The sequence below is a fragment of the Rattus rattus genome, chromosome 2, assembly GCF_011064425.1.
Source record: "Rattus rattus isolate New Zealand chromosome 2, Rrattus_CSIRO_v1, whole genome shotgun sequence".
Lineage (NCBI taxonomy): Eukaryota > Metazoa > Chordata > Mammalia > Rodentia > Muridae > Rattus > Rattus rattus.
Window position 1 is genome coordinate 74530898 of NC_046155.1, and position 70584 is coordinate 74601481.

The window sequence follows — 70584 nt, forward strand, 5'->3', positions numbered from 1 at the left end:
GAGAATCTGCCATCAACTTGGGCAGGAGAAAGTTTCCTAGTAACAGCAGTAACAACACATGAGGAAGTTTCGTGATAACATTAGTAACAGCACAAAATGGCTGGCCGACAGACAGTTACCTAGGCCTTAACATGTTCATGTTTTTGTTTTCCTCACAGTATCATCTAGATAGGTACGTTCAGGCTCGCCTGGGAAACCCCAACTGTTTTCTCCTTTAGAACTTTCTGTAGTTACTTCTCAGGTACTTCTGAGTATCCGGTTATTTAGTAGGAGACTCTTCTTGAGCTCAGAATTGAAATTGTCCTGAATTTTAAAGATCCCAAGTCTCTTTTTGTTTGTTTGTTTGTTTGGTTGGTTGTTTGGTTGTTTGGTTGTTTGGTTTGGTTTGGTCTTGGTTTTGATTTTTTTGTTGCTGTTTCGTTTAGATCCTTTATTTCTTCTTGTGCATTAGGTCATGAATTTGTATGGAATGTGTACTAGAAATTCAGGTTCTGTCTTATGATTTTACCGCTGTGAACTGACACCAGGATCAAGGCAGCTCTTATAAGGACAGCATTTAATTGGGGCTGGCTTACAGGTTCAGAGGTTCAGTCCATTATCATCAAGGTGGGAGCGTGGCAGCATCCAGGCAGGCATGGTACAGGCAGAGCTGAGAATTCTACATCTTCATCTGAAGGCTGCTAGTGGAAGACTGACTTCCAGAGAGCTAGGATAAGGATATTAAGCCCTCACCCCCCCAGTGACACACCTACTCCAATAAGGCCACACCTCCCAGTGTTGCCACTCCCTGGGCCAAGGATATACAAACCATCCCAGGATCCTTCCTATGAGTCCTCAAACTGTGCTTCTCTGGGTAGAACAGGCTGAGGCTTCAGCTGAACCTGGTGCCCTTCTCTAGCTCCCCTTTTCTTCTGATAGTTGTCCTTCCCTCCCTTCTGGAAGTAGTCCTTGTCCTTAAGTGCGTGGTGTGTTCAGTCCACACACATTGATTCTCTTGGCAAGAATCTTGCCCTTACATGGTCTACACTGATGCTCACAGCAAGCTGGGAGATGTTGTAACTATTCTGGGTTTGCTGTGGTAACACTTATGGGGCGTTCCTTTTAGAGCAGTGCCCATTCCCTTGATGCCTACAACATTGCTCTTCTTCCAGGTTTCATGTGGTCAAAGGAAAGAGAAAGTAGGTCAGAAATCTGTCTCCAGCAAAGCACAGGCCACCACACTGGACCTGTGATTTGACTTCCAGTCGTCTGTGTTCACTGTTCCCAGACACCCTTTATCTCAGAGCCTTTCTACAAGCCTAGGCTGGTCCTGGGCTTTACAAGGGCCTTGTAAATCTGTTCCTCTGTGATTAGAATCCAGTCTAGTGTGTTAGGGTCCAAGAATTGCTGAAGGAAGACCCCAGACTCAAATAGTGTGCAAAAATTACCAACATGAAGGGGTCAACCACTCATCAAAATGGTGATAACCAGAGGCATTTGTAGACCCCATTTTATGCAGGGCTGGGTTAATTATGCAGAAGCGTTAGATTGCTTCTAATGTGATTGGTAGGGGACAAAGCAGTGACAGTAGTACAATTTTGATTGGTTGTTATGTTAGTTTCATTGTTCGGTGAGACCTTGGAAACCAGCTCAATTCTGGCCTTGTTATCGCCGTCAGCCAGGTGTCCTGACTCAGGTCCAGAATTATTCTCCCCAAGTCAGAGCCATCATTGACTAAAGGCTCATTGTCAGCAGCTCCTTCTGAGGAGCCCAGTATACTTCCTGGGGAACTGACAATTTTTCTTCCCAGGTTTTTAGACCTCTAACAGTGCAGGTGATGGTGAACTCCTGCCTCCATGTGGAAATGTGGATACCATCTCAGGGGCCTCTGCCCTCAGCATGGTTTTAAATTTTGTGTGTATGGGTTTATTTATGTGTGTATCTGTGGTCCGTCTGAATGCCTAGTGTTGTAGGCCAGAAGAAGGCATCAGAAGCAATGGTTGCAACAGAGCAACCATCACACACACACACACACACACACACACACACACACACACACACACACACACAGGGGTGAGGAGGATGAGGGGGAGGAGGGAAAGAGGGAGAAGGAGAGAGAATTTGGAATCAAACCCAGGTCCTCTGTGAGAACATCCCATGCCTTTAATCTCTTCAGTTCATCAGCATTTTTTTTCTCCATTTACTCAGCTCTTTTTCATACCTATCCTTAGGAAAACAAAACCAAGACCACCTTTCCTCCAACCCCTTTGGCTTTTTGGTTTGTTTTGGTTGGTTGGTTGGTTTTGGTTTGGTTTGGTTTGGAGGTTACACAGTGACAACATAATCAGGCATCTCCATGGCCAGACCCTGAGGGTCCTGCTGTCACCAAGTCCCTTGGGCTGGCCATAGAGGTGCCTGATTGCCAACAGGTTTCTCTGTGTAACTCTGATTATCCTGGAACTAGCGCTGTAGACCAAGCTGACCCCAAACTCAAAGAGATCTGCCTGCCTTTGCTGGGATTAAATGCCTGTGCCTTCACTGCCTGGCAAAACATAGGTTTGTTTGTTTCTTTGTTTGTGATGCTGGGGCTTGAATCCAAAGCTTCCCACATGCTGTGTAAGAGTCCCAATTTCTGTAGAAATTCTAGCCCCAATTTCTGTAGAAACCTAAAAATCAGTGGAAAAATTGGGGAAAATACACTGTTCAGGTATAGTATGGACCAAGTCCACCCCACTAACTTCACATCTGCCTCACCAAGCGCTCCCTAAACCCTAAGCTTTTTTTTTTTTGGGGGGGTGACTGGTTCATGTGCCACTTTGTCACAGGACATGGGGCAAGAACAGGATCTGCAAGCAGTCTCACCCCTTCCCTGTTACTGGGCGCTCCCCCGTGGAAGCTCAGCTTGTGGAGCCAGTTGTGGTCCTGCCGGTGGCTCAAGCCAGAAATGCTACTTTCAGCTGTCACCTACAGTGTGCAAAATTTATATTTGAAGATTTTGGAGCGCTTTGAAGTTTGCAAGGCCTGCCCAGGGCCCAGAAACTTGACCCAAATCCTACTTCCTGGTGTTACCTATCCTTCCATTATTTAATCGATCCTTTCTTGGCTCCTGAGACCCCTCAGCCTATCTGCACTTCATTCTCATCTCACTCTTGGTACTAATACCTCCACCAAAGGTAGGGTGGTGTGGAAACTTCTAATTTCTTTGGAAAGTAAATTATGTCAAATGGTGTTTTGGTGGTGAATGGCGAAAGGATGTTTTGCTATAGCAGGCATGTGAAAGGACCAGTGAGGAGTATAAATCTGACCCCACAGAGGCTGGAGCATTGGTTTACCTTGCTCTGCCTCAGCTCTTCGCTAACAACACACATGTATTGGTTCGCCTTACATAGCATTTCTGAGCTCCATTTGTGGTGATGTCATTGACAGAAACTTGCCAAAGAAGTGCTCATGAGGTTTCCGTGGCTTCTTGTTGCTTCAGTGGCCTTGGGCCAGTTGGTGAGCCTTGTAGTTCAGGATCGAACTACAGCTGCTGGTTTGTGTGTGGTGTCTGCCTGCCAAGAGCACTGGACTGCAGCTACTGGTTTGTGTGTGGTGTTTGCTTCATAACTGAACTCCTGACAAAGAAGATTGAGTTTGTACCTGAAGAACTATTGCTAAACAGGTCCATTTCCCCCATATCCTAGTAACTTTTCCTTTCCACTACTTCTGTAGGGCAAGAGAAGAGGCTGAATGTTTATTAAAAGTAGGTTGCAAAGAATCTATGCCTATGCCTATTGTAGGTCTCTCTCTCTCTCTCTCTCTCTCTCTCTCTCTCTCTCTCTCTCTCTCTCTCTCTCTCTGTTACTACATGTCTGAGGCTCAATTACAGAGGCAACTTAAGCCAGAAAGAGGGTTTCCTCAAAGATTCACTGGCCTGGAGAGGAGCAGATGTAGTATTCCAATAGATACTATAGAAAATAACCCTAGAAATATTAATCACTTGTTTTTAGATCACACACACACAATATATACATATAAATAATTTTTCTTTATATATATAATTTATTCTCTCTCTATATATATTTTTTTCTTTATAACCAAGTTGAAGTCAAGTTAGCATCCACAATGCATCTCCCAAGCAGATCTGCATTTTCTCTTTCTTACACAATTTTAGCAAGCATTCTACCACTGGCTATGTTCCCAGCCCCTCTAAATTACTAATAATATCCAGGATAGTGTCAAGCTATTGCACTGTTTTCTGGGGAGCACTGGCAAAGCAAAACTGTGTATGCTTAGCACAGATAGAATCTATCACCACTACCCCAGTGCTGAGGGCTAACCCCAGTAGCTATCACCACTATCCCAGTGCTGAGGGCTAACCCCAGTAGCTATCACCACTATCCCCATGCTGAGGGCTAACCCCAGTAGCTATCACCACTATCCCTGTGCTGAGGGCTAACCCCAGGGCTCTGTGCCAAGCAGTCACTCTGATTTCTGAGTTAACTTCTCAGCCCTTCACATATTTTTTATGTTTGGTTGAATCAGTAGGTGCAGAACCCACAGATGGTATTTTCAAAGAAAGGTTCATTTGCCACATAGCCTTTTGAAATGTGGCTGGTCTCCTTTGCCATGGAGACTCCATGAAGTCGAACATCTCTCCCCCAGCCACTGGAGGTGAGGAACTCACTGGACAATGAGCCAGCTGCTGCCGATGTTCATGTAGTCTGAACTAGTGGCGCAGAAGCAGTTTCCCCGTAAAGCAGGTGTCTGGACCCATGCGTGTGTCTGCTACTGAAGGACATTCCTTTCTAGATCAACAGCTGGAGTGAATGCAAACCTGCTTGGGAGATGCACTGTGGATGCCAGCCTGACTGTTTTCAACTTGGTTATGAAGAAGAAAGAGAGAAGAGTGAGAAGAGGAGGAGGAGGAGAGGAGGCAGCAGCAGCTTGGGATGTATTCAGTTGGAGTGCCTGCCTGGTACTCATAAGGCCATGGCATGGTGTCACATGCATATGATCCTAGTCCTCGGGAGACTGGGGCAAGAGGATCAGCAGTTGATGGAGAACTCAAGGCCAGTCTGAGATAAGACCGTAAGAATAAACTAACAACAAACAAGAGAGACCAAGCCTGGACAGACATATCATTACTATATCTGCACATCTGAGTCCAAAAAGACTCAGCGGGGTCTTCAGAATCTTCAAGTTTGCTGACTGTGTAAAACCCTTAATTCCAGTAAGAAGGAAGCCGAGTTCAGAGAATTTGGCTCATTCGCTGTCAAGAATGCTACCAAGCTTGTTTTAGCGGAAGAATGGAAAAAATGACTGGATTAGATGATACTGATGATATGGCTGCTCCGTGTTCGGGTTAAGGGAACGTTTATTTATTTATTTATTTTAATTTTTGACAGGAGAGAGAGAACAGCCAGTCATCTGGAAGAGTCCAGAGCAGAGGGAGAAAGTAGACTAAACAGAGGGCCAGCAGACTGGCCAGGGACGGGACTATCTGTTGGCATTCTCTATGCTCCGTCCAACAGTTACTTAGCAACAGCCAGGTAGGTCTGGCTTGCTATAAAGGGTCTTTTTGGCCTACCTCTTGCTCTCTGGCTCTCTGCCACTTTTTCTCTCTGATCCCCTTCTCCCTCTCTTCCCTTCCCCCTTCCCCCTCTCCCCTCTCTTTCTCTGCCTCTACTCTTCAACTCCACTTCCCATGCCTCCAAATAAACTCTAGACTATGGTTAGTATCTGGAGGGCAGAGCCTTGCCTCAGCATGGGATGCCCCCTCCTACCACACTATACCACACTCTGTAAAATGTATCTTTGGCTTTATAAAATACATCACTATCCGAAAGAGAGGGGAGGGTGGCAGGGGATTGTGAATAGAGAAAACAGAGACTCAGGAACAGAGAGAGAAGTTGAGGAGGAAAGAGGACCAGGGGAGGAAGGAGGAGGAGGAGGAGGAGGAGGAGGAGGAAGAAGAAGAAGAAGAGAGAGAGAAAGAGAGAGGGGGAGGGAGAGAGAGGAGGAGGAGAGGAGAGAGAAGAGAGAAGAGAAGGGAGGGGGAGGCGGGAACATCTGAGAATGGCAAGGTCACAAGATTAGCTGGGGGTGGAGCGGGATGAAGCCTGTGAGCTGGAGGAGGGATGGGGAAGTGAGAAGGGCTAGTGAGAAGGGCTAGACGCTAGCATGTGCTTTGAAGTGTGTAACTTGTGATTCCTGTGCTCTGCTAACGCCGATAGGTGCCCCAGGTAGCCATATGTTCCTTCTGCTAGAGAAAAGGAAATAGTTCCTTTTGGTAGAGGAGAAGCAGCTTCACAAAGTCCTCGAGGAATGCTGGCTTTTATCTAACTGCCAGAAGTCCTCCTATAGTCCACTCTGAGTTCATTTTTGGATATCTGGGCTGCCTTTTGTGTTTTGGGGAATTGGGAGTTTCCTTCGGATTTAATACCTTCCTTCCTATGAAAGCCAGACGGGACTGCAGAGTTAGTCTGTAGATGCCTTAAAGAGCGAATCCTTTCTGTTGGGTTCCCTTCTGGAACTCTTCAGCATCACTCTCCGAACTCTCCCGCATGCTTGTGAGGAAATCCAGAAACTAGGGATTAAACACAAGATTTGGAAAGGGGTCGAAACTAAAGATCGTCCGGTGTTAGCATCTCTTAAGTGGCTCCTCAGCACCGGTAAAACCTGAGAGCAGACGGGAGCGATGAGGGAGAGAAGCAGAGGAGAGCGGAGGAGGAAGAAGGGCCCTAGGCTTCCATTCATAATACAGGGCAAACGGCTCCGGGGAAAGTTTTGAAAGCACAGGCCGAGTTCACGAGGAGACGCCTGGCACCTCCCTCTCTTACTCCGGCCGGCACTTCGGGGAAGCAGTTGGAATGGCCAGAGCGTCTTCCGCGCTACACGACTAGGACACACGGTGACCGAAGCACTACGGTGGAGGAGGCTGTGAGAAAGCCAGCCCCAACCACCAATCGTGGGCGGAGTGGGCGGCGCCTCGCGGCACGAAGGCGGAGCTGTTTCTCTGGCAACAAGCCCGCCGCAAGGAGGGGGAGGGGAGGCTGTGGGAAGGGGTAGTGGGCAAGGGTGTCACTGTTGTAGTTCGGCGGGGTGGCAGGCTCTAGCCAGAGCCTGGATGTGCGGTCAAACGGGCGTCTGCCCGCGATCCCGGTGCCAGTCCGAGTGACCCCTGAGGCTGAGGAGAGGAGCTGGCTGCCTCCCCAACTGGCGCCGGGAAGCGTCGCTCCTTCTCGCTGACCTTGGTCTCGCTTGTCGCTTCGCCCTTGGCCACACTCAGTGACCAGCACATGGTCGGAGAAATCTGCAGACAGCTCCCTGGTTAGGCCGGGACTCGCGATACAGGCACACAAACTGCTGTCGCCCTTCCTGCGGGCTCTGGAGCTTCGGGTCGCCCCCAACCCCCAAGGCCCGGGAGATCCAGTCCAGGGTTAATGCCAACGAGTTTCCACCTCCAGCCGCTCCTAGAGAGGCCGCGGCGCGAGCCAGCGGGGGGAACTGGCCAGGGACGGACACTTCCTGTGCGGGGGGAGGGGGCGGGGGAGCAGTAGCCCAGCCGGGGCTGGGGCCCGAGACTAGGGGTCTCAGGCTCGGAGTTGTGACTAGGGACGGCCGGAGGAGTCGACTAGCCCTTTACCTCCGAGGCCACGACGCGCGGGGACCGGCGAGGGCCACAGGACAATCAGAGACCTTGGGAGGGGCGGGGCAGCGGACAGGGGCGGGGCCGGAGAGGCCCAGGGTCAAGACGTCCGGCCTTCGCGGCCGAAGCCAGGCGGCCCGGTCTCCTCGGTGGCTCTGAACGGGCGGGTGGCGAGGGCTCGGGGCTCCGGGCACTCGAACTGGGTCGCAGGATCTATCGTCTGCCATCGCCACCGCCGCCGCACTGGGAGCTGGCAGGGATGGAGCGGGAGGCGTCGTCGTGGGGCCTCGAGCCCGGGGATGTGCACAGTCCCGACGCAATGGGCAGTCCCGAAGGGTCTCTCAAAGGTGAGGGAAGGACCGCGCCTCCTAGGAGTGTACCAGAAAACTGGGTTGTGGGAGGAAACTAAGGCCGGAATCTTAAACACTTGGAAGTAGGGTGGAGGGTGGAGACTGGGTGTCCCGGGTCTTTGGAGAGGAGGTGGTACATTTCAGCACCTTGCTAGTAAGGCCAGTGACCCTGCTTGGGGAGTGGGGAGAGAAGTTTGGGACAATTAATGGAACAAATGACCTTCCAGACCCAGATTCGATCTGGATTTTCTGTAATTCTCTGATCCTGCAGGCAACACAAGTGAGAATGAAGAAGGGGAAATTTCTCAACAAGAAGGCAATGGGGACTATGAAGTTGAAGAAATACCTTTTGGGCTTGAACCCCAAAGCCCAGGATTTGAGCCACAAAGCCCAGAATTTGAATCCCAGAGCCCCAGGTTTGAGCCTGAAAGCCCAGGGTTTGAATCCCGAAGCCCTGGGTTTGTGCCCCCAAGCCCTGAGTTTGCACCCAGAAGTCCTGAATCAGATCCTCAGAGCCCGGAGTTTGAATCCCAGAGTTCTAGGTATGAGCCCCAAAGCCCTGGCTATGATCCCAAGAGCCCTGGCTACGAACCTGGGAGTCCTAGGTATGAACCCAAAAGCCCTGGGTATGGTTCAAAGAGCCCCGAATTTGAATCTCAAAGCCCAGGGTGTGAATCCCAGAGTCCCGGGTATGAACCGCAGAACTCTGGAGATGAAGTTCGGAATTCTGAGTTCAAAACCCATAGCCCTGAATTTGAAACTCAAAGTTCCAAATTCCAGGAAGGTGCAGAGATGCTTCTGAACCCCGAGGAAAAGAATCCATTGAACATCCCCCTAGGAGTTCATCCCCTGGACTCCTTTACTCAAGGGTTTGGGGAGCAACCCACAGGAGCACTGCCTCTAGGAGCACCATTTGATATGCCTTCGGGGGCTCTGCTGGCTACACCCCAGTTTGAGATGCTCCAGAATCCCCTGAATCTGACAGGAACCCTTCGTGGTCCCGGCCGTAGGGGTGGCCGGGCCAGGGGTGGGCAAGGCCCTCGACCTAACATCTGTGGCATCTGCGGGAAGAGCTTTGGGCGAGGCTCGACCCTGATCCAGCACCAGCGCATCCACACCGGTGAGAAGCCTTACAAATGTGAGGTGTGCAGCAAGGCCTTTTCCCAGAGTTCTGACCTCATCAAACACCAGCGCACCCATACAGGCGAGCGGCCCTACAAGTGTCCCAGGTGCGGCAAGGCCTTCGCTGATAGTTCTTACCTACTTCGCCACCAGCGCACCCACTCTGGCCAGAAGCCCTACAAGTGTCCACACTGTGGGAAGGCTTTTGGTGACAGCTCCTACCTCCTGCGGCACCAGCGCACCCACAGCCACGAGCGGCCCTACAGCTGCCCTGAGTGTGGCAAGTGCTATAGCCAGAACTCATCCCTGCGCAGCCACCAAAGGGTGCACACAGGGCAACGGCCTTTCAGCTGTGGCATCTGTGGCAAAAGCTTCTCCCAACGGTCAGCACTTATCCCCCACGCCCGCAGCCACGCCCGTGAAAAGCCCTTTAAGTGCCCTGAGTGCGGCAAGCGCTTTGGCCAGAGCTCTGTTCTAGCCATCCATGCTCGCACCCATCTGCCAGGCCGCACATACAGCTGTCCCGACTGTGGCAAGACCTTCAACCGCTCCTCTACACTCATTCAGCACCAGCGCTCCCACACAGGCGAGAGGCCATACCGCTGCGCTGTGTGTGGCAAGGGCTTCTGTCGTTCCTCCACGCTGCTGCAGCACCATCGCGTGCATAGTGGGGAGCGACCTTATAAGTGTGATGACTGTGGAAAGGCCTTCTCACAAAGCTCCGACCTCATCCGCCACCAGCGGACCCACGCGGCGGGCCGCCGCTAACCAGTCAATGGTGGGGAGGTGATATGCAGAAGGAGATGGGGTCAGGGAACTTGAAGAACCTGTTTAAGAGGATAGAGGAAAAGCTGGAGGAGAATAGAAAGATGAAATATTCTAGAAGATGGGTCAGGGTGCAGGAAGTCACATGCCCTCGAGAAGTATGAGAATTGGGCTATGAAGGGGTTGGAGGGAGGCCAGACAGGCAGCAGAAAGCACCAGGAGAGAGCTGTGCTGCTTGCCTCAGCAGCAGTGAGCTCTTTATCTGGGAGGCCCTGTTCTGGCTAAGTACTAGATGGGGAGGGGGGAGGGCAAGGGAGTGTCAGTTAGAATAGGGTAGCTTAGATCCGTAGCTGCTGAGACCCATGTGAAACCAGGAAGAGGGCAAAGGGTAGGTAGGTGGGGAGTGAGGCCCAAGGGTAGGGTCTGGACCTCAGAGCAAACCCCATCCTGCCTTGTCTTCCTCAGGCTTTGGAGCCATTTGAGTTCAATAAAACTTTTATGTGGTAAGAGTCTTGTCCTTAAGATGTGTATGTGGACAGTTCCCTGAGCAATGGGAGACACCAGTCAGAACTGCAGCTGGCAGGGTCTTGCCAGGGTCTTCCCCCCAGAAGTGCTTTTATGATCGGTGGTTCAGAGAGTTCTTAGCATTCGAAGTTCAGAGAATGGCTTATTTGCCCCTGGGCACCAGAGTTCATGTCCCATGTTTTTGCACGCTTCACAGATTAAAAGAGACTGATTGTTGGAGGTATAAAACAGTCCTCAACTCTTCCTAAACCAAGGCTCTGTGCTTATGTCAGGAAACCGCACCTGGGTGCTCATACCTAGGTATAACTCTTCCCCATGGAACCTTGGCTTGACCCCACCCTGTACCTGAGTTGGCACTTCAGGCACCTCCAGGAGAACCTTTCTCTAGGCTTTTGAGACTGTAGCAGGCAGCTTAACCTCAGCTCCACCCAAAGAGGCCCGGTGCTTGTTTCACCAAGATTAGGAACCACTTCTCTAGCCCCTTTACGAGCCAGCATGACCAGCTGGGCTTGCCTGGTCTGCTTTCTCTGGTACCCTGTATCAGTTGAAGGGACCACCTTGCTCCTACCCTATTTTCCCATCCAAATTCCAGACTCCGGCTGATGCAGACTTAATATCAGTGAGAATGGAGAATTCTAGAGTATGGACTTCTGTGACCTTAGCAAAAGAGAACAGGCCACACCATGGGGAATCTTTTGGGAGCCCATTTTGAGACAGTGCCTCCTGGGAGAGCCTGATGAAAGTTTGCTCCTGTTTCACAGACGAGGAAACAGGCTGCCACAGAGGGCAGTGGCTGTTTAGTCACTGTGTGGCTAAGCCCAGATTTGACATCCATACTCCACTTACCTAGCTCGACCTCTGCCCAGAGCTTGTCCACGTGGGAACATTTGAGTGTCTTTGGTCTTTGTATCCTGGTGACATTCCCATTCTTAGGGCCTTTAGACTCAAAAACAAGTAGCTTCTAAGGCCATTTCCATCCAGCTGCCATGGTCTGCAATTCTGAAAGGAACCACATGGTGCAATTCCATTTGCCTGCTTTTCAAAATTAAAAGTACCTTTGAAAGTAGAACATTATTGTTCAAGTGAAATCTTAGAGTGATTGAAAGAGCCCTGTGAACTTAATGCAAGCAAGCCACTGCTGTAGCTGCTCCTGCCCCCGCCTCCTGCTCCTCCCCTTTCTCCCCCTGAAATGGTATGTCACTGTCTAACTCACCCTGGCCTCAAACTCAAGGCCTTACTGTTGAGGTCTACTGAGTGTTAAGAATACAGGTATGCAGCACCATACCTGGTACATAGAAGGCTGGGGTTTGACCCAGGGCAGGGGAGTACCATTCACTAGAGTACCCTGCTTACAGGCATAGACAGGCAGTTAACTGACACCTTCAACACTCTACCAACTGAGCTATGTCCAAAGACTTCATACCGGGCATCTTATTTTATTTTATTTTGAGATATGGTCTTTCTGTGTAACCCCACCTGACCTGGCACACTCTATGTAGACCAGGCTGGCCTCAGAGATCCACCTACCTCTGACGCATGAAAGGCATGCATCATGCCTGGCTTCACGCCTGGCTTTTAAACATTCAATTCTATCCTGATTTTATACTGGGATCTACTTTAAATTTGGATTTATTTATTTTATATGTGGATTTATTATGGGACTGGAGCTTGAGAGAAAGAGTGTGGCATTCGTTAGGCAGCTGCTCTAGCAGTGAGCTACATCTTCAGTTTCAAATATGTTTATTGTTTTTAGTTTGTTTGGTTAGTTGGTTGGTTTTGGTTTTTTGAGATATATAATCTCTGGAGCTGTTCTGGAGCTCTGTAGACCAGGCTGGCCTCAAACTCAGAAATCTGCCTGCCTCTGCCTCCCCTGTGCTAGGATTAAAGGTGTGCACCACTACTGGCCTGGCTCAGATATGTATTTCTAGTTAATTTTTTTATATAGTCTCACTATGTAGTCCTATTTAGTCTGGAATTCTCCACGTAGACCTCAAATCCACAGAGATTCAACTGCCTCTGTGTTCTGGTAGAAAATACATTTTTTGATGGGCTGTAGTGGTACATATCCTTAGCAGTCGAACCTCTGAGTTTGAGGTCAGCCTGGTCTACATAGTGAGTTCCAGGACAGCTAGGGCCACCACAGAAATCCTGTCTCAAAAAAAAAAAAAAAAAAACCAACAACAACAAAAATAAACATTTTTATTTACTGGGGTTTTTTGTTTTGTTTTGTTTTTTGTTTGGGTTTGTTGTTGTTGTTGTTTGGGGGGTGGTTTTTGTTTGGGTTTTTGTCCTTACTCTCAAGGCCCAGGTTAACCTTGAACTCATGGCAGCCCTCTTGCCTTTGCTTCTTAAGGGCTGGGGTTTAAGGCAGAGCTCTCTTTGTCTTCTTTAGAGTCAATTTTTGTTTTTGTAGATTTTATTTTTTATATGTTTAGGTGTTTTGCCTGCACATGTGTATGTGATGCCAGAAGAGAGGAGAGGGTGTTGGCCCCTCTGGAACTGGAATTACAGGTGGGTGCTGAGAACTAAAGCTAGGTCAATGGCTTTTTGTTCTCAGCCAGATATTTCTTCCTCGTGATCTGATGCGATACGTGTTCTTGACACCGAGACATCTCTTCAGCCCCGAGATTCTTTTTTTTTTTTCTTTTTTTTTCGGAGCTGGGGACCGAACCCAGGGCCTTGCGCTTGCTAGGCAAACGTTCTACTACTGAGCTAAATCCCCAACCCCAGCCCCGAGATTCTTATCTCTTAACCCATGATTTATATGGATTATGTAGTAGGCATGGACTTTGTGACAGGGTTGCTGACCTTAGCACAACTAACTCCATGATGGATGTTTCATTCACGCTGTAGCATGTAGACAGCACCACCTGCCAAAACTAAAACAAAGGCCTAATCCATCAAAGTCCATAGTTCTAGGAAAGCCTCTGATTGCACTAACCTTGTTTTTTGGCTTCTTAAGTTACACTTCTGGCTAACTGTTCTTGTTAACTGAAGTGTGTCAACCCAGACCATGGTTTTTGTGATTAAAAGTTCACCCTGAGGAATGTTCGGGCTACACTGGAATCCCAAACACCCAGTGTAGTCACTAGTCAGCCAATAAAGAATTTTTATTGGGGAACTGTAGAGATGGCTCAGCGGTTAAGAGCACTGACTGCTCTTCCAGAGGTCCTGAGTTCAAATCCCAGCAACCACCTGGTGGCTCACATCCATCTGTAAAGGGATCCAATGCCCTCTTCTGGTGTGTCTGAAGACAGCAACAGTGTACTCATATCCCCTAATAAATAAAAAATTTTTAAAAAGAATTTTTATTGGCTTAAACCTATGTCAAAGCAGTGTTCTCTAGTAGATACCCCCTTACAGACATTACATGACTGGTGGCTCACTTGTGGAGGTCAGAGGACTATGTGAGGGGTCTGTTCTCGCTCTCCACTGTGGATTCTAGGAGTTGACTCAGGTTTTCAGGCTTGGTAGCAGGAGCCTAGAACATGTTTATGCCCTGAGCCAAATGAACTCTATCTACAGAAGTTTAGCTGAGCCCACTTTCAAAAAACATCGCAGCCGGCCCCTTCATAGAGGGGTGGGGCGAGCCAGGGGACCCTCACCTGAGGATGGAACCACTCCATACCACGTGTTGTACATAACCGTGCCCTAATTGCACACGGCCTCAGACAGAGAAGCTAGACTATAGGCTCGGAGCCTGGGGCTGGCAGCTCTACACGTGTGTGGGAAAGCTGTGATTCCGGCTAGGCTAAGACTTCCTGTGCAGCCTGTGTTTGGGGGAAGCGCCCACACTTCTGTAAGCACCCCTCACCTGTGCTCTGAAAGCATGTCCACTGAACTCATTGCCTCTCCAGAGTGAACTGCGGTGAAATAGTGCCTCAGTTTGTGGTTGGGACCTTGGGAGATGGATGGCCCGATGTTATTTACCTCTCCCCTGGGAAGGAATCTTAGCAACACACCTTTACCTTCTGGGCCATTTTGCTGGTTCCTGGAGCAGATTTTTACAAATTTACTTTATATATATATATACATATATATATATATTGTTAATTTTTAACAATATTTTGTTTTTATTTTATGTGTCTGAGATTTTACCTCCATGCATGTGGACCACATGTATGCTGGGTACCTGAGGGAGCCTAACAGAGGACTTTGGATCCTCTGGAACTATTACGGGTGTTGTGGGAACAGAACTCAGGTCCTCTGCAAGAGCAGAAGTGCTCTTGACCACTGTCTCCAGCCTCCCACCCCCAGAACAGGTTTTAAATTCAACTTTTTTTTTTTTTTTTTTGGTTTTTTTTTTTTTCGAGCTGGGGACCGAACCCAGGGCCTTGCTTCCTAGGTAAGCGCCTACCACTGAGCTAAATCCCCAGCCCTAAATTCAACTTCTAAATATGTTTGTAGGCCCTTGAAAGCTGGGAGGCAGAGGCAAAGTGTATGGGGGCAGAAGGCACTTGTTTGAAAAGAAATAGCTTGTGTGCACAGATCCTTCATGTGGACTGATGTCTGTATGTAGGTGAGGGCAGGCACAAGATATGGCAAGGCCTGTGATTGGGCAGTGAAGAAGTAAGGCGGGCACAGAGTTTTGGAGAGAGGAGAGAGAAGAGGAGAGAATGAAGATGGAGGAGGGAGAGAATGACCCACCCCCATGTGGCTTTAAATAGCCACAGGTAGCTATGACAATCATATAAGGGATGGATAATTATAACACAATTTGTCTTATCTAGGTGGAGAGTTTATATCAATATTAATTGGCTCTGAGTTTATTGTGTGGACATTTTGTGGAGTGAGAATTTACCGATATAAATCTTATTGATAAATTACAAGCTTCTAGAGTTTTGATTTTACTGGAATGCTAGGAATGTGAGTGGAGTCCACAACAGAGGGCTGTGAAATAGACAGATGCTGCTGCTGGGGCCAGAAAGTAGCCGGCATCAACATGGGGCTAGCCATGGTGGCAAGATCGCTGCACAGCCCAGGGAGTAGCAGGAGGTAGCATGGCGTGGTGTATGGTGTCCAGTGTCCATTATTAAGTATTTACTGCCACACCTTCATATTATGCATCTCTTGGTATCTGGGACTGGGGTGATCCACTCTATAACACCAAAATGAAGTCCATAAAAAATGATGTAGTACTTGTAGTATTTCGGCACGCTGTCCCTAACACTGATTGTTGATGATGTTGGGAATGGAACACAACACCTTTTGTAAGCTCTGCCACTAAGTTACATCCCAACTCCACCCTTACACTTCAGCTTATTTCTAGATTCTTCTAAGAGCTAGTATCGCACTGGTGCTACTTAGCTGACATACCATATGAGGGAATAATGATGAGGAATGAAATTTGGATGTGCTGAAGATCAAACCAGGACCTCAGTGTGCTAGGCATCACCCTACCCCTAACTTACATCCTCAGGGTCCAGAACACTTAAAAAAAATTATTTATTTATTATGTATACATCATACAGCTTTCTGCCTGCAGGCCAGAAGAGGGCGCTAGATCTGAATTGTAGATGGTTGTGAGCCACCATGTGGTTACTGGGACTTGAACTCAGGACCTCTGGAAGAGCTGTCAGTGCTCTTAAACCCTGAGCCATCTCTCCAGCCCTCCTGGACACTTTTAACTTGTGGTGGGTTGACTGAGCAGATATGAAACCTGAGGACAGAGATCAGACTGTATCTAAAAGCAGATCAAACAAATGACTGTGGAGACAGATCTGTTCAGATTCCACCTCTTTCTTTCCTGGGCTCCTAAGGGACTCCCAGAGTCAATCTGGAGTAGGGCAACCCAGTCAGGGCACATTTCCCAAAAGTTCACCACAAGGTCATGAAAGAACTCTGAGAACTCTAGGTCCAACACTAGATCATGCTGTTCAAAGCCCAGAGTGTTATCCATGGTACACTGCCCTACACCAGGAAATGGCTGTTGTTTGATACTGTTGGCAAGTTCAAGCCAGGAACAGTGCTAAGCCGTCTTGTTTAATCTTAACACCTGCCGCTGCCTCATGAGATCTGAGATTAGAGGAATGAAGCTCCACATCCAGGCCAATTCACCATCCCCCGAGGACTTCCTGTGCAAAACAGGCAGGACTTGACCTCCCTCCTCCAGCCTCTGTCTTCCATATTGCTGGGATTCAGGCATGCACCACTGTGCAAGGCTGTTCCGTGCTCTCTTCATTCTCCTTTTGAGGGAAGAATTCCCTAGGGCCCAGTGACACATGCTGACATACGTCATTGTTCCAATAGCTCACAAAATGGCGGGTTGGGGTTGTCTTAGGGTTTCTATTGCTGAGATGGAGCACCATGACCAAAGCAACTTGGGGAGGAAAGGGTTTACTTCACTTTGCAGTTTGCAGTCTGTCATCCAGGGGGTCAGGGCAGGAACTCACGGTGGGAACTGATGCAGAGGTCAGAGGAGAATACTGCTTACTGGCTTGCTCACCCTGGCTTGCTTGGTTTGCTTTCTTATAGCATCCAAGACCACAAGTCCAGGGACGGCACTGCCCACAGTGACCTAGGCCCTCCCACACCAATCATCAATCAAGAAACTGCACCAGGGGCTTACCCACAGGCTAATCTGGTGGGGACACTTTCTCAATTGAGGTTCCTTCTTCCAAAAGGACTCCAGCTTGGGTCAAGTTGGCATCAAACTAGCCAGCATGGTGGCGTTGTATTATTTTGTTTCCATTTTAACATCTAACTTAATAAATATCAGTAGATCTAACCCATCTCAAAAAGGCATTTGGAGGATCCTCAGTATTTTTTTTAAAAACTTATATAAACGGGGTTGGGGATTTAGCTCAGTGGTAGGGCGCTTGCCTAGGAAGCGAAAGGCCCTGGGTTCGGTCCCCAGCTCCGAAAAAAAAAGAACAAAAAAAAAAAAACTTATATAAACATATGTCTCTTGTCTCTGGGAATGTGCACCATAGGTACCCTGAGGCCAGTGACTGACATTGGATTCTCTCCTCTGAAGCTGGATTTATGAGCAGTTATGAACTGCCTGATGTGCGCGGGCTGAGGCCCTTTGCAGAAGCGCTGGGCTCTCTTTACTGCATCACGTAAGCTTATTTATTTATTTATTTATTTATTTATTTATTTATTTATTTATTTATTTTTGGTTGCTTTGATTTGGTTTTTCAGAACAGATTTTTTTTTTTTGTAACCCTGTCCTGGAACTCTGTAGACCAGGCTGGCCTTGAACTCACAGAAATTCAATTCTGCCTCCTGAGTGCTGGGATTAAAGGCAGGTGCCACCACTGCCCAGCTCTCTTCAGCTTTTCAAGTGAGTATAAAGGGTTTCTGAGAACAAAACATTTGAGGGACACAAAATTCGACATTTTTAGTGCCTCCTTTGTACTAATCCTTGGGAGGGCCAGATGCTGGTAACATATGGGTAAGACTTTCTTTCTCCTTCAGAGACTCACAAGAAAGGGAAGCCTGCCTAGTAGCAGCATAATGAACCCCAAGAAGCAAAGTGCTGGTGGAGGGGTGGAGGTGAGAACAATTTAAAGGGCCCGTTTCATGTTGACCATACTCATTGGAGCAGTCAAATTCCTAGTGGCCAGCCCCAGAGGGAGGATGAGTCTCCTCCTGCATCTGTACCAGACGCCGCACAGTCCAGGGCTAGCTCTCCTTGAGGAGCAGGGACAGCTCTCTGATGCTCACGCCACCATCACAGGGCCAGCTCTCCCAGGCTGGTGGGTGTCACACATCTTTAATCTCAGCACTTGGCAGGCAGAGGTAGGTGGATCTCTGTGAGCCTGGTCTACATAGTAAGTCCCAGCATAGCCAAAGCTACACAGAGAGACTGCGTCACAAATATGTTGCCCCCTCCAAAAAAGAAAGAAATGTGCTAAGGGTCTTAAGGTAATAGACAGCTGGAAGCCAGGTGTGGCAGCACACACCTGCCGCTCCAGCTGACCAAGACAGAAGCCTGAGAAGTAGTTGAACTCAGGATTTGGAGGCCAGCTTGGCAAACATGGTTAGACCGTGTCTCACAAACATCAATGGAGCAGGCCGGTGAGAAAGTTCAGTGGGTCAAGGTGCTTGCCACCAAGCCTGAGTTCAAATCCCAGAACTCAGAAGTCGTCCTTAGACATCCACACGTCTCTCTCACGCACATACAATTGTCCAGCTACCAGCAAACAAGTGAAAGAGTACACAGTGGTAGGAGAACAGTATGTGCCTTAGCCCAGAGGTGCCTGGGACAGGATGTATTGGCAGAGAGGTACTGGACAGGTGCAGCCCTTTCATCCTGAAAATAATGTTGCTGTTTTCTGTATCACAGAATGTGCCGGATAGTTCTGCCTCAGCTTGACTCAGGCTAAAGTCATCTGGTAGGTGGCAACCCCTGAGAAAGTGCACCAGTAAGATCAGACAGCTGGCAAGCCTGTAAGGGCACTTAGTGACTAATGGGGAAGGGACCAGACCACTGTGGGTGGGGCCATCCCTGGGCTGGTGGTCCAGGGTTCTATAAGAAAGCAGCTGAGTAAACCATTAGGAGCAAGCCAGTAAGCAGCACCCTCTGTGGCCTCTGCATCAGCTCCTGCTCCCAGGTTCCTGCCCTGTTTGAGTTCCTGTCCTGACTTTCAGTGATGAACAGTGCTGTGGAAGTATAAGCCAAATAAATCCTTTCTTCCCCAAGTCGCTTTGGTCATGGTGTGTGGGATGATGTCACAGGCAAGGCAGGCACAAGGTAGAATGAAAAGGAAGGATGGGTGGGAGAAAGGTTTGAAGGAAGAGGAGGAGACAGGAATGGAAGAGAGGAGTCAGCAGAGAAGCCTCTGGGAGAGAACATGGAGGCTGACGTTAAGATTCCATGCTGTACCTTTACAGGTTGCTATGAATGTTCTTAAGGGATGGATGTGAACAGGGCTTTGTATGTTTAGGTGGGCAATTACATCTTTTCAATTGGGTCAAAGGTTACTGTGTTGTGGGTTCTTTCATGTAGTGATTTAAGTGTAAGAAAGTGTGGTGGCTACAGACACTGGGCTGCCACGAAATTGGGATGTGTGCTTCTGGAAAGATATCTAGCAGATATCTTGGGGCGCTACGGTGCCGGACCTAGCAGGGTAATAGACATGTTTCTGGCATGGAAACCTGCCTTGGGAACTAGATAGGTAGAGAGATTGCTGCCAGGCTCAGAGAGAGGCCTTCGGCAGTGTGATGGGGGATGGAGCAAAGCAGGTGAGAGGCTTTGTTGACTGAGACTTAAGATATCCAGCAGATATCTTGGGGCACCGTGGTGTGGACCTAGTGGGGGATAAAAGACAGCATTTTATTTTTTATAATTTTACAACAACAATGGTGTTTCATCACAGCAATAGTAACCCTAAGACACCCCTCCGACCTTCTAAATTAGCCCATCTGGTCACCTGCTATTCTTTTATCCTGATGTGAGTTTTTTTCCATTGGCCTCTGTCCCCACCTAAAGTCATTTTTCTACTTGTATCCTGTTTGCCCACTAGAATGACAGCTTCCTGCAAAGCGACTTGGTTCTTTCATTACTCCATCTTCGGTGCCCGGAATAGAGTCCCACACAAGGCAGCCAAGAAACGACAAATGTGCAGGGCACAGTTGTGTCTGCTTACAACCCAAGCACTTGTTAAACCAAGGTAGTGATTCTTCTACTCGAAGCCAGGCAGGGCTACACAGAGGGGCAGCCTGGACTACATACATAGGAAGACTGTCTCAACAAAAACAAACAAATGAACACATATTAAATCAATGTTTCCTGCCTCCACATGGCTTCACATACTGTCAGTTGTTCTGTGACATTCCTGGGAAGCTATGGGGCTGGGAAGAGGGCTCAACAGGTAAAGGCAATCGCTTTTGGCTAAGCCCGACAACTTCAGTTAGATCCTCAGGTCTCACATGGTAAATAAACTGTCCTCTGACCACTTCCAGCATGTACTGTGGTACACATACACCCAAACAAACACACACACACACACACACACACACACACACACACACACACACACACACACACACACCCCAGAATGTAGTTAAAACAAAACACATTACCATCCCTTTCTGGAAAATGGTTTCACTTCATTATTAATGTCTTCTCTTCCTCCTCTTCCTCCTCTTCCTCTCCTCTTCCTCCTCTTCCTCTTCTCTCCTCTTCCTCCTCTCCTCCTCTTCCTCCTCTTCCTCTTCCTCCTCTTCCTCCTCTTCCTCCTCTTCCTCTTCCTCTTCCTCCTCCTCCTCTTCCTCCTTTTAAGATTTATCTATTTCGTGTATGTGAGTACACTGTTGCTGTCTTCAGACACACCAAAAGAGGGCACTGGATCCCCAAGACAGATAGTTGTAAGCCACCATGTGGTTGCTGGAAATTGAACTCAGGACCTCTGGAAGAGCAGTCAGTGCTCTAAGCTTCTGAACCATCTCTCCAGCCCTACTAGTGTCTTCTTAACGAGCCCTTCCCATGGTTCCTTGGGGTCATAACAAGCAAAAGTCTGATGTAGCAGGAGAGGCTGTCAGGTTCTATGATGACCATTAAGCATTGTCAAGACAGTTGGGGCAAAGGAGGGGCATTGGCAGGGACCAGGAGGAGCATACTGGGCCAGGGAATATAGGAGCAGAGCAGGTCCGAGTTCACCTCAGCCTTCTACAGATTAGGATCACACTGAATGATGGTCTTGTGTTTTCCATGCTGGGCTTAGAAATGTTCATATTCCCCCTTAAGGCAGCAGAAGACCATCCAAGGTCACTGCCTGGGGAATCCTTGCCTTTTCCATATGGGTGGGCAATTTTTTCTTTTCCTAGTGCTGGGATCCATTCTCTAGGCATCCTGCTGACCACAGAAGATTAATGACTGACTCTTTCTATGGCTTTTAGCTCTCAAGGGTGTCCATATTTGCTTTAAATAAAAGTTGTGTCCCCGTGAGTCCTTGTGTTTGTTCTTCAGTCTGTCAACAGAGCCGGGAACTTGTGAGCACCAGGCAAGCTCTCTGCTCCGGAGCTGAATCCCCAGCTCCCTCTGCTCCTAAGCTGAACCCCCAGCTCCTAATCTTATCCTAGTCTCATCTCTTTTAGTTTGGTCAAAAATCCCAGGGTGGCCAGGAATTCCACATCTTTCTGCTCCAGCCTCCTAAGTGGTGTAATTGCTAGTGGTACCCTTATTCCCAGCACGTATTACTGCCATATATTGAATGTTTATTATTCTTAATCATGTGTACATATGTCTGTGTGAACAAGTAAGTGCAGGTACCCTCAGAAGTCAAAGATATCATATCCCCTTGGAGTCAAGCTAGAAGCAAGTTGTGACTTGCCCAACATGTGTGCGGGGATCTGAGCTCAGGTCCTCTGCAGAAGCAGTATATGTTCTTCACTGCTGAGTCATTTCTCCAGGCTACTTATTCCTATTTCCCAAAGAACTGTCAGGATGTTCTTAGCATCTTCTTCCATTTAGACTCTTTCTCTATGCTTCTATTTGGAATTAACCCACAATGTTAGCTTCAGGTCAAGGTTAGCTGCCTGAGATTCATGAAGGCAAAGGTGGAGAGGAGTGTAAGATCTGCCATCCATAGGTTCATGTATTTGAACACATGGTCTCTAGCTAGTAGTGTTGTTTTGGAAGGATATGGGATCTTCAGGAGGTGGAGCCTCATTGAAGGGAGTGTGTCAGCGGTGGTTTTTGAGATTTTATATCCTCCTCCCTATCCCATTTGCTCTCTGCTTCCAGACTGTCCATGCAGTGGGACAACACTCATGTTCCTGGCACATGCCTTCCCTACACGATGACTTACAGCCCCTCTGAACGTGTAAGCCAAAATAAGCTGTTGGGAAACCCTGTAACTTAAGGTCAAAGACTACCATGTCCAGATAGCGCCTTTGAGTCTCGTGCAAAATGGAGGTCTTTACCAGCAGGGCTTCCCCTTCTCTGCCAGATCTGAGGAGCTTGACCCCCAATCTTCTACCAGAGGAAGGTTATGTAGTCCTTGGCAAACTTACAGTTCAACTGCCTTTTTCCTGACAAGAATCAATCCAGCAAGTACCTGGGATCCCTGGAACGCCTTTCCATGTAAATGAGGCATTCACAGTACGTTAAGCTCCACCAATGGGTTTCACATTCACTGAAAACTTCTTCCCACTCTCCAAGGTTCACATACAGCCCTTGATCACCCTGAGTACAGTGTATGTGCACCAGCTGTTTCCCTGAAGGTTGTTTGAGAGAACTGTTTCCTTGAGCATCATCTGAAAGAGCTGTAACCCTAAAACCCTCTGAGAAGGCCTTCTGGCAGTCCTACAGACCCCACCCATTCCAGACTTCGCTTCGTCCTTCCAGCCTGGTGTGCAACGGCACCTGGACACCCTGAGAGAGGAGATGGAGGATGTGGGTCTACAGCTGGGCTCCAAGACGCGTACCATGGCTGGTGCCCAGGACACGAGGCCACAGCTGGAGGAAGTGCGTACACACACCACAATAAAGTGCTCACACACAACTTTCCACATACGTTGTTTTTCTTTGGGGTGCTTTATTGTAGCAACAGAAAACCAAACCAAGCAAAAACCCAAGCCTAATACAGGAGAAGAGAAGCAGGGCTGATTACTTTGGTTCTATTTGGTACCTTTGAGGGAATAGATTCATTTAAAAGAACCAGACTGGAGCCTTGCACCAGCACAGAGCCATCAGAAATGGACAGAATTCCACACTTACTGGGTAAGCAGATGCAGGCGTGTCCCATTGGTTACTTTCGCTGTGGCTGTGATAAACCGTCACACTCAAGGAAGTTTTTCTGGGTGTACAGAGAGTTTAGGAGTCTGTGATGGCAAAGAGTCACAGCAGCCGGCAGCAGGCAAGACAGCAGGAAGCAGAGAGAGCACATCCACCGTAGCCATAAGGCCGTGAGTGAACTGCAAGTGGGCCAAGTCTTTCAACTCTCACGGCCCTTCCCCATGACATATACTCTTCAAGCAAGGCCACGCCTCCACACCTATGACGTCGCCGGAGAGTCCCAAGGTGAACTAGATGCGTACCCTAACCTCAAGGAGCTTAACGAGAGGTAGAAATTAAATCATCAAAGAGAGAATAAATATAACCTGGCAGACTGAGGCGAGAACAGGCTGGTGTGAGGTGCAGTGCGGAGCCCTCCTTAGCCGGAACAGGAGGAGGCAGAAATATTCCTGGGGGGGGAGGGCATGAGCTCAAATGCAGCCTATAGGAAGGAGACAAACTCCGGGAAAGGCTGTGATAACTGCAGCCTGGCAGAGAGAGGTGAGTCATCCTCAGCAGAGGCTGGGGGCCACTGGGGCCTGACCTCATAAGGCCTTCTAAGGCTCTTCAAAGAATGTCGTCTCTGACTCACTCAAGAAGGCATCTGTAGCAGCCATGCAGACGTGTGTCCCACGTGACACAGATGGCAGCAGAGTCCGGGTTAGAGTCCAGGCAGGAGAGAGCGTGGGGCAGATCCAGGAGGTCGGGACAGCCCAAGGGCAGTTGGGAGGGTTGGAGTATTACCGGGTCCTGAGATAACAGTTTCTCCAAGTCTATTTTGAAGATTCTCTCAGAGTGACAACAAGGTAGGCTAGCAGAAGACAGGCTTCACCGATGGCCCTCTTGGCTGCCCTCAGCCTTACCGTGAACCTGTAGATAACGTAAGAACAAGCTCTATGCTCAGGACAGGGAAGCTGAAAACTAGGAGCAGCCATGACAAGCCGAGGATCGGCTAGTGACATGCAGCTGAAGCTGGTCAGCGCCAGGGCTCCCAAGTCTGTCCCTGGGCCATCAGTGTATCAGAGCTTAGTCCTTGTCACTCTCATGAAGGGGCTCTAGACAGCCCATATCTTTGGTCTCTTCCCCAGGTACCGCCAGAGGGTCAGCGTCTTCGCCAGGGCTTCCATCTGGAACACCTCCGTCCGCCTCCATCTTCTCCTTCAGCTTCCGTTTGAAGAAACCAACCTGTCAGAAGCACGCACGGAATGAGACCAGCTGCCCGTGCAAGATGTCAAGGCGTCCTATGCAGACGGCCAGGATGCCCCCAGGCAGGGGGCATCTGCCCCAACGACAGCAGAATAGCTGTATGTTTGATTCTCAGAAATATTTCTTTTTAAGAAGTGGTGAGGCCGGGTGTGATGGTGCCCACCTTTAATCCCAGCACTAGGGAGGCAGAGGCAGGTGGATCTCTGTGAATTCAAAGCTATCCTGGTCTATGAAGTGAGTCCAGGACAGCCAAGGCTCTTTTACACAGAGAAACCCTGTCTCGAAAAACAAAACAAAGACAACAAAGGCAGCAGGCAGAAGAAGGCTCAGTGGGTCAAACACTTACCACCAAGCCTGACTGCTTGAATTGAGGTCCCAGAGCCACAGTGGAAGGAGGGCAGACTCCTCAAAGTGTCCTCTGACCTCACCTGTGCACTATGGCACTCCCCCACTCCCCACCAATCACAGGATTTCTAAAATTTAGATTTATTTTTATTATTTTGTGCATATGAGTGTTTTGCGTGCACACACATCTGTGCACCAAACGTATGCCGGGTGTGAAAGGAGGAGGTGAGCCTCCATGTGGGTGCTGGGAATCGAACTTTCGTCCTCTGTGAGAACAGCAAGTGCTCTTAGCCACTGAGTCAACTTTCCAGTCTACAAAAAATAAAATAAGGCTGGGCATGGTGGGACAGGCCTATAAAGTCAGCACTCTGGAGTCAGAGGCAGGAAGATTTCTATGAGTTCAGGGCCAGCCTGATCTACACCAGGAGTTCTAGGCAGCCAGGACTACACGGTGAGACCCTATCCCCTCCCCCACAAAAAGAATAAAAGTAAAGAAAAAATGTTTTTTTAAATCTTGTGAATACTTTACAAAGCTTTAAGGTTGATTTATACTCATCTGAACGCCGTGTTTCTGCCAGGCGTGGTGGCCTAGGCTCAGAGTCGCAGCATTCAGGAGAGTCGTTGAGCTTTAGTCATTTGGCCTACGGCTGATGCTGTCTCCCAAAAAAAAGTCACATAGAGCTGGGTGCTGGTGGCACACACGTGGAATCCCAGCACTTGGGAGGCAGAGGCAGGGGGATCTCTGAATTCGAGGGGAGGGCAGCCTGGTCTACAGAGTGAGTTCCAGGACAGCTGGCGAGACACAGAGAAACTGCGTCTCCAGAACACAAAACAACAATAAAAGTGTCCGTAGGCTGGTGCTGTCCTCAGTTGGTAGCGTGCTTGCCTAGCATACGAGCTGACCCTTTACACTGCACAAAGCCAGCTGTGGTGGTGCAGGCCCGTGCTCCAAGCACCAGGGAGGTGGAGGCAGGAGAGTCAAGGGTTCGAGATCATGTTCGGCAACTATCAGGTCAAAGCAACCCCAAGCCTGCCTCAAAAAACAAAACAGTAAACAAAGCACAAAGCTGGTCCGGAGAGATGGCGCGGCCGTGTTTGCTGCTTCCGCAGAGGAGCTGAGTTCAGATCCTAGCACCTCCCATAATTCCAGGAGGTCTGACTCTCTCTTCTGACCATGCTCCCTGGGCTCCTTCATATACTGGGTGTACATACATACACTATATACAAAGTATACACATATACTTTTAAAAGTCATGTATAAATCTTTTAAGTAGATATTTCTTTTCAGCACTAAGAACGGATACCAGGTCTTGCTGCATGTGTGCCAAATTGCTTTACCACTGACATTCTTAGCTCTCAGGTGGGTAATTTGTCAATATCTTCTAATGGGAAGAACCAAGGACTGGAGAGATCCTCAGTAGTTAAGAGCACAAGGCTGCTCTTCCAGAGGTCCTGAGTTCAATTCCCGGCAACCACACGGTGGCTCACAACCATCTGTAATGGGATCCAATGCCCTCTTCTGGTGTGTCTGAAGACAGCGACAGTGCACTCACATATATAAAGTAAATAAATATATCTTTTTTAAATGGTCAGTAGTGTAGGGCTTAATATGTGCTGTGTACGCTCTCCTGAAAGCTTAAGCTGTGTGTGCGTGCATGTGCTCCGGGGTTCCCATATCTGAGAACTGAGTCTAAAGAATACTTGGACAAGTGTGGAGACACACGTTTGTAACAACAGCTGTTTTTGTCACAAAGTTTAGATAGATGCAAATGTGTAGATTTTACACAGTCCTTAATAGGGGCGTTGTTAATAAACGACGGAGCAGTGGGACTGCAGAAAATTACCCCAGTTCAGAAGGAAGAGGCAGGGCTGATGGCAGCCATGGGGACTGAGACACCAGGACAAGGCATGAAGTAGAAGACACAAGTCCCAGTCGGCTGGGTAGCTCTATTCCATCTTTGTCTCTCTCCCTTATCTTTTGAAAAGTCATTTATTTTTATGTTTATGCACACGGGTATTTTGCGGGCATGAATGTCTGCGGAGAGTGGTGGAGCTCTTGGAGCTTACAGTTGTGAGCTGCCACGTGGGTGCTGAAAGCTGAGGAGCAGCCAGCGCTCCTAACGGCCGAGCCGTCTCTCCAGCCCTCACCCTTACCTTCTGAGGCGCCTCGTGCTGACCCTGAACTTGCAGAGATTCTACTCTGACCCCAGGCGCTGGGACAGCGGGGGTGCATCCCGAGCCTGGCTTCGTCTCTGAAACCCTGGAGCCTTTGTCATGGGAGCATCGGTCCTCCGCCCCTTCATCTCTGACTGTTACCTGTCTATAAATTTCAGTTTGAATGTCACCTCTTCTTGGTGGCCCACCAACCCGTGCCAGCATCTCGATTACAGGTTCCAGAGTACACAGACCCCAGTCAAGCCCTCATTAAGCTCACTCCTGTCCATGTCCTGAATTTTGACTGTGAACCTCGTGTGAGTGAGGACCATGTTTATATTACGTCTCTATTTCCCAGGGCCTAGTGCAGTATGTGCTACCAGAAGGTCCTCAGTATATGGGGTACCCCCTTTCTCTTTCCTCCCTCAGTCCTGGCTGGGCCAGTGTTGACCTGAGGGATGGTGAAGTCTCTCTCACTCATACTTGGGATCTCACAGACCCATCTGTGGAAGGAGGGGGTGAGCTGAGGCCTGTTTTGGCTCTCCCAGCCCAGTATGCTTCTCCTGGTCCATGCCAAGGTTTAATCCTGTGGAAGCTCCTACCTTGTAGAGCGCTAGGAAAATCAGGGACAGTAGCAATAGCCCCCCAATGCCGCTGAGCACGTACAGGTGAAGCATCTCCTTCTCATAGATCACGTCAACCTTCATGAGGACCTGGGGGAGGAGAGCTAGCTGAGGTTGGGAAAGCCCACCCACCCTCAACACCCTGTGCGCCTGCTCCATCCCAGTCTCACTTCGCATGTGTGGGTTGCACCACAGGACCGGGCTCTGGCCACAGAGCCTCTCCCAAAAATGTGTCACCCTCTGTACTCAGCAAGTCACTTGGCCACGTATATCCGAGCCTGCCCTGAGACTTACACAGCTTGCCAGTGGCCTCAGCTGGACATTCAAAGCCCTGAAGCCCACACTCTCTGTGATTAGATCCATCTCCGGCCACACTGAATTGCCTAAACCCTGGGCCTCTGTGCTTACTGCTCTCCGCTCACTGATGTTGGTGGCCCTCTGTTGAGGGTGCCACTGCACTGATCTCTAAACCCGGATCTGTGGCAGCTCAGACAAGACTGGAGTGACTGCTTCTCAGTGAGGTGGGACCTCCTGCTTCACAGGGATTTGGATTAGATTAAGGTCTGACTGGGCCAAGCCTTCCTTCTGTGTGGCCCCTCTATATGAGCTGTACCCGGGATCCCCCCCAAGCTCTCTGCTGCCTGGTCTTGGCTTCTGAGGTGTACGTACCTGGGCCTTGGAGGCCTTGCTACCATACAAATGGAAATGCTTGCTGCTGTTGAAGGAGACAGAGAGCGAGCTGCAGAGGCTGAGTGTGGAGGAGGCCTGAGGAGGGAGCAGAGTGTCAGTCAGGACAGGACTGAGGCCCTGGACTTGGGCCCATTTGCACAGGGAAGGAGGGGGACAAATCCTGGTGAGGCGACCCCATTCTCTGCCGCATCTTATTTCTCTACTGTGATGGTCTAATATGTCACTCACTCCTCAGTGTCAGAAGGAGAGTTTCATAGATGGAATATGTGACTGCCCTTGGCACGCAGGTGTGGTGGTACACAGCTCTAATCCCAGTTCTTGGGAGGCTAAGGTTGAAAGACCATGAGTTGCAGGCTAGACTGGCTACACAGTGAGACCCTAACTCAAATGCAAAGCTAAGTGTGGTAGTTTACCCAGCCATTAATCCCAGCCCTCAGGAGGCGGAGCCAGGTCAATCTCTGTGAGTTCTAGGCCAGCAATTTAGAGACTTCCAGGGTAGCATAGAAATATTGTTTTCCAAAACCAAAAAAGGGGGAAAAAACAAAAATAAATAAGCCTTCACCACAAAAAGGACCCTAGAAACTTCAAACAAATCCAGATGGTTTTGCTGTTGTTGGTTTGCAGCTGTGCAAACCTGGGTGTTTACTCAAGAAAAGGCAAATGAAGGGAGCCCGTGTGGGCAGCCCATCCCCACCACTCCTAAGGAAACGGATCCTCACTGACAACTGCGAGAAGGTGCTACCTTGATTTTCTCTGAGAGTTCCACAGTCCCGGCCACTCGGATGAGGGTCTCCTGCCTGAAGACAATTGGGCAGCGGAACTGGACTCCAGGCAGACAGGGCTGCTGTGGTCAAGAACACCTGGTCAGCGGTCAGCCAGGCCCGCCGTTCCCAGCTGACTGCCCCCGTCCAGCCTGACCCCCATACCTCAGCTTCCCTGGTTGGCTTCTTCAGGTCCTCACGGTGGCAAGTTACAAGGGGATCCTAGGAATTGGAAGTAAGGTCTCCAGTAGGTCTGAGGCCACGTCCTACCCCACAGAACTCAGGCATCCCCATCCTCCTCCCCCAGGTAAGCCTTGTCTATCCAGACATTGCACTGCCTTCCTACACGCAGCAGTTCAGTGCGGTTGTCTCCCACCACGGACCGGCTCACTTTGCCCTCTTCTGAGTGGTACTGACCGTCTGCACAGTCCACGTGTGTGTGATGGGGCCCTCGCTGTGAGGCTGGGGCACCTCAACCAAGGCCTCCAGTGCGGGCATGTTGTGGTCATAGGCAGAAGGCTGAATCCTCACCTGGGAAAGAAAGGGCAGAGACCGCAGAGCTTGAATGGCGCTGCCCTGACTACCAGCCACCCTGTGTGACTGAGGCACTGCCTGGGTGAGTTCTAGGGCCCGTTATTATCGAGGTGCTGCACCATGACGAACCATGTCTGGCCCTGTCCTCGTGCCTCCTTGTAAGTATGGTTAAGAGCACCGGCTGCTCTTCTGAAGGACTCAGATTCAGTTCCAAGCACCTCCATGACAGTTCACATCCATTTATAGCTCCAGTTCCAGAGGACCCAACATCTTCTTCTGGCCTCTGAAGGCACCAGCCATGCAAGTGGTGTACAGGCATATATATAGTCAAAACACCCATACAAATAAAAACTAAATAAAATTTAAAATAACAAAAAGTAAATTGGCCTTGTGTGGCTTTGAGGGCCCTTCCTACGGAAGCTCATACCTTGTAGATATGCTGGACTTGTTGGGTCTTGGGACCTTTAGGGGTGAAACTGATATAGAGTGTGGAGTTCTCCTGGCTGTGGAGAGAGACATGAAGAGTTGGAGTGTGGAAGAAATGCAGCCCAGACCCCAAGAAGCCTCTGGGCCTCCAGCACTGGGCTGGGGCCTTCAGAGGCACCTTGTCATTTAGACCTTTGGAGCTAAGCGCAGTAGAAAGACAGGACTGAAGCTCTGGAATTAGGGTCCCACCTTGGAAGCTGTGTCCTCACTACTACATGCCACCTTCGTTAGTGTGTCAACTCAGCTCACTGTCTAAATGACCATCTCCCACGTGTGTGTCCTTCCCACTCCGACTTCCACTATTCCCGGGTGCTGCAGCTCGCCCGGCCACACCTCCTTCCCACTGTTCTCTCGCACCCACTGCCAGTGTTGGGGGCTGCCCGCCCGCTTGCTTCCCCACTCTCCTCGCCTTTCTTTATGTTCTGCTCACTGTCTCCTTCCTGGCCTCATCACAGAACCTCTGGACGGAAGTCCAAGGTCAACTTTCTCCACGAGCCTTCCATCTCTCCGACACCCGCCCTGATATTTCACGTCAATGCCATCCTGCTTGACACTTAATGTTCAGAAGCCCTGAAGACCTGAGCTCAGACATAGGCTCTGTCCTCACCACATAGAGCCAACTTCAAACAGCCACTGTGCTCTGTATGGTAACCAGAACTCCCAACTAGAGACCCTTTGAGTCCCGCAGCTACCTGCATGCTGACACCGCTGACTCCACCTGTGTGAGTCTGCTCTGACTAGATGATAAGGTGCTGGAGGTCAAAAGTCACTCTGGAAATGTTCCTTCCCTTTCTACCAGCACTATGATCCCAGGAAGTAAGGGAATTCAGCATAAATGGACGTGGCCAAGTGCTTTGGAATGAGACAAACTTAAGTTACCTCCTAGATGCATGGCCCTAGGCAAAAGGCAATTTTCTCTGAAGCTGTGTTCATCATTAGCACCATGTAAAGTGGTGAAGCTTATTACAGCAATAAAGGAAGCTTCAGAAAGAGTCTGCCACCAAGCAGCCAACAGCACACTTCACTGGTGAACACTGACCCGACTGATTCAGACCGAGCTCGTAAAGGGTCTCCTTCTCTGGAACTCTGAAGCCTGTTTTAATACTGGTATGAGTTCTGATCAACCCTGAGATGTCCAGGAAGAGGCATGGAGGGGCGAGAGAGCCTGGCTGGCAAGGACACCCAGATGGGAAGGCATAGGCAGAAGGGGTGTGTGACTGAGCTCCGTGGCACTTACTCCTCAGTAAGGATGTTGACAGGGTACAGGACAGGAATTCGGGTGGTGGCTGAGTTGTCCTTCCCGAGGCTTGAGTTCTCGTTCTCACTGCACGGGGCGAGGTGGGAAGACAGTTAGAAAATCCTCGGCAGGTTGCCTGGCAGTGAAACCCCAGCACAGGCGTGTGGATGGGCCCGCTCACCAGTGCACAGTGCTGTTCAGCTCGACAAAATCTCCCCAGGAGCTGTTGAGTAGCGTGTTAAACATCACCTGGAGGGTCATCTGGCAGGGAAGCAGAGGTGAGAGAAGCTGGAGGTGTCTCGGGAGCAGCATGAGTACCTCATGGTCTAAGCTGGGTCACCAGCCCCACAGTGACCATGGCGTACGTGCCTCCTATGTCTCTGGCACCCGGTGGGTGTGTCATCCCCACTGGACAGATGAAATTGAAGCTCTGGGTCGCTGAGTTAGGTGTTTGAGGTCATAAAATGCATAACCCACTCTCAGGTCTGTCTCATCCCCAGTCCAGACTCAAATATGCAAAGTAACTCTGTAGACTGTCCTCCTTGGACAACCACCTGCTCCCTCCCCAGAACCTGGGTCTTCTCCCTGTTTGCCTGCTCAGGCCCTTGTGAGGGAGCTGCCCAACACTCACCTGTTTGCCTGCTTTGAAGATGGGAGAGCTCACGTTGCATTTCAGGGTCTTAGTCAGGAGACTCGACTCCTCGGTGAGCTCCTCACAGCTCACCGGTATTTGGCTGTGTGGCTGAGAGTAAGGAAGCTTGTTGGGGGACAAGGTCTAGGGTCCCCAGAGGTCACTAACTCTCAGGACTTGTAGCTCCCAGAACTCTGCTCTGCCATGACATATGCTCAGAAAGTCAAGGCCAGAGAGGGCAAAGAGGAAGGCATGGCTGAACCCAGCCATGCCTGTCCCTAGTCTGTTACTGAAGAGGCCGAAGCAGGTGGATTGTCTCAACCTAGAAGTTTGAGTTCAATCTGGGCAACATTGAGATACAGTATTTTAAAAAATGCAAACAAAACAAAATAAATCATGCAAAGTAAAAAAAAAAAAAAGCAGCTATGCAGGACGTGTGTTGTGAGCCCATTGCTATGTGTAGTCTAGTCTGTAAAGTTGCAGAGCAGTGATGAGAAGTTAGCAAGAGACAAAGAACAGGGAAGGGTACCTCCTGCTTAGGACATAAAAGTTCTGGAAAGAGAAAGTCATATGACTACACACACAACCCAGGGCCAGTGAGCTGCACACCTAGGAACTGTTAGAATGCTAAACTTACAGGCATTCACCACACACACACACACACACACACACACACACACACACACAAAAGCTAAAAGTCTCAACCTGAGTTTAATCCCTGGAAACCATATGATAGAAGGAAACACTTCTTCCAGGTTGTCCTCTGACCTTTCCACATGTGCTATAACATGTGTGTTCCGACACATATGTGCACCTTCATATATATGCACACATGCATATGCACTTGAAATAAACAAACAAAATATAAAGACTTCAGAAATTAAAAACAGCTGGGTGGTGTAAGCCTTTAGCCAACTTTAACCGCAGCATCCGGAGGCAGAGGCAAGTGGATCTCTTATGAGTTCCAGGGCAGCCAGGGCTACATAATCAGACCCTGTCTCCAAACTCAGGTCTTCATGTGTGCAACATAAATTGTTTACCCACTGACTGTGCCATTTCCCCAGCCAGCCTCTCTCCCTCTCTCCCTCTCTGTCTCTCCCTCTCCCAGCTCCAGATCAGCATTTGATGAGCACCACCAGGCTAGAATGCAGAGGTGACTGTCAGAGCCCGACACATTAGATGCCATCCCACCCACTCAGGCAATCCAGGTTACCCAAAGTGCACTGGGAATGCCAGCCAGTACAGGAAACCAAGTGCAGTGTGGGAACACCAGCCAGTGCAGGAAACTACCCAGGCAGGTTGGACCCGGAGGCTCACCTGAAGCATCTCCACTTTTCGGAAGGAGAGGCCCGGGGGGAAGTCCAGGTCCAGTCGCACCCAGTAAGCGTCTTCTCCTGAGTTCCTCAGTGTCCACTCCACAGCAAGGCTGGCAGAGGACATCAGACGCAGGACTCCGGATCTGCGGATTGAGAGTGATCAGAATCATGGGGCCATGACTGAGGAAACAGGGTAAAGGTGAGGACTTCGGAGATGAGGGAACTTGCCAACATAAACAGCTCCGATGCTCAGCTCAGTGTCCTAACACTATCCGCCCCAACGCAAGCTCTGCTAATGAGCGCCTTTCTTGGAGAAGGAAGTGCCCCTCCTGGTGGACACAGCCCATGGGTGAAGCCTTTTGACACTGTCTCAGTATACTTAGCAGCTCCCTCTGGAGCTTCACCAACTGAAGAAGGTGTCAAAGGACAAAGGCTTACAAACCTGGCAGGAGGTGACAGGGCCAGGTCTGCCTCACACTTCTTATCCTCACCACAGTTCTTCTCAAAGGGGATCTGAAAGGTCACCAGGAAGGAGGCTCAGGCCCCAGACATAGCAGAGCTAGACAGGCTCCCCAGGCCCACCTGTCTGCCTCTCTTCCCTCTTACCTCCTTAGTGACTGCGTGGATCGAAGGTCTCAGGATGGGCTGCATGTCCCTGCCCTGTTGAGGACGCAGGAGTGAAGACAGGGTGCTCAGCTAAGTGAGAAGGTCTTGTGATGGCACAAGAGAGACTCTGGGCTCAACTGGAATGACTGTGGTCTTCCCACCCTTACCCATACACAGCCTGGTACATGGTCCTTCTCCAGTGACAGCTACACAGTGGAAGGATGACGTACCTCTCCATCTCACAGAGGGGTATCTGGGCTGACAGGAGCTCTTGGCTGTTCAACATCTGGCCTCCCCTGCCTACCCAAAGCCCTTTCTCTGTGGTTTGCCTATGCCAGTCCTCCATCCCCCTAGGCTGCTCTCCAGGTCCTAGAAATTCAATATCATTTCTTTTCCCAGCACTTTCTGTGCTTGTCCTCCAGACCAGCCCCCACCCTACACTCACTTCCATTTGGTAACATGTCAGCATGTAAAACAGACACAAGAAGAGACAACAAGGCAATGTCCACAGTGGGTAAGGGGCTATGATGAGACAGTACAGGAACGCTTCGAGGTGTGGAAAAAGGACTCCTAACCCAGAGAAGGAAGTCCTGAAGCAATGGCATCCCTACTGATTGCTGTATTTGGATCTACAATACCCACCTCTCCATGTGTTAAGGGCCTGGTCCCAGACTCTGTGGTAATTGGAAGGTGGTAGAGCCTCTAAGAGCTAGCTCATAGTTGGAGAATGTTATGCTGTTGGAGGTGTTTCCTTGAAGTTGACACTGGCACCCCAACTCTTCCCTCCTGTCTCTACACTTCCCAGCCACAGGGATGAGGGTCAGTAGTGTTACAATGCACTCCCCACCATAATATGCACCCGTCAAAGGTCCAAAGCAACAAAACTGATGATCGTAGACTGTAACCACTGAGGTAAGTCCAGATGAACCTTTCTTCTTTATAACTTGCCTATCGGAGTATTTGTTACCGTCACAGAACGCTGACTAGGGCACTAAGAAAGTAAGAGGAAGCCAGGCGAAGGAAATGGAGAAGGAAGTTCAGAGGATACACAGGCCCTGAGGCATGACAGACTGCACCCCCCAGGGAACAGGTCTAGCTCCAGCACAGCCCATCAGAAGGATCCAGAAGGCAAAACTCAGTTCAGGTTCCACTATGCTTGTGGGTAATGCGGGGGCACTGAGATTACATTCTACGGGCAGTGGAACCTTGGGAGGTCTTCACAGGTTATCAACGCTGGATCTTCTAGAAGACTCCAGCCTCCAGACTCTTCTTTAAATAGAGAAAGCCTTAGTGCTCTCTGCTGACGGCTCCCACCCACCTCAGCAGTCACACGGATGTTCACTACCCATGCATCCATGAGCCACATGCTGTCCAGGGCCTTGACTCCCTCAGCTATTCTTCTGAAGGAACCAAGGTCCATCTCCCATCTCCCTTGACCATATCAGTATCTCTCTCTCTCTCACACACACACACACACACACACTCCACACAATATGTAATGCAAGCATTTTTTTTTTTTGATGTATGTCACTCTTAGCTGGGTGTGATGGCTCTTACCAGTAATCTCAGAAATCTGGTCACAGGCAGGATTATTAAGCATCCCAGACAACCTTGACAATGACAACGACTACAACGTCAGTCACCACTCAAGCCAGTTTTTGCAAGCTGTTTCTATTGTTTGCCGTTGAACAGGCCTAGCAGGTCTCTGGCCCTGCCTAGCACACATCTAGTTGCCTCTTGGGTGATCCAGAGGCCCAGATTCCACTCTAAGGCTGAACTCTCTAGCCCCCTTTCCTGATACAGTTGTGCTCCCTCCAGTGCTCCCTGCAGTGGAGTGCCATCACCCTCCCCGATGCAAATGACACGTGGCCATTGCCTTTTGCCTCTCTGCACATCTCAAGTTCCCCGCAATCCTGCCTCTAGAGACTCTCCTTAATGCATCCCCCTCTCCCCGCTCCCACAGAGCGCCTTGCTTCAAGCCTGACTCTTGCCCAGTCCTTCCTCCCTCCAGCTTCCTGTTGTTGCCATGCAGCCCTCATCGGCGCAGGAACTAGCTGCTTCAATGTCTATGTGAAGGCAGCCATGTCTCCTCCCCATCTCCTAAACATCTGGTCCCACCCCTCTGGGCCTTGGTTACCCCATATGTATGGGGTATGCATACAACCAAGGCCTGGTCCCTGGCATTGGGTTAGCAGTATGGATATGACCAGGTCATAACAAAGGGAAGATGTCGCTCCTCTACCTGGTTGTCAGAGCTCTGACAAGGGTATGGATGCAAGGACGATAAGCTCTGTGAACTATGGAGCAGGCTCCCTGACAACGGGCCCATGCCTGTAATCAGGAATCAGGGGTGGAAGCAGGTAAACCAGGAGTTGAAAGGCGACCTGAGCTTCCTAGAAAGTTCCACACCAGTCTGGATATATAAAGGAGGGAACAGGGACAGAAGGAAAGAGAGGGAGAGAGAAGGATTCTTGATGCCTTTGTCCAGGTATCTGGCTACAGAACATATAAAGCTAGGCCTGTGCCTTTCCTGCTTACATCGGGTTTTAGTTGGGTCTTTGCCACCAACACCAAAAACACCTGAGGAGCTGAACAGATGGACGACCTGAATTCAATTTCCAGCACCCACATACATGGTAACTCAAAACTCCAGGTTCGGGAAATCTGATGCCTGCTTCTGACCTGCATGGGTCTAGTACAAACACAAACATGCAGGCAAAACACTCACACATTTAAAATAAAAATAATAAATATAAAAAAATTAAGCTTATGAAAATATAACATTTCCTTTTCCCACATGAAAGTTCTTTAATGTTTCTGCAATATCTTTAGCTGGAACCTAAGTCCTTCTGACCTCATCACCCCAGAGTCCCCAATGTCTTTTTGCCTACCCCACAGTATCGTCTTTCTGAAAACTTACCTGTCCTTCTCTGGGTCACCTCTGTGGACAGATTTGCTTTACCCCCTCAGATCTCAGGCATACATTGCTGTAGCCCGGTCCCCAGTTTAACAGAAGCACCATTGAAGAGGATTGTGACCATGGCTTCTCTGGCAGCAGGCTATGAGCTCCTCCAGAGCAGGGTCACATGTATGAGCCACAACTGAACGAGTGCCCAGAAGTGGCAGAGCACAAAGTGGGCCTCAGTCACCTTTGCTCAAGTGCATATGTAGCAGCCAGTACACTGTGCTCGCTTCCTGTAAGCACGATGCCCTTTCTCCAAATCCCAGGATTGGGGGTTGAGGTGGGGGAGGCGGGTGCACCCATCATATGATGCCAAAGGCAAAATGGACGTGATGGTCACCATACAGGAATCCGCTAGCTCTGGAATAGTCCCACAATGGATGGGGATCGAACCCACTGAGGCTTTGCCAGGAAGTCCACAATCAGGTTCCCAGGCCACTTCCTTCCCCCAGATCCTGTTTCCTCTCACCAGTCCAACCTGCTGACTGTCAAGAATTTCAAGAGAACATCATGCTTCTGGCACTGCATAGGGAGTGTCTGATCTTGGGAATTAGGACAGACATTCCCCCATTAGTTTTATAGCATCCCAATCTGGCATTGAGTACACAAGAGAGAGGAGGTTAAGGTGCTCTGTGTTAGCAACAACAAGGAACAGACCCTGCCCGAGCACTAGGCCCTCTGAAGTTCTCTCCCTGGGGTGTGTGTGTGGTACAATGCTAGACTGTGAGCTGGGACCTGGAACAGGCTCACTGAAGGGACCTTTATCTCTTCCTCAGAGCTCCCTCGGGCTCCCCTCCTTCCCAAAGCTGTTTAAATACGAATCCCTATGAATTCCCTTCCCCCTTAATTAACACATATTAGCTTTACTACTGCTAAACAGATTTTCCAGTCTTCCCCTCAAACGTCCATCCCTCCATCAGCCTTACCCCCTTTTGGTCCCTTGGTGTTCCTTCTTCCTCCAAAAGAGAGAAATTCAGAGAGACATTGATAGGGGAGATGAGGTCTTGAATGCAGATCTGAGGGCAAGAACACATTGTCATGATGAATCTGAGAGCGAGCCTCATCTAAGAGAGTGCACGTTATCGCCGTGCTTCACCAGCCATAAGATTCCAGGAGTTATCTGTTAAGACCTTATCGCTTTCCACTGCATATACTTAAATTCATTAAACAAATTCATTATGTGTCAGATGTTTATAATGTGCGCCCAGCACATGCCAGACATCACTAATCAATCCCACAGTTTTCCATAGGCTCGTAGTGGAAGCACTTAAACCATTTGTTTGTTGATCCCTATAGGTTCATATGTTTGGCTACTTAGTCTCCAGTTCGTAGAACTGTTTGGGGAGGATTAAAAGGTGTGGCTTTGTTGGAGGAGGTGTGTCACTGGGGTGGGCTTCGAGGTTTCAAAAGCCCATGTAATTCCCACTTGGCTCTGCCTCTTGCTTGTAAAGCAGATGTAGGCTGTCAACTACTTCAGTGTCATGCTTGCCTGCCTACTGCCACACTCCTTGCCATGATGACCATGGACTCACTCTCTGAAGCTGTAAGCAAGCCCCCAACAAACTCTTCTAAGTAGTCTTGGCCATGGTGTCTCTTCATAGCAATAGAAAAGTAACTAAGACTCCATTATTAAATTGATCCAGGGGTTGGGGATTTAGCTCAGTGGTAGAGCGCTTGCCTAGGAAGCGCAAGGCCCTGGGTTCAGTCCCCAGCTCCGAAAAAAAAAAGAACCAAAAAAAAAAATAAATAAATTGATCCAGTCATGGTGACTCATGCATATAACCCAAGGATTTAGGAAACTGGGGCAGGAGGGCCACTAAGAGCTTCAGGCCAGCCTGGGCTACAGAGTAAGATGTTTTTCAAACAATTTTTTTAAATTGCTCTAGGGAGCTGGAAAGATGGTTTATTTGTTAAGAGCACTGGCTGTTCTTCCAGAGGACCCAGGTTTGATACCCAGCACCCACATGATGGATCACAACTGTCTGTAACTCCAGAACTGGGGGATCCAATGCCTTCTGGCTTCCTGGGACAACAGGTCTGTAAGTGGTACAAAGATATACATGCAAGCGAAACACCCATAGACATAATATATGTACGTATTCAATACATATACACATATAAGATATAATAAATATTATGTATATTTCTGTTCTAGGCACCCATTATCAAACTTGATGCAAGAACATTCCAGAACAATTAGAGCTATTAGTCCTTGCCAGCAGAGTTGGCCATAACAGCACAGACGACTTTCACTCTGATCTTAGCCTAAGGAGCCTGTCAACAGTAATGGAGGGGGGCATAATCACTCCCTATTCCCAATGAGGAAAAGAGCTCTCAAACCTGAGCCAATTTTCTTCAGACAATTAGTGGAACAGAACTAGGAACCCACATACCCAGACCCAAAGCTCAAGGTCCCCCCAAGCCACGTTGCTGTCAAATTTTTTGCTCTGGCAAATTTGTTTTAAGTTTCTAGAATGAGAAGGGCAGAGCGTGAGGAGCAGAGGGACCCAGAATGTAGCTAGGAAGAGACCGTGAGTAGCTAACTGTTCATTGTGAGCACCGACTACTGGGGCGATGCTCCACCTCTGTGTTTCACATCCCAAGGAAGAAACCTCGTGGAAGAGACAACAAGCAAACTCCATTGGGACATTTGGGAAACTGTCCAAAATAATACGTTTTTAAAAAGAGATTAGGCCAGGCGTTAAAAGCACCGGCTGCTGTGCTCTTCCAGAGGTCCTGGGGTCAACTCCCAGTGTGCACATAAGTGGCTCGAAACCATCTATAATGGGATCTGCTGCCCTCTTCTGGTGTGCAGGTGTACATGTGTATAGAACACTCAAAATACATAAACCTCCTGGGGAGGGGGGACGGAATCTGGGTGGTGGTGCACGCCTTTAATCCAGCAGACAGAGGTACACAGATCTCTGAATTTGAAGCTAGCCTGGTCTTCAGAGTTAGTTTCAGGACAGTTAGGGATACACAGAGAAACTCTGACTCAAAAGCCTTTAATCCCAGTACTCAGGCATATCTCTATGAGTGTTATATGCCAGTGAGATCCTATCTCAAACAAATAAAAAATCGCACTTCCTGGTATGAGTTCTGGTAATAAATTTTCATGTTTCCATATGTATCGGGTAAGTAAAGACACAACGCTAAAACTAGGGAAGTGTTAATACAGGAGGGAGAGGAAATGCTTAATACATAATTCTCATCACATCGAAATGCCAAGGCTGGGCAGAAGGCAGAGGTATGAGGCTCTCTATGAGTCTGAGGGTATCCGGGCTTACATAGTGAGTTCCAGAACAGCCAGGGCTGAACAGAGAGGCCCTGCCTCAAACAACAACAACACAACACAAACAAACAAACAGTGTAGGTGCAGGAATACAGAGTTATAACCCTAGCACGCAGAAGGCTGAGGCAGGAGGAGGACACCAATCCAAGGGCAGCTTGGGCTGTGTAGCAAATACCAAATCAGCCAGGGTCACATAAACCCGACCAGGTTACACACAAAACCCTGTCTCAAACAAAAGTGCACACAAACATAATAAGACTAGAGAGGAAAATCCCTGCAGAGTGTTACGTCAACCACTGAACAGCAGAGGAAATGGCAGAACAATGAAATCAGTGTCACTTGTCACAGCTGTATGGTGACAGAGCTAAGCCTACACACGCCCTCACTGCTTCTCACTGCAGTCAACCCTTCCTGGAACTCCAGCACAGGCTCGCTTACTGGGAAGTGGAAGTGGAAGTCCATGCAGGACTTATCTGGGGTGACAGATGTGTTTCCACTGAGCTCGCGGCTTCCTCCTGGGAACAGACCTCGGCTCCTCGTCCGATGGCCGTCCAGCTGCAGGGTGTAGCTGAGGTTGGCGAGCAGGCGACCTAGGCAGGGAGGAAAGCAAGAGATGGATGGTGGGAGAACCTCCCCAGGCTGGCCTGGCGGGCAGTTCTGGGAGCACGATGGAACTGACCTTGAAACTGAGGCGTAAGGGGGCAGATCTGGAAGCACACCTTGAGCTTGACGCCTTCCTTCTGCTCCTGACTGGCTGAGTAGGAGCACTCCACCTCATGCACTGGGATTTCGTCTGGGGAGAAGGACAGCTCAGTGGCAATATCCACCACCGGCCTCGAGCTGTAGAGCAGAAAATCACTAAGTCTCTCTCTTGGGCACATCCCACTGGGCTAGTGACACACATTTGGGAACTCTGTCCAGCAGAAGACAGAAGACTCTCCTTCCACGTCATAGTCAGAAATCTCTCTAGCTAGAGATAAGGCTCAGAGGTTAAGAGCACAGTCTGCTCTTCCAAAGTGCCTGAGCTCAATTCCCAGCAACCCATGGTGGCTCACAGTCATCTGTAATGGGATCTGGTGCCCTCTTCTGGCCTGCAGGTGTACGTGCAGGTGGAAAGCTGTATACACGATAAAGTCTCTCCACGGCAGCAGTGACAGTTAGGGCTTCCCTAGTTCACTACAGCCTTGTGATCTATTTTTTTTTCCTTTTCTTTTTTTCGGAGCTGGGGACTGAACCCAGGGCTTTGCGCTTGCTAGGAAAGCGCTCTACCACTGAGCTAAATCCCCAACCCCTACACTCTCTATATTTGTACCCACGAGCGCACACACTAAACAAATAAACATGATATAGACAGACAGACATTTTTTTTTAAGAGAGAACAAGGGAAAGGGGGGGGGCACACCTACAATCCCAGTGCTGGTCGGAAGACCGCAGTCTGGGATAATGGCCCTAAGAGGGAGCAAGAGACTCAGTTGTGCCACATGATGTGGGGGAGGGGAGGCTCTAGGTGGGGTTTTGTGGCATTGGGAAATGAGCTTAGAGACATGTGCACCTTGCCATGGGATTTTTTTCCCTTGAGACAAGTTCTTACTATGTCACCCCTGGCTGACCTGAAAATCACCATGTAGACCAGATCATGCCATGTAACATTCAGAATAAACTTCAAGCCTTTTATTACCTGTCTAATCGTCCTTTTTCCTACCACACTGCCCTGGGGCAACTACATTCCAGCCACACTCCCCCTCTTTCCTGTCAGTCTTCCACCTTTCTTACGGCCTTGGCACATGCTTGGCTTCCTGTAAAGCTCTTAATGGAGGTCTCTGCCAGCCTGACACATTCCAACCCCAGCCCCTCAGAGAGGCCCCGATCTGCAATGGGCCGCCACTGCTGCTGTCTCACAGGAGCCTGTTCACCTCCTTGTCTAACAGTCGATCTAAGTTTTCATTATCCATATCCTCACACACACTCGGGGCCCAGTGTCTGACCCTGAATTCAAGACACGGCAGGTGCAGGGCATGGTGGTACATCCCTACAATCCAGGAGGCACGAAGACCTTGGCCTCAAGACTAGTCTGGGTACCATACTGAGCTCGAGGCTAACCTGCACTGAATCATGACTCTGTCTTGAAAAGACTAAACAAAATCTCCCAAATAAAGCAAACAAACAAACCACACAGTAGGTGACAGGGCTGAGGGTGGGGTGCAGTAACAGAGTCTCCTTAGACTGCACGAGGATCTGGGTTCCATCCCCAGAACTGCCACAAAACCTAAAAGGGGCCAGCAAGATGGCTCAGAGGATAAAGGAGCTTGCCTCCAAGCCTGACAACTTGAGTTTGATCCCTGAGACCCACAGGGTAGAAGGAGAAAACTGACTCCCTAGAGCTGTGCTTCCCACATGTAGTGCAGAATGTGCATGAAAGTAAACACACACACACACACACACACACACACACACACACACACACACACACACATTTTTTAAAAGTATAATATGTGATATCAATTCCCTGTACCAGGTCACTAACAAAGCAGGAACTGTCACTGCCACTTTAAAAGAGGAAGAAATCTGGGTTCCAAGAACCCAAGCCAGCAGATTTTAACATCACACAATGAAAGAGACTTGGGTGCAAATCCCATCTGGGCCTCTGAGTAGCAGCTACTGAGCCTGAGACAAGACATGGAAACCAAGAAGGCCGGCCGGCCCCAGGGGTTCCTGAAGGAAGAGACTTGTGACAGTCAGGGCCACTCAGGAAACCCATCTTACCTCAGCACAATCACCTGGCCCTCAGCTCCTACAACCACATCTGCCAGCCTGTCCCCTCCAAGGTCCTTCACTCCATGGATGGAGCGTCCAAACCACCGGACTCCCGGGGACACCTGGGTTCCTGGTATACGCTGGCGCGAGAGAGGAATGGATACTAAGCCAGGAGAGGCAGGTACAGGGAAGGAAGCCAGGCTTCAGGGTGTATGGGATCCCAGTTTGATGGGCAGGCAGGGCACCTTACCTGACTTGACTGGGAACTGAACCCACCAGGCTTCCCATTGAAGATATACACAGCCCCCTGCTCCTCCAGAGGGGCTCCCACGGCCACATCAGTCAGTCCATCCCCATTGATGTCTGTCAGGGCACTTATGGCAGCTCCAAACCGACCAAGCGGGTAGCCGGGGTCACCCTGCAGCTCTGAGACCATTTCGAACAGTGACTGGGAAGGAGATGGATGACACATTAACCTCTCGACCGCAGCAAACTTTCCCAGAATGTGACACTGTTGTAAATACACTGAAGAACACAAAAGAAATGTGTGACTGGGTCCCTCAGAGCATCAGAATGACCCTCGTTTGTTTCTGTCTGCATGCCCTGGTGGCTCTGAAGAATGACGGAGTCGCCTTATCCTGGTGCTCACATTTGTTACCTAAGGATTGTAGGAGTTTACGAGAAGGTCAAACGAGACCACGTGTACAAGATGCTGGACACCGAGTCTTGCACAATATACCACAACTATCAGTGACTGCTGGTTGTTTTAAAGGTTTGGTTGGCATAGCAAAAGAGAAGAGCCCTTCAGAATAGCCCAGCCCTGAGCAGGACTTCACACCTTCACCCCGCTCTGCCTTGCTGCTGGGGTCCTGGTTCTCACCCGTCTTCTCTGGTAAACGGACACTCGGCCTCCTCTCTGCTCCCCGTAGAAGAGGGGCGCTCCAATCAGCAGCAGATCTGTCTCGCCATCTTGGTGCAGGTCAACGCTACATAGCTCCCCACCAAAGTAAGATCCGATCTGTGAGGACAGCAAGGTATCTGAGGAAGAGTCAACAGGGCCAGAGGGAGGTGCAGGTCCTCTCCGAGTACCACGTCCACCTTCCCCCACCTCAAATGCAGGAGGAAGCCTCGAGCTCATGTGAATTAAGACAGGTTGGGCCCCTGGAAGCTCAGTGTCTTAAGGTGGGGAGTCAGGAAATGATGTTTACCTCCCAGGCTGCTCTAAGCAGCAAACATGACTCATCCTACACACGTACACGTACGGCGTTTGCAAGACACGGCAACCCACTCGCGTCACTCTCACCTGAGTCCCTTCTATCTTCTGAGTCTGGTTCCAATGTCCTCCAGCCTCTGGGGCTTGGAAAAGCAGCACTTGTCCCACATGCTGGTACCTCGGAGCTCCTGCTGCCAGCAGTGGTCTGGAGCTCCGGGAGGTCAGCCAGACCACAGTGTAACCTGACAAAACAGAATAGGCGTCTGGAGTCAGAAGTGCAAAGGCTGCTGGGAGAAGGAGAGCCCAAGACACTGAGCTCATAACCGAGATACATGGAAATAGCCAGAAGACCTTTTACCTGAGAGAGGCAGCCATACGCACTGCTGCCCCAGCACTGTTCAACTGTGAACAACCTGCTTACCCCGGGAGCAGCCGGCCATCTGCTTCAGACACGGTCTGTCTGCTGAGGTGTGACTGATTTTGTTTCATGCACATGAGTGTCTTACCTGCATAGACATATGCGTCCCATGTGCATCTTTAGCAACCATGGAGACCGGGAGAGGGCATCAGATCCCTCAAAACTGGTGTTACAGATGGCCATGGGCCACTGTGTGGATGCTAGGAACCAAATCCCAGCCCCTGCAAGAGCAGCCAATGCTCTAAATCACTAAGCTGTTTCTCCAACCTTGTGGTTAAACAACCAAAGAGGGGAAACACGCCCTGAATGTAGGCAGTATCGTTTCATGCTGAGCTCCTGGACAGAAGAAAAAACAGTAATCAAGCTGAGTTGACGACAGGCGAATGCAGACCTCAGACTCCTGCCTCCAGGCCTCTCCACCACGGCCTGCTGTGCTCCTTCCTACACTCTGAGCCACAACCAAGCCCTTCCTTCCTTCCTTCCTTCCTTCCTTTCCTTCCTTCCTTCCTTCCTTCCGCTGCCCTTTCAGATCTATTGTCTTAGAAACTCGGTACGTAATTTATACAATACGCTCAGAAGAAGAGGGTGCAGTGTGGTGGTGCACGCTTTTAATCCCAGCACTTGGGAGGCAGAGGCAGGAGATCTCTGAGGTTGAGGCCAGCCTGGTCTACAGCGTGAGTTCCAGGACAGCCAGGTTTGCACAGAGAAGCCCCGGCAGAGTTGACACTCACACTGAAAACGAACAGTGGAGGGGCTGCTACATGTGTGTACTCAACACTCCAGGGCCAGAGCAGGGGATCCACCAGGCCCACGTGAAGAGAAAGGGAAGGGAAGGACACTCGAGAAACTTCCATTTTAAGCGTGTTAGTTCAAAACCCTTTTTAGGGCTCAAGAGCTTGCTCAGCAGTTCTGGCTGATTTTTTTCCCCCAGAGAACCCAGATTCAAGGCCCAGTGGCTTACAGTCCCAGGGTATATTACTCCCTCTTCTGGTTTTCAAGGGTACTACATGCAATTGGGACACAAAAGTACAAGCAGACAAAACTATACATATACCATAATACATATATAAATCTCCCTCAGGAAAAAAAATCTTTTCACCAAGATGGCACAAATGGTAAAATGAAGTCCCCATCCTCCCCAAAGCTGAAACCAAATCCAAGGCTTTGAAAGTTACGCAAGCAGTGCTCCATGGCATTTATAGTCACCCGAAGATGATTCACATGTCACACGCATGGCCCAAGGGGAGACAGAAGAGCCCCCCAGGAGAAACAAGCCTGGTTCCTGCACTGCCATTCGGCTCCCCTGACCACTGTGCACAGACAGAGGCGCCTGTAAGTGACAAGATCAGAGCAAGCAGGCTGCGAAGACCTCTAGGGCTCTGCCGTGGCCAAGGTCACTACCTTGATAAGGCTTGGCAGAAAGAAGGCACGTGCCCCCAGCTGCCACTCTGGGTGTTGCCACAATAAATAAATAAGAGCAAATATTGTGCCAAGTACTTTCACCCCAGCACTAGGAGGCAGAGGCAAGTGTATCTTTGAGTTTAAGGCCAGCCTGGTCTACAGAGTGAATTCAGGTTGGGAATTTTTGTCACCCCTCATACATCCCCCATACAAAAGTAAATATGGTTCAAGATTCTATTGGATTCTTTTTGCAGAGCAACTGAAAACAAGCAAATCACAGGCAAGGAGCAGGAAGAGACTACACCTCATCCATGTTCAGTTCATATCTTTGTGAAGCACATCCCTGAGGAATGCCCTTGGGAGTCAGAGACAGGGTTTAACTCTCAGTGTTCTGACTTTCCAGCTGCATGACCTGGAAAAAAATCATCCCATGCCCCCTCTCAGCCTGCTTATAATCTAAACAACAACAGCAACAGAGAGAGAGAGAGAGAGAGAGAGAGAGAGAGAGACAGAGAGACAGAGAGAGACAGAGAGAGACAGAGAGAGAGAGACAGAGAGAGACAGAGAGAGAGACAGAGAGAGAGAGAGAGAGAGAGAGAGAGACAGAGACAGAGAAGAGAAGTGGAGAGGCTGAGAGACAGAGAGAAAACAGAGAGGCAGAGAGAGGCAGAGAGAGACAGAGAGAAGCACCAGCTGCAAGGAAGTGGTTCTGAGAATCAGATAAAACCACAGACATATTGCTTAGCTTCCCACTAGTGAGAGCTAAGGTCAGCAGCCACGGAAGGCTGACTGTAGGGAGTGATCTGAAGGAGCCTCAGTGTGAGGCCGCACGGCAGCCTGGGAAGAGCACATCAGCTGACCCAGCAGGCTGGAGCAGTGCAGGGTGAGACCCCAACAGGGTATGAGCAGGCAACTGTGACCAGACAGACAGGCTTCTTTTTCTCTGTGCCTAGCATGACTTTTGTTTGGTTGGTTTTGGTTTTTCAAGACAGGGTTTCTTTGTGTAGCCCTGGCTGTCCTAGAAATCACTCTGTAGACCAGGCTGGCCTCAAACTCAGAGATCGGCCCACCTCTGACTCCTGAGTGCTAGGATTAAAGGCATGTGCTCCCCAGGCCTGGCAGGAGCCTTTACTTTGTGTGTGTGTGTGTGTGTGTGTGTGTGTGTGTGTGTGTGTGTGTGTGTGTGTGTATATGTGTCTATGTGTGTGTATGTGTGTGTGTCTGTGTCTGTATATATGTGTCTGTGTGTTTATGTGTGTCTGTGTCTGTGTCTGTGTGTCTGTGTCTGTGTATGTGTATGTCTGTGTCTGTGTCTGTGTCTGTGTCTGTATGTGTGTGTGTCTGTATCTCGTGCATCTGTTCTGGGCGGCCAGAATAGGGTATCAGAGCCCCTGAAGCTGAGTTACAGGTGGTCAGTGAGCAGCCCAGTGTAGATGCTGGGACCTGAACTTCAGTCCTGGACATGAGCAACAATCAGTTCAACTCTGACCTCTCATCCCAATCCCCTCACCCTCCTCTTCCTTTTAAGATAGAGCTATTTAGGCCATGACAGCCTCTGTGTTCACAATCTTCCTGCCTCAGCCTCCCAAATGCTGAGATTACGGGCCTGAGGCATCATTGTCATGCCTAGATGAAAAGAATTCTTAAAATTAAATAAAACTGGGCTGGTGAGATGGCTCAGCAGGTAAAGGCCATTGCCACCAAAGTAGGTGATCTGAGTCTGATCCCCAGAAAGCACATGGTAGGAAGAGGAAAAAGTGCTTGCAAGTTGACCTCTGACCTCTACACATTCCCTGTGACTTGGTCTAGATAAGCTGGTCTAGAATACAAAACAGCTTGACTCATAAAAAAGGAAGCTCACACCTGTAATCTAGCATTTGGGAAGCTAAGGTAAAAGGCCTGCAGTGCATCCCTGGTCATTCTGGATTAGGAAAGACTCAAACCTTCCTCTCCTGAGGAGGAGAGAGAGAGAGAGAGAGAGAGAGAGAGAGAGAGAGAGAGAGAGTGAGAGAGAGACAGAGACAGAGACAGAGACAGAGACAGACAGACAGAGACAGACAGAGAGAGAGAGAGCGGGGATGAGATTCCACTATTATACTATTATTTTGAAAATGGGTCTGAGCTACTCTGGCCTCTCCAACCTGAAAAACAAACAAACAACAAGAACACAGCAGAAAAGCAAAGTGCTCACCCAGATAACCTCCTCTCTCATCTGAGGTCAGCGGTTCCTGCCCAACAAATGTGGCACCCTCCAGGTCTTCATGCAGGTCCAGAAAGCCCCCAGCCCAATCCTTAGCCCCAACGGCTCCAACAACCGCATGGCCCTGCCCAGGGAAGGAGAGGACCAGGGTGAGTGTCACCCTGAGTCAGGTAGATCCCCCAGCATCCCTCCCTCGTCACCTTCACCGCACACCTTGCTGAGGTCCGCGCTGATCCCGCTGGAGGAGAGTTCCATATTAAAGGATGCCAGGTCCTGTTTGCTTGTGCCTGAGGGACAAGAGACACCCGAGGAACAATAAGAAAGAAGATATCTGTGCGAGCAGTGAGCAAGAGCACAACATTGACCTTCGGACAAGGTGAAACCATGAAGCTGAGTGTCAGTCACTGTAATCATGCGTCAGACTCCAGCGGATGGCCCCACACCTATGCGAATAGGGGAGGCAATAATTGAACTCAGACTATTCTTTTTTTTTTTTTTAATGGAGGCTAGACACTGGGAGGAGGCATGGGGCCTTTCTGGAAGGAGCTAGGGGGTGAGAGTGGGAAAACAGTTAAAATACACTGTATGTTGAGTCTGAAGTGGTGATACACACCTTTAATCCCACTACTTGGGAGGCAGAGTCAGGCAGATCTCTGTGAGTCTGAGGCCAGCCTGGTCTACAGAGTGAGTTCTAGGACAGCCAGGGTTAAAATAAAATAGAATTTTATATATGTATAAAATCCTCAAAGATTAAATAAAATAGTATGTAGTTTTCAAAAAGAGTTCTACAGTTGAGAGAAGTAGTAGACTGTATTCTCTGGAACCAAAGACCAAATAAACTTTCAGTTTGTAAGCAGCCTTGGCTGTGGGGTTGTATCTCAGCAACAGAGAGCAACTAGGACAGGTTATTTTAGGACAACTGGCCTTCAGTACTTTGCTACAAAGGCCATAACACAGCAGCTAAGTCTTACATCCATGAATAGCTGGTATTGTGGGGGTGATGGAGTCTCTCTATGTAGTCCTGTCTGTTCTGGAACTCACTCTGTAGATCAGGCTGATCTTGAACTTACAGAGATCCTACTGCCTCTGCCTCCTGAGATCTGGGACTAAAGATATGCACCACCGTGACCTGTCCTTATTCTCATTTAACAGAAAAGAGCAAAGTGAACAGAGAAGGAAGAGGTCTGTCTGAGGTCACACAGCAAGTGAGAGGCAGCAAGGGACTTTGGCCAGGTCTACCTAGTGTATGTTCCACTGAGTTGGGCATTGAGGCTATGTCCCGGCTCAGGGGACATCCCTATGGATCTGACTCCTACGAACACACACTACAGGCTGCCTAGGGAAATGTCCCCCTTATCAGTCCTCTCTCTGCTGACTTGGTCCAAAACCCCTTTGCATTCTAAGTCAGGAAAGTGCCTATGGGTACTCCTCACACCTGGCTCCTGCCGTGTTGCCCATCTTCCGTAATGTGCCACCTACAGTCGGTGAAGGTGTGGTGAGCCTTCTATCAGTCCCTCCTCTCCACCTGCTGCCAGGGTCCGGGACTCACCCTCAATGGCATAAATCTTCCTCTGCAGATCAGTAAACAGATCCTTCAGCTTCTCAAATGTGTCCAGAATCTTGACAAATTCCTCTACAGGTTTTGAGGCAAATATGTGGAGTTTCTCCTGCTTTTGTGTGGTTGAAAAATGCTTGCCAATCTGCGAAGGGGGAGAGGGGAGAGCTGCAGCACCCCAAAATCTCTGACCAGTTTTCTACTAGTCAGAAGACCTGGGGGGGATTAGGCCTCAGAAGAAGGGCGAGACCACACAGACCCAGGAACCATACCCCGATGATATAGCGGGTTATGTCTTGGGCTGCATCGATGTTGCCATTGTCACTTGCTTCCCCGTCTGTAATGATGACAAGCACCTTGGTAGCATCTGGCCTGGCCCCAGACTCTTCTTTGAACACGTGTGTCCTGTGTCCAAGGAAAGGGAACATTAGAGTCCTCCCCCAGCAGAGCCCCACTGCTCACCGAATCATTCATTGCCCAGCCAATCACTCAAAAGCCTTTCTCCAATCTACCAGGCAGATGGTCCAAGCCTTCTGGTCTTCTCCTAGTCCCCCACCTCACCCTTGGACCACCCCCTGCCTCTCTTCTGGGTAGCCCGGAGGTGTGTCCCAGAACCCACTTGTAGCAATGGGGAAGTTTGAAGTGGGGGTGACTCTGGTTTTCACTTAACCTCCGTTCTAATCACATGGCAACCACAAAGCTACAGGTGTTTGTCTGGATGAAATTCCAATGGGGAAAAAGACTCTGTGGCCATGGACATTTGGAGTCACTTTTCCCAAGCAAGCAACTTATCTGCAGCTCCTTCCTCCCCCACTATGTCTTCTGCTACAGCAGAAGACTCTTTTTCTTTCTTTTTATTTATCTGTTTTTGAGACCAGGTCTTACTACGGAGCCCCGGCTGGTCTAGAACTCACTATGTAAACTAGATTAGCCTTGAACTCCCAGAGATCCACCTGCTTCACCTCCAGAGCGCCAGTGGGTGCCATGACACTCAACCCAAGAATCTTCTTAAGAGCATGAGTCAGATGTGGGCGCAAAGGTATAAATGCCTTTGATCCCAGGCCTTGGAAAGCTAAGGCAGGAGGATTGTGAGTTAGGGGCTAGCCTGAGCTAAAAGAGTAAGACTATATCTAAAAAAAAAAAAAATAAGGCAAAACACAAATAAGCATACATCAGACCATTGTTGCTCTGCTCAGAACTCCCTATGACTTATCCTGGGGAAGCCAAGACCTCACTAAAGACTCAGTTCTCGCTTATCTGAACTCCTACACCACGCCTCTGACCACATCTTCTGCTCTCCTTCAGTCTCCCCAGCCACAGAGTTGGCCTGGTTCCCTTTTCCTTCTTCAAGATTTTGGGTTTTTTGGTGTTTTTTTTTTTTTTAAGTTTAACTCTGTGTATTCACATGGGTCTTTGGGAGAATGTGCACACGAGTACAGGTGCCTGCAGGGGCAGAAAGAAGGCGTAGATCCCCTGGAGTGGGAGTTATGGGAAGCCCAGTATGGGTGATGGGATCAAAACGTCTGTCCTCTACAAAAGCAATACAGGGTTGCTCTATGGAGGTCTAGCTAACTGAACTCCCTGTGTACCTCGAGCTGAGCTAACTCCATATGTATTTCAGGCTATCTGAAACTTGCAGCAATCTTCCTCTGCCTCTGCCTCTGCCTCTGCCTCTGCCTCTGCCTCTCTGCCCCTGCCCTCTGCCTCTCTATCTCTCTATCTCTCTATCTCTCTATCTCTCTGCTTCTGACACTACCTCTCTCTCTGTCTGTCTCTGCCTCTGCATCTGCATCTCTCTCTGCCTCTGCCTCTGTCACTCTGCCTCTCTATCTCTCTGCCTCAGCCTCTCACCCTGACTCACTGTCTCTGACACTCTCGCTCTGCCTCTCCCTCTGCCTCTCTGCCTCACTGCCTCTGCCTCTTCCTCTGTCTCTCTGCCTCTCTGCCTCTCTGCCTCTCTGCCTCTCTGCCTCTCTGCCTCTCTGCCTCTCTACCTCTCTGCCTCTCTGCCTCTCTCTGCCCCCTCTGGCTCTCTGGCTCTCTGGCTCTCTGGCTCTCTGGCTCTCTGGCTCTCTGGCTCTCTGCCTCTCTGCCTCTCTGCCTCTCTGCCTCTCTGCCTCTCTGCCTCTCTGCCTCCAATCTGGCTTTTCTTGAACATTCCAAATCTGCTAAAGTTGGCTCGTAATTGTCCCTCCAAGGCTTGATCTCCTAAGTGGTACTGTCAGCAGCTGGTGGGACTTTCAGGAACTGGAACTTAATGAAAGATCTTGAAGTCACTGACGGGGGATAGCAGGACCCTGCCTCCTTCCTCTTTCTCTCCTTGACTTCTGGGTCACCTCTGCCATACCCTCCTGCCATGATGGACCACAACAGTCTACAGCAGTAGAGCCTGGGAGATCGTGGACTGACTTTTCCAAAACCGAGTCAAGGGTGGGAGCTTGGTGGGAGCGTGTTTGCCTAGCACCATGGGACCCCAGACTCCAATCTCCCCAGCACACATATGCTGCCAAAACTATGTGCCCAAGCAACCTGTCTCTTTACAGGTTGATGGTCTAAGATGTTTGTGATGGAAGGCTTCCTCCCAGTCTGTGTAGCTCAGGTCCTCACACCTGAGAAGTCTTATCAGCAGAATCCCTCTCTAGCTGGGTATAGCGGTGCACGCCTGCAATCCCAGCACTTGGGAGACTGAGGCAGGAAGATGAGGAGGAAGCACCTCCTGCCTGGCTCAAGTTTGGGGAACTTCTCTAAAGATGTATGTGTGTGTACACATGCCTGTGCCCTCAGAGCAGGCCATAAGGAGACACAGAGTGTCTCCCACTGTTGCTCTCTGTGTATTTCACAGTGGGATCTCCTTGAACCCATGGCTCATGTGTTCTTACCTAGACTGTAAACCAGCAAGTCCTGGGTGATCCTCCTGGTTCTATCTCTTTCAAAATTGGGGTTGCAAATGTGTTCTGGACACTTGGTTAGTTACACGAATGTTGGCATCCGAACTCCGAGTCCTTTTAACTGCTAAGCCATCATTCCAACCCCCTAATTTTCCGGTGACAGGGTCTTATTATGTAGCCCAGGCTGGCCTCAACCTATAAAACTCAAAATCCTCCTTCAGAAGCCTCCCCGGCCTGCGATGAAGGCGTGGGCCCACCACAGGCTGCTCTCCACTTGACTTTGTACAATCAACTGCCACACTCTGCACCTGCCCACTGACTTCCTGTCTTCCACCGCTGGAAGAGCCAGCTCACATAGAACAAATGCCGAGACACCAGCATGTCTTTCCTCAGAGGGGGACTTACACCACGTAGTTGATGGCACGGAAGGTATTGGTCAGCAAGAACATGGGCGTCACGCTGCCTAGCAGAACATCAGGATTCTTGTTTAGCTTGATGTAGTCTGAGAAAGTAAATTCTGTTTTGCACTCTGTGGAAAACTGAACAGCAGCAAACTAGGAAAGACAGACAGACATGGTGCAGGGTTACAGGTTCCTTCTCACTGTCTGCTCCAGTCTCTGCTTCCCCACAGCTGTGGAAGTCAGGGCCTTGTGATTGTTGGGCAAGCACGGCCCATTCAGACAACTTCCCAATCCCAGTCTCTGCTTCTTCAGCAGACCCTAAGTAACCCGGCTTCACTTCCCTGCCTCAAGTCATTCTTCAGAAAAATTAAGATGAGTATAAGCAGGTGTAGAAACAAGAGTAAAGAAACCTCTGCTTTCTTACCTCGAGATGTGTGCTGGGCTCTTGGTCTCTAGGCCCATTTAACTCCCCAGTAGGGATAGCTCCCAGTAACCATGTCTGTGAAGAAAACCCCCTACACTGGACAGCATTATCTCGACCCCACTGATGCTGGGCCATCCAGAACCACTTTAGAACTGGGGCTCTGTAGAAGGAGACAGTTAAAGTGCCCTTTTGGAACTTCATCATGCAAATTTAGTTTTCTACCCAGGAAATCTAAAGAGGAGATGGAGCCCATCTACAAAGAGAGCAGAGATAGAAGAATGGAGGCAAACATAGAAACAACTCCAGAGAACTGGGCCACTCTTAACTCCTAGCTCTTGATGCTGCCAGAGTTATGGGCGCACCTCACAATACACCTAATGGCTCTAGTCAGTTCAGCTGGGCATCTTGGGTCTGCAACTAGGGTCCTGGTATGCATGGTGTGGGTCAACATGGGTACCTGGTATGCATAGTGTGGGTCAACAAGGGTACCTGGTATGCATGGTGTGGGTAAACACGGGTCCTGGGATGCATGGTGTGGGTAAACACGGGTCCTGGGATGCATGGTGTGGGTCAACATGGGTACCTGGTATGCATGGTGTGGGTCAACATGGGGTATGCATGGTGTGGGTAAACACGGTCCTGGGATACATGGTGTGGGTAAACACGGGTCCTGGGATACATGGTGTGGGTAAACACGGGTCCTGGGATGCAGGGTGTGGGTAAACACGGGTCCTGGGATGCAGGGTGTGGGTAAACACGGGTCCTGGGATGCAGGGTGTGGGTAAACACGGGTCCTGGGATGCAGGGTGTGGGTAAACAGGGGTCCTGGGATGCATGGTGTGGGTAAACACGGGTCCTGGGATGCATGGTGTGGGTAAACACGGGTCCTGGGATGCATGGTGTGGGTAAACACGGGTCCTGGGATGCATGGTGTGGGTAAACACGGGTCCTGGGATGCAGGGTGTGGGTAAACACGGGTCCTGGGATGCAGGGTGTGGGTAAACACGGGTCCTGGGATGCATGGTGTGGGTAAACACAGGTCCTGGGATGCATGGTGTGGATAAACATGGTACCTGGTAGGAAGTGTTGCTGAGTTTCCTCATCACATCCTTCATGAAGTCCACGATTTTTTCAAAGTCCCTTTTATCCAAGCTCTGTGAGCCATCGAACAGAAACACTAGGTCGACATTGCCCTTCATACATTCTGCAGAGACCACATGCAAACAGGGCTGACTGATAAAAGCTTAGCCTGCTGGGCTGGTTCCTGTGGAAGCCAGCTTCTCAAAGATAATTTTACCACTGGGTCCCCAATTCCTTACCCTGATAAGCAGGACGATTTTGTAATATAGGTTTCCCCAGGCTCTGGGAAAATAAGTAGCACAGCCCACTGAGGTAGGGGTTCTGATCACAGGTCCGAGACAGTCCAGGATCACAGGCCTGAAGGCAGCAAGGAGGGAAAAGTGGGCTTCCTTGTGCTTTGTGCCTTCCATGCATTGTCAGCAGAGAACAGGGGCTTCCAGAGCCCTGTCCCCTCCCTCACTTCCAAAGGGTCTTCAAACCGAAGCATTTTCCCCCGGCTCTAAGGGTCTCCACATCTCTAGCCAGCGTTCTGTAATAATGAACGCTTCACATCCACAGGACAGCATCTAACCTTCATAGTCCACCGTGTGTTCTGTGTACGGCAGGGCATCCACCCACATTTTTAGGACTTGCCCCTCCCAAACCAAACCTCACTTTTCCAGATTGGACAGCACCACTCCTTGCATTTATGACAACTCTGTTCTGCCAGACAGCAGCTTATAGACAGGGCTTTTGTCCTTTCTACATCTTTGTATCTTACAGCCTTACCCCCATGGAGCCTAGCACAATGCCTGATCTGTAACAGTAGACAAGTAAACAAGTTACAATTAAACACTGCATCCCACGAGGCATAGGGACACGTGCCTGTGACCCCAGCACTGGGAAGACTGAAGCAAGAGAACAGCAAGTTCCAGGCCAGCCTGGACTACACAACAAGACCCTGTTCCAGTTGAAAACAAAAACAAACAAACAAAAAACCAACCAGCCAGGCAGGGGTAGCACATGCCTTCAATCCCAGCACTCGGGAGGCAGAGGGAGGTGGATCTCTGAGTTGGAGGCCAGCCTGGTCTATAGAGAGTGAGTTCCAGGACAGCCAGGGCTGCACAGAGAAACCTTGTCTCAGAAAAACAAAGGCAACTATTAGAAATTAAAAATAAACGTAAGCAGCCTGTATACAGCTCGGTTAGAAGTGGAGACGTCAGTAGTTCAAGGCCAACCTCCGCTGTGTATCAGTTATGTATGTCCAGACTACGTGAGAAAAGACTCTAGATACTTGTCCGTTCTCAGTAAGCAGCAGTTCAGTCAACTCTCGGGTGCTACCAACAGTGTGTCGGACTTTTCTTTCTGACACAGGGCCTCATTATACCGCCCAGGCTGGTTTGTAACTCTGCAGCCCGGGCTGTCTCCGCTATCCCTGTGCTGGGATTGCAGGTCTACACCTCAGCGGCTGGCTCCTCCTCCCAGCCCCTTCGACAATCTCTTCTCTAGCATTCAGCTCCACAGACTCTGAGGCCATCATACAAAATTCTTACCAAAAGGCTTCCCTTGGCAGCATCTGTCACCATGGTCATTCCCAAGTACTTGGAGGTATGGTTAGAACCTGTAGGCGTGGGAAAGGCAGTACGGGAGGACTCAGGTAGTTGGGGTCAACCTCGGGTTTCCTGGGAGCCCACTTCCCCTCGCCTTCCCTCCTTACTCACCTAGGCGGACTGGCTGGCAGGAGCCGCTGCTTGGGTGACAGTGATAGAGGCTTCCTGTGCTGTTCCCCTCTCCTGGAGCTCCCACGACAACCCTGATGGGAAATCTCACGTGTGAAATGAAGTTGCCCAGGCCTTTGCCTACCCAGTCCCTCTTCTCTTATTCCCAACCCATTCCTTCTTCTTTTCTTTCTTTTTCCCCCTTTTTTGAGACAGGGTCTCATGATAAAGGTAGCCTTCGCTGTCCTAGAACTTGCTACGTAGACCAGGCTGGCCTCCAACTCACAGACAAATCCTACTTTCTTCTCTTTTCCAAGTGCTGGGATTAAAATTGTGCACCACAATCCTTTTTCTTCTTCTTCTTCTTCTTCTTCTTGAGACTGGATTTTTTTGTGTAGCCCTAGCTGCTCTGGAACTCACTCTGTAGACCAGGCTGGCTTCAAACTCAGATATTTGCCTGCCTCTGCCTCCCAAGTGCTGGAACTAAAGGTGTGTACCACCACTGCCTGGCTATATATCTTTTCTTTAAAATTCATTTTATATCCCTATGGTGCCCCATCCCCATTCCTCTTCTCCTCCAAGTCTCATCCTCAAAATCCTTTCCCCCATTATCCCCTCCCTTTCACCTCAGAGAAGGGGAAGACTCCCTTGGGTACCACCCCACCCTGGAATATCCAGTTACTGTAGGCCTAAGTGCATCTTCTAGAACAGACTGAGGCCCAAAACCATACAATGGAAAAAAGAAAGCATCTTCAACAAATGGTATCCGGTAGAATCGATGTCTGCTTGCAGAAGAATACAAATAGACCCACATCTATCACCCAGCCCTGTATCTTAACAGGCCCTTCACAGTGATGCAAGCACTGTTGTAACAGTGCTCACTTAACAAGCTTGAGAGCCTGAGTCCGATTTGCTCTCCTAAGCAGTAGGAGGAGAGACTCCAGCAGTTTGTCCTAACTTGCGCGTGTGCACAGTAGCACTCACGCACGCACACACGCAGCCCAACAACAATAACAGCTGTGTGCTTGAAACTCACTGCCAAGGCAGGGCAGTTCTTACTCTTCAGGAGAGCTCCCAGCACCCCCTCTTTCCTAGTAGCCAAATAGCATAATTCTAGAAGTTAAGGCTTCTTCTCATTTGTGCTCTAGAAAATTCAAGGCCCAAAGAGCGTCTGTCAGATGGGCACCTTAGAACTTCCTTCACTTAGTCATCAGTTCAAAAGCTGTTTGTGACTATGTGTGGTGACATGGGCCTGTCACCTCTGCTACTCAGAGACAGACAGAGGCAGGAGGACAGTAGCCCCCAAGCTAGCTGTGGGGATTTGATAAGACCCTCTCTCAAAATAAAATTAAAAAAGAAACCAGGTCTGGTGGCCTCTGCCTGAGGTCCCAGCACCCCCGAGGTAGAGGATCGGGGGTCAGAAGTTCAAGGCTGTGCTCAGCTACAGCAAGCGTGGAGCAACCTGCCCTACAGAGACCCTGTCTGGAAACAAAGACAGCGAACCTTGATGCAGCTCAATGGAGAACCTGCCTAACAGCACCACCACCAACAACGACAAAGCCATCGATGCCCAAGTCTGCCCCACTGTGTGCTTAGCTAGGCTATGAATTAGGATGCAGAAGGGAGATGGTCCTCAGATACTCCTGGGGCATATTACGCATCACCCTCGCTCTGTGGTACTAGAGAGCCTTGCTACTGTGTCAAAGATTCCACCTAGCAGGCACTCGCAGCAGAATAGAGGCCAACCCCTGACATGGGACAATCCCCACCCCAACCGAGCGGCCCTAGGCAGATGTGGGGCCCTGCACACTCTGCTGCTGGAGGGTAGTTGAAAGAATAACATCTCACCCATCTCCAAACTGCAAGACCTGGTACCCAAAATGTCTTCCAGCTTGTGTCAAGAAGCTCTGCGCATGCCGCGTGTCCAGGTTGTAGCTCCAGGCATTGACTGTGGGAAGCAAACTCGATCAGCAGCTTCCTACCTGGAAGCCCACAGACCAGTGCTGCGCCCGAGGCCAGCTCCTTCAAACCCACTCAGGCTCTGAGCCCCAAGCAGAGATGGATGGCGCCAGGACTTTCTGGACTGGAGAATAGGATACCACACAGTCTGTCTCCCGGGGCAACTCCTCCCAGACCCTGAGTACTAAACTTCCCCATGGACCTATTAGGAAAGAAGGAAGGGTAAGAAGGTGGAGACCCATGAGAAAAAAGCCAAGGGAGGAGCCTCCAGGCAGAGAATGACCAAGTTCCCATGCAGGGACCAAAAGAGTCTGCCCTGAGGCCCCATGGCTGCTCCACGCAACGAGCTTCTCTGGGGACCTTACCACCCAGCACCTGAGAAACCCAATGATCACCCTCACGGAATCACCATACCTTGAACCCAGCAAGTGACTGATCTTAAGTTCCCCAAGTCTACCCACCAAACACAGGTATCTCCTAAACTTTTAGAATCCAACACCCTCCCCCTTCCCCGTCTCAGGCAGCTAGAGTGTCCTTTTCTGGCTCAACTTTCCTTACAGAAAGACTTAGTGCCTTGTGTCCTGGATGTCAGAGATGAGGATACCCTCTTCACCTTCCTTCAGGTAAAGGGAGGGCAGGTTTCCAAAGGGGAAAACCCTTGCCCAGAACTCCAAGGAGAGGAAATACAACCGAGGTGGAGTAGTAACCTGACCCAGCCTTCTCCTTCCATGCTGGGTCCCTCCAACCATCTATCCAAACCCTTGAAGGCCCACTCTGCCTCCCACACACTCTTCCTTCCACGCTCTTCGATATCATGCTTCACGTCTGAGTGGGTTCCCACCTCTCTCTCGGGGGATTCCTGGGTCCCACATCACCTACACCACCCGCCCCTTGGAGTAGCTCCTTGTCTTCTTCAGCTCCACAGAGCCTTCTGGCTTCCCCTGTCACAGACAACATCCCTTTTCCCATCCCTCCCGGATTTCCTACCCAACAGCTGGAGCCCCAGTAGCAGAAGCCTGGGGCCAGGGATCCGGAAACTCATCTGCGCCTCGGAGGGACCTATGGTCCAGACTGGATCTCAGAGAGCTCTTGAGATTTGCTGGCAACCTAGACCCGGAGGAAGAGGGAAATGGTGGTGCCTCTTGCATGGGGCCCCTTCCAGTAGAACTTTCTCAGGGCCGCCAGGCTGATGACACTGGGTGGGGGTGGAGGGAGTGGTGTGCTCCTGTCCCGCTTGTGAAACCTCTCTGTTCAGAGAGGAAGTATAAGCAGGTTAGATACACTTCCTGTGCCTACTTGCATTTTCACATCATCCAAGAGCAGACAGCGAGGTGGCTAAATTACTGCCACTTCAGCTAGGCAACCTCCGCTCTCACACCAGGCCCCGGAAGACTCTTCAAAGCCTGATAAAAGAGGGGGGCTAGGAAGGGAGGGAGAGCAGGGGTCTGAGGGGGAGGGGGAGGGGAGAGCAGGGGTCTGAGGGGAGGGAGGGAGAGCAGGGGTCTGAGGGGGGAGGGGGGGAGAACAGGGGGTCTGAGGGGGGGGAGAACAGGGGGAGGGGAGGGGAGGAAGAGCAGGGGTCTGAGGGGGGGGGAGGGAGAACAGGGGGTCTGAGGTGGGAGGGGAGGGAGAGCAGGGGATCTGAGGGGAGGGGAGGGGAGAACAGGGGTCTGAGGGGGGAGGGGAGGGAGAAGAGGGGTCTGAGGGGGGGGGGGAGAGCAGGGGATCTGAGGGGGGAGGGGAGGGAGAGCAGAGGGTCTGAGGTGGGAGGGGGGGAGGGGAAGGTGGGAGGGAGGGAGAGCAGGGGGTCTGAGGGGAGGTGGAGGGGAGGGTGGAGAGGGGAAGGAGAGCAGGGGGTCTGAGGGGGGAGGGGAGGGAGAGCAGGGGGTCTGAGGGGGGAGGGGAGTAATGCTGTAATTATATTATAATCTAAAACAAAATAGACAAACCAGATAGAGGGCTGCTCTGGAAACCTCCCTAAAGCATCACTGCTTGAACCACAGAGGAAGAACGTGGGTGACAAAGGATGCAGGAGAGATAGAGGCTGGAACAAGCTACAGAGGCCTCAGAGCTAATCTTGTTTCTTTTCTTTTTCCTTTCCTTTTCTTTCTTTCTCCTCCTCCTTCTTTTCTTTTTTTTTTGCATTTTTTTTTTTTTCGAGACAGGGTTTCCCTGTGTTGGGAACTCACTCTGTAGAGCAGACTAGCCTCGAACTCAGAGATCTGAGATCCGCCTGCCTCTGGGATTACAGGTGTGCAAGCACCACCACCTTTTGGCTAATTTTGTTTCTTAAAAACTGAAGTAAAATCCTTAGAATGGGAGAAATATTTGTAAATCGCATACACGATGATACAGGTGCGCTCAAGAATATCTCTAAAGAGCTCAGGACACAAAGACAACTTGACAACAGTGACTCTAAAAAGACAACTTTGGGGCTGGAGAGATGGCTCAGCGGTTAAGAGCGCTGACTGCTCTTCCAGAGGTCCTGAGTTCAAATCCCAGCAACCACATGGTGGCTCACAACCATCTGTAATGAGATCTGATGCCCTCTTCTGGTGTGTCTGAAGAGAGTGACAGTGTATTCATATCTAAAATAAATAGATCTTTTTAAAAACCAACAACTTTGGGGCTTCTTTTTTTTCTTATTTTCTTTATTTCTTTTCTTTAAAAAAATGAAATCCCATGAGATGGCTCAGTGGATTAAAGGATTTGAGGTGTTAGCCTGACAGTCCAAGCTCCACTCACAGAACCCACATAAAGGTCAAAGGTCAAAGTTGTCTTCTGTCCTCTACATGTGCCCCACCCATCGTACACACAGTAATTTTTTTCCTTGAATATTCTTTTGATAAGTTAAGTAACAAAACATGCACATCCAAAATATCATAGTCATGTAAATTCATGTATGGACGAATGTTCCCTTCGCTTGGAAGAAAGCTTTCCTCCTCAAGAGTTTAGCCATGTGTTAAGCCAAAGCAATGGCTTGTAGATCTGTCTGAAGTGAATCCCGTTCAAGCCTCTTCTCTCCTCTTGCCCAAGACATCATCAACACTTTCTCTTCAACACTGCTCTCCACAGTTCTGAAACTCCGCTTCTGTCTCAGCACAGGAGCATGGGGGGAGCATGGGGGGAGGGGGGAGCATGGGGGAGCATGTCATCATGGAGGGCATGGGGGAGCATGGAGGGAGCATGGAGGGCATGGGGGAGCATGGGGGGGGGGAGCATGGGGCATGGAGGAGCATGGGGGAGCATGGGGAGCATGGGGGAGCATGGGGGAGCATGGGGGAGCATGGGGGGCATGGGGAGCATGGGGGGAGCATGGGGAGCATGGGGGAGCATGGGGGAGCATGGGGAGCATGGGGGAGCATGGGGAGCATGGGGAGCATGGGGAGCATGGGGGGAGCATGGGGGGGGGGAGCATGGAGGGAGCATGGAGGGAGCATGGGGAGCATGGAGGTCACCCTCCGGTTGCTCACTTGATGATCTTGCTGTCTGCACACATTTGATCTTTGTTAGAAACCTGGCAAGCCACATGACCAAGCAAGATCTTCAGCCGTTTGCCCATTCTTATTACATCCGTCAGTCTGGACCTCATTGGCCACCAGGAGGCTAAGGCATTCTAGGCTTCCGACTTTTGCTGCCTTGTGGAGTGGAGTTTGTCCCAACGCATCCAGTTGGTTGAGGTCAGTGCCTGTTTGCACTGCCAGAGAAGAAAGCACGAAAGCCTGCCACCTGCAGCTAGGTGAGCAGGTGACTGCTCCTGGGATCCGCGTGGGGGTGGGGGTGGGGTGGGAGGGTGGGGGGGGGGTGGGGTGGGGGGGGGGTGGACGGGGTGCGGTGTGCCCTGACTGATGCTCCTGTCTCCAGCAAATTCTCAAGGCCATCCTCCTCCAAGTTGCAACTAAGCAACAGCATCGCCCCCTTAAAGCAGATGGCAAGTGTCCCAGGGAGTTCAGAGAGGCGACACTGGCAGGTAAAGAGTGCCTGGGACTGCCCCAGTTCAGGAGAATTTAAATGGGACTTGTAGGGGGATGGCCCCTCCCAGCTACTCCCCAGCCTGGGAGCGTCCCCACCTCCCAGTTCTTTCCCAGCCCTGCAGTGGCCTCACCAGTAACTTTTTTAAAAAAATCAAAGTTTTATAAATAATTTTTCAAAATTAAAAATAACAATATTTTCCCACAGTGCAGGCATCAAACTGATAAATTACTGCTCTGTTTCTGAGCTTCCTGCCTCAGTTCATATTATTTATGGGGTTCTTTTGGCTTTGTTTTTGTTGGGGTCTTTTTGTTTTTCCTTTTGTTTTGAGACAAAGTTTCCCTCTGTGGCCCCGGCTGTCCTGGACTCACTCTGTAGACCAGGCTGGCCTCGAACTCATGGAGATCTGCGTGCCTCTGCCTCCAGAGTTCTGGGCTTAAGGCCTGTGGCATTGTGCCGGCCATTTATGTATGTTTAGACAAGAGCTCTCCCACGGAGTACATCCCCACCGCAGGCAGACAGTTCTTTAACTCTGAAGTATAAATGGTTGACAGGGGTTGGGGATTTAGCTCAGTGGTAGAGCGCTTGCCTAGCAAGCACAAGGCCCTGGGTTCGGTCCCCAGCTCCGAAAAAATAAATAAATAAATAAATAAATAAATAAATAAATAAATAAATAAATAAATGGTTGACAAACACATGAAAGAATGCTCAGTAGAATTGGCTATGACAGGAAGAGCAGAGCAAGCCATGGCAGCCTGTGAGTCCTGCAACTGGGAGTGGAGAAGAGTGAGTGAGTACGGCTAGGGCATGCTACTGCAGACAGACCCTGAAAACAGACTCAGGGAACACAGCCAAGTGCAAAGGTCACAAGGGGAACTTCATTTGAGTGATGTGTCCAGAATAAGTAAATGTTTTGTTTATGTGGTGCTGGAACTTGTATAGCGCCTCAGGCCTCTGTTTCAGCTGTCTATCATCGAGTCATCCCCAGCCCGCAGACTCGTAAGCCTAAGGAGACAGAGAGTGGATGAACGACTGTCAAGGAGCAGGAGGAGGGAGAAGAGTGGATGCTGCTGATGGAAGAGTTAGAGAGAGCGGCTACTGATGGGGTTAAGTTCTTTAGGTGATGTTTAAGAGTCTGGGTTGAGATGGTACAGATGAGTGTACAACTTCATGAGCATATGTGTGAGAAACATTTTCACATGAGTGTGCATGTGTGCGTGCGTGTGTGTCTGTGTGTGTGTGTCTGTGTACGTGTGTGTCTGTCTGTCTCTCTCTCTCTCTCTCTCTCTCTCTCTCTCTCTGTGCACATACATGCCCCATGTTTGACTTTTGTTTAAGATAGGCTCTTGATTGGTCCAGGCTGGCCTTATACAGCAATTTTCTGTTTGGCCTTGCAGAAGCAACACACTAGGTCTGAATATATATATATATATATATATATATATATATATATATATATATTTTTTTTTTTTTTCGGAGCTGGGGACCGATCCTAGGGCCTTGCGTTTGCTAGGCAAGCGCTTTACCACTGAGCTAAATCCCCAACCCCTAGGTCTGAATATATTAACAGTGACTGAATTAGCCACTTACTTTTTGACATAAGTGTCAAAAGCATGCAGTGGAAAGAACACTTAGTCAGCGCGCTGTGCTCACGAGGTTGGGTGTCTAACTGCAGAAAGATAAAATGAGAGATGTCTCTTACTGGGAAGAAAAATCAACTCAAAGTGGATCGAAGTCTTAAATACTGAAACTGTACAGGAAAACATGGGGGAAATACACATCACAATACAGTCTAGACCAGCTGTGGTGGCACATGCAGGCAGAGGGACCTCTGAATTTGAGGGTAGCCGGTCTACAGAGAAAATCCCAGACAAGACGGGGCTACATCCATCAGAAAGGGAAAGAGGAAATAGAACAAATGATCAATAAGTATTTTTTTAAATTGTTCAATATCCCCAGTCAGAGAGATGTAAATTAAAACTTCTACATCCTGCCTCACCCTAGTCAAAATGGCTGATATGATGAAATCCAACACCAAACACTGATGAGGATGTGAAGAAAGAAGATCCTTTATTTACTGCTGGTGGGCATACAAACAAATACAGCATTACGGAAATCAATATGGAGATTTCTCAAAAAATTAAAACTATAACTACCACATGACCCAGCTCCACCACGTCTGGACACGTACCCATGATAAATGCCTCATCACAGAGCCACGTGTATCCTATACTCACAGTAGCAGGGAAACTGAGGCAGCTCAGATGTCCATCAAGTGATGACGGACAGACACATGTAGTATAGAACGTTCTGGAATGCTGTTCAAATGTGAAGAAAGTAAAGCTGTGAGATTTGTAGGAAAGTGAATGGATCTGGAAAGTATAATGTTAAATGAAGTACCGGACTCAGAAAGACAAATACATAACGTTGCTTATCATTTGCGGGAATTAGTCTTTAAAGTACAAATGTATTTGTATGAGCAGGTGTAGGTATGAATAAAGCCTAAAGAACAAAGAAGGGAACTGGGCAGTGGCACGCATGCCTTTGATCCCAGCACTTGGAAGGCAGAGGCAGGCAGATCTCTGAGTTCAAGGCCAGCTTGGTCTACAGAGTGAGTTCCAGGACAGCCAGGGCTACACAGAGAAAACCCTGTCTGGACAAAAAATTTTGATGCTGTGAGAGCAGGTGGATCAAGAGTTCAAGATCATCCTCAGTTACTTTGTGAATCCAAGGCCAACCTGGAGTATGTGAGACTCCATCTCAGAGACAGAACAAAATGATATTTGCATGTGTGTATTTCAAAAATCTTGAAGATGAAGCTGGTGAAATAAGTGAGTGTGTTAAGACACGAGCCTTATATGTAATTTTACTATTTATAAAAGCATAAAAACAGGCCGAGGTGTCACCTAAACCTGTAATCCCAGCTAATTGATCCTGCAAGTTTGAACCTTGGTAACTGAGTTAGGAAGACTCTGCCTCAAAAACAAGGGGAGGGTGAAGCTGGGGCGGTAGGTCAAGGGCACGGCACTGGACATGTTGTCCTTGGCTCCGGGTTCTCTCCCATGCTGAGTAAGAGTGCAGAGGTGCTGCGTTACAGTTTAATTCTCTGTGCTGAGCAATCTTTTCAGCCTTCAAGGCTTTCCTCACTGGTGCCCCCTCCCATCTCTCCACTCTCGCTCTCTCCAAGGTTTCTCAGTGTAGCCCTGGCTGGCCTGGAACTCAGAGGTCTGCCATTCCCTGCTTCTCCTAAACCGACATCTAGTTGGATTCAGGCGGCTTGGATTGCTGTCTGTATGCAGGTGAGGGTGGCAAAAGATGAGGCTAGAGTCTGTGATTGGCAGTGAAAAAGGAAGGCAGGCTGAGAGATTTAGAGACAGGACAGAGAGGGAGAGAGACAGAGACAGAGAAGAGAAAGGACAGAGAAAGATGGAGGAAGAGTATGAAACAGATCCACGCGGCTTGAAATACCCACAGGTAGCTATGGATATCATAGAAGAGCAATAGAATAATATAGGGCAATTTGTCCAGTCTAGGTGGGCAGCTTATATCAGTGTGAATTGGCTCTGAGTTCATTGTGTGAGCGTTTTGTGATTGTGAGAACTTACTGTTATAAATCTGGATGATAATTTAATTTACAAGCCTCTGGAGTTTTGAATTTAATGGGTTACAGAGATTCCTGACAGCTAGCCATAGGGGGTGGATGACTGGGAGTGTGAGCGGTTTGGAGGCAAGTGAACCCGTGAGAATTCGGGCAGACCCCACATGGGGCTAGCCATGTGGGCAGGGAGACTGCCGCGGCCGGAGAGTAGCTGGCAATAGCATGGATTGTGTTTTAATAATTACATGCAACAAGATGGAACTTAACATTTGGTTCATCTTGAGGCTGAAGGGAACCAGATCTTCCTCCAGTTTTGAATCTGTCACATTGAGCAAGTTAAGAGCTTCCAAAATGCAGCAGAGGAACAAAAATAGAATGAGTACTCTCATTACAAAAAGAGAAACAGGGAAGTTGGAAGCCCAGTGTAAGGGGCAGGAAAGGAGGCCCTCACAGCTGGGTAATCCCAACTGAAGCAGGGGAATTTTGTGACATTCAAGGTCAACTTGAGCTACATAGTGCAATGGCTCAGGAGATAAAGGTGCCCAAGTTGGTGGCTCTCAAACTCCTACTACTCCAGCTCCAAAGATCTGATGTCTCCATCTGGCCGTCCTGGACTCCCCACACACATCAATTAAATAAAGCCTTTTTAAAAGGAGAAAGGGACAGACTATCCCTTGAGACTGTTTATGGGGTACCAACACTGTCTGTAAGGGCAGAGCCCTCGTAGCTGCCATGCTAAGAGGACGGGAGGGAAGGGGCAAGCATGACAGCTGGGCATAGTGACAAGAACCATTTGTTCTGGGAATTAAGCCGAGGGCCTCAGCCTAAGTTCTACTGAAATACACCTCAGTCTGTGTCTCACTTTTTACTGCCACCTTAGAATCTGAGTTCCAGTTCCTGGAGAGATATGTGTATTTGAACCACAGCAAATACTTTGTTTGTTTATTGTTTGTTTTTCCTTCTGTTTAAGAACTATGAGGCTGGAGCTGGAGAGATGGCTCGGGAGTTATGAGCATTGGCTGCTCTTCCAGAGAACCAGGTTCAATCCCAGCAACCACAGCTCATAACTTTGTAGCTCCAATTCCAGGGGACCTGACACCTTCATAGAGATATAAGCAGGCCATGTATGGAAGGAAAGGAAAGACTAATGCATAAACTAATGATAAATCTTTTTTTTTTTTTTGGTTCTTTTTTTCGGAGCTGGGGACCGAACCCAGGGCCTTGCGCTTCCTAGGCAAGCGCTCTACCACTGAGCTAAATCCCTAACCCTGATAAATCTTAAAAAACAAAACAAAACTACAAGGCTGAGGAAGCTGTGAGGCTCAAGAGTTACAGGAAGTCAGTGGTCAAGTCAAGAGAGTGATTCCCCTGAGGAACTTGGCCACAAAGATATTAGGCTGGGACCACATTGGGGAAGTCCTGAGGCAACATGTGTTTCTCTGTCTCTGTCTCTGTCTCTCTGTCTCTGTCTCTCTGTCTCTCTCGTTCACACACACACACACATACTCACACACACATACTCACACACACGTATGCACACACATACTAACACATACACAGTCATACACAGTCTCTTGTGCACACACACACTCACACACTCTCACACTCACACATACACACACACTCATACACACACTCTCACACACACATACACACACTCATACACACACACGTATGCACACACATACTAACACATACACAGTCATACACAGTCTCTTGTGCACATACACACTCACACACTCTCACACACACTCATACACACACGTATGCACACATACTAACACATACACAGTCATACACAGTCTCTTGTGCACACACACACTCACACACACTCTCTCACACACACACGTATGCACACATACTAACACATACACAGTCATACACAGTCTCTTGTGCACACACACACTCACACACACTCTCTCACACACACACTCATACACACACTCTCACACACACATACACACACTCAAACACACACGTATGCACACACATACTAACACATACAGTCATACACAGTCTCTTGTGCACACACACTCACACACACTCTCACACACACATATACACACACTCATACACACACACGTATGCACACACATACTAACACATACACAGTCATACACAGTCTCTTGTGCACACACACTCACACACACTCTCACACACACACATATACACACACTCATACACACACACACACACACACACACACACACACATCTTCCCGGTCAGTCAAGTCCTTTGAACTATCTCTCATCCTCATTCCTTCTCCTCAGACTTTTCTTTGATCCTCCCTGGAACTAGTGGTCATAACAAAGCTCTTCTCCCCCAGTCTTCTCCCTCAAAGGGACTGCCATATTAACTTCAGAAATATGAGTGTGGCCCTCGTCAGCTTTGTAAACTTCTGACAGCTGGGCATGATGGGACACCACTGTAATCCCGACATTTGAGTGTTTGAGTCAGGAAGATTACAAGGTCCAGGCTCAAAGCTAAGGCCAACCTAGGCTACATAGCAAGACCCTTTCTTTCTCAGAGATGGAGGCGAGGGGAGGGGAGAAGAAGGGAAGGGAAGGGAAGAATGTAGGATAGTGACAAACACCTCTAATCTTAGCATTTGGGAAGAGACAGAGACAGGAAGACTGCTATTTAAGCTAAATGAGACTCTTTCTCAGAAAACCCAAACCAAAATCAAAGGGGGAAAAAAATGGACCAAATTGCCAGGCATGGGATTTAGCTCAGTGGTAGAGCGCTTGCCTAACAAGCGCAAGGCCCTGGGTTCAGTACCCAGCTCTGGAAAAAAAAAAGAAAAAGAAAAAAAAAAATCGCCAGGCATGGTGTGGCACGCCTTTAATTCCCATACTCAGGAGGTGGAGGAAGGTGGGATCTCTGTGTTCAAGACCAGCCTGATGTACAGAGCAAGTTCCAGGACAGCCAGAGCTACACAGAGAAACCCTGTCTCAAAAAACAAACAAAAAGAAGTAGATGCAAACTTTTTTTTCTCTAAAGCACAGTTAACTGACTTAGAAAAATAAAAGTTTGAAAACACACCACAAATTTAGGTGAGACACTTTTAAAGATAGATGAGATGGCAATGGAGACTAACTTCCGAAAACCACTTTGACACGTGCCAGCACAGTGCTCTTCGAAACTCCAAGGGAGTCACCAGCCACTGGCATGCACCTGGATTTACAGCACACATTCCGTGTGCATGCACTTTCTGTTTGGAGCAGAACCCGACACTAAGAGATGCCAGGTGAATTTCCGTACTGTGGCTTCAATGAAATGACTGCTGCCACATGCAGCCCCTAAGACCTTCACAGTTCAACATCAAAAGCAAAGGCAAGAATAGGAAGACCAGAGGTCTCCCCATTTGCAAAACTCCTGCAAAAGGAAAAACCAAATCCACTCACTGCTCTCTGAAGGCAAGGCCCTGCCTGCTGAGGACCGCAGGGATGAGGGCCCAGGTCTCTGTGCTGACAGGGCACAGCTGGAAACCCATTTATAGGGTGACTCTTCCTTCCTGTTTTACATTAGTGAGGTAAGGACAGCTCTGCAAAGCTCTGCTTCTAAGGTGACCTCAATGCTCAGACAGAAGTCAACAGGGTGATCAGGAAATGGCAACATGACTTGCAAAATTTGTCACCACCAGGACTGTTCTTGCATTTATCAGTCAAAGACAGCACAGGTCTACAATTCTCCATTAAGCGTGGTGCCACCCATCTGTGATACTAGCACTTGGGACTCCGAGTTTAAAGCCGGCATGGCCACAAAGTGACATTCTGTGTTAGGGTTCTACTGCTATGAAGAGACATCATGACCACAACAACTCTTTTTTTAAAAAAAAAAAAGACTTATTTATTTACATGAATATACTGTAGCTGTCTTCAGACACACCAGAAGAGGGCATCAGATCCCATTTCAGATGGTTCTGAGCCACCATGTGGTTGCTGGGAATTGAACTCAGGACCTCTGGAAGAGCAGTCAGTGCTCTTAACTGCTGAGCCATCTCTCCACATAAAATTTTCAAATCAGGGCTGGAGAGATGGCTCAGCGGTTAAGAGCACCACTGCTCTTCCAGAGGACCTAGGTTCAATTGCCAGCACCCACAGAGCAGCACAAACCCGTCTGTAACTCACACCTTCACCCAGCCATACACACAGGCAAAACACCAATGCATAGGAAATAAATTTTTTAAAAAATATTTTTCAGGGGCTGGGGATTTAGCTCAGTGGTAGAGCGCTTACCTAGGAAGCGCAAGGCCCTGGGTTCGGTCCCCAGCTCCGAAAAAAAAAGAACCAAAAAAAAAAAATATTTTTCAAATGAAATAGAGGTGAAAGGAAGTCCTGGTCAATCCCTGCCTAGTGCGCCTTGGTGGGCCTGGGGGTGGATCCCAACACCGCGAGTAAGACTAAGAAACAGAGGGTGGTTGGAGAGGGGAGACAGGGAAGAGCTGTATGCATTTCAATTAAAACTGAACTAAAGGGCTGGAGAGATGGCTCAGCGGTTAAGAGCACTGACTGCTCTTCCAGAGGTCCTGAGTTCAAATCCCAGCAACCACCTGGTGGCTCACAACCATCTGTAATGAGATCCGATGCCCTCTTCTGGTGTGTCTGAAGACAGCCACAGTGTACTCATATACACAAAATAAATAAAATAAATTAAAAAAAAAAAAGAACTAAAATCTTTTTTTAAAAACTGAGAGAAAGTACATGCACACAGTCACCAATGTCTTGTACTCCGGCCCAGGGGATCTACAAAGACCACTAGCCGAAACGTGGGCTCACTGGTTAAGCGCACTTGTCGCTCTCACAGAGGACCTGAGCTCAGTTCCTAGCTCCCACAGCATGGTTCACAACCATTCCTACCTCTAGTTTGGGAACACTGGATGTCCTCTTCTGACCACCAGGCACTCACACACGGGTCACACATGTACATGCATACAAAACACTCATAACAAATAAAATAAGTAGATACTAAAGAATGAGAAAAGGCTAACAGTAACAACTGAACAGTCTCCACAGCTCATGGCTGCCCTAGTCATTCCAGGTGCTGCTGTGTCACTTTTATGGCTCTTAAATCTTGCATCAGCAAA

General features: G+C 49.3%; 2 protein-coding genes across 3 annotated transcripts; one reads left to right on the forward strand and one right to left on the reverse strand.

The window, feature by feature from the left end:
- The first annotated feature begins 7514 nt into the window (after positions 1-7514).
- On the forward strand, positions 7515-10368 carry Znf768 (zinc finger protein 768). Its single transcript, XM_032892578.1, has 2 exons — positions 7515-7956; positions 8231-10368. Exons 1-2 carry the CDS (start codon positions 7869-7871, stop codon positions 9847-9849), a joined length of 1707 nt encoding a protein of 568 aa, XP_032748469.1. The 5' UTR covers positions 7515-7868; the 3' UTR covers positions 9850-10368.
- Positions 10369-22824: 12456 nt separating this feature from the next.
- On the reverse strand, positions 22825-59078 carry Itgal (integrin subunit alpha L). Of its 2 annotated transcripts, none has more exons than XM_032892580.1 (31): positions 58916-59078; positions 57818-57917; positions 55973-56064; positions 55805-55872; positions 54512-54629; positions 54266-54396; positions 52773-52921; positions 49752-49884; positions 49474-49624; positions 48138-48211; positions 47916-48048; positions 43996-44147; positions 43573-43710; positions 42943-43140; positions 42702-42832; positions 40618-40778; positions 40377-40528; positions 37573-37662; positions 33685-33738; positions 33521-33591; positions 33080-33221; positions 31763-31873; positions 31313-31392; positions 31132-31218; positions 29836-29911; positions 29292-29405; positions 29040-29096; positions 28856-28954; positions 28093-28188; positions 27403-27513; positions 22825-24280 (listed from the first exon to the last, which is right to left on the reverse strand). In XM_032892580.1, the coding sequence occupies exons 1-31, from the start codon at positions 58968-58970 to the stop codon at positions 24122-24124; spliced, it is 3483 nt and encodes a 1160-aa protein (XP_032748471.1). In that variant the 5' UTR covers positions 58971-59078; the 3' UTR covers positions 22825-24121. The 2 variants fall into 2 exon arrangements, with proteins under 2 accessions (XP_032748471.1, XP_032748470.1); XM_032892579.1 differs by having other exon boundaries at positions 28856-28957.
- Between the last annotated feature and the right edge of the window lie 11506 nt (positions 59079-70584).

Coding starts and splice junctions, on each gene's coding strand:
- Znf768 (XM_032892578.1), top strand. CDS start 7,869: ATGGAGCGGGAGGCGTCGTCGTGGGGCCTCGAGCCCGGGGATGTGCAC. Junction 7,957..8,230: donor TCCCGAAGGGTCTCTCAAAG/GTGAGGGAAGGA, acceptor CTGATCCTGCAG/GCAACACAAGTGAGAATGAA.
- Itgal (XM_032892579.1), bottom strand. CDS start 58,970: ATGAGTTTCCGGATCCCTGGCCCCAGGCTTCTGCTACTGGGGCTCCAG. Junction 43,141..43,572: donor CCGTTTACCAGAGAAGACGG/GTGAGAACCAGG, acceptor TCTCCTTCCCAG/TCACTGTTCGAAATGGTCTC. Junction 29,097..29,291: donor ACACGTGGACTGTGCAGACG/GTCAGTACCACT, acceptor TCCAATTCCTAG/GATCCCCTTGTAACTTGCCA.